This window comes from Oncorhynchus gorbuscha, unplaced genomic scaffold, assembly GCF_021184085.1.
Source record: "Oncorhynchus gorbuscha isolate QuinsamMale2020 ecotype Even-year unplaced genomic scaffold, OgorEven_v1.0 Un_scaffold_3102, whole genome shotgun sequence".
Lineage (NCBI taxonomy): Eukaryota > Metazoa > Chordata > Actinopteri > Salmoniformes > Salmonidae > Oncorhynchus > Oncorhynchus gorbuscha.
In genome coordinates, this window is record NW_025747442.1 from 1 (window position 1) to 56990 (window position 56990).

At 41.8% G+C, this 56990-nt stretch overlaps 1 pseudogene; it reads left to right on the top strand.

Moving 5' to 3' along the window:
- The first annotated feature begins 4985 nt into the window (after positions 1-4985).
- On the top strand, positions 4986-53832 carry LOC124027327 (annotated as a pseudogene).
- Positions 53833-56990: the final 3158 nt, after the last annotated feature.

Below are 56990 nucleotides of genomic sequence, written 5' to 3' on the forward strand. Positions count from 1 at the left end.
AGTTTATAACTCCTGGCCCTGGTACAGTTTATAACTCCTGGCCCTAGTACAGTTTATAACTCCTGGCCCTAGTACAGTTTATAACTCCTGGCCCTAGTACAGTTTATAACTCCTGGCCCTAGTACAGTTTATAACTCCTGGCCCTGGTACAGTTTATAACTCCTGGCCCTAGTACAGTTTATAACTCCTGAGCCTAGTACAGTTTATAACTCCTGGCCCTAGTACAGTTTATAACTCCTGGCCCTGGTACAGTTTATAACTCCTGGCCTAGTACAGTTTATAACTCCTGGCCCTAGTACAGTTTATAACTCCTGGCCCTAGTACAGTTTATAACTCCTGGCCCTAGTACAGTTTATAACTCCTGGCCTTAGTACAGTTTATAACTCCTGACCCTAGTACAGTTTATAAATCAGTTCTCAACACTCCTGTTATTCCCTCTGTGAATTTACTGTTCGTTCATTATTTGAATATTGTCCTTTAACTTGTTTCCCCATAAAGCTCCAGTACAGACTCCCCACCTTGTTGTTCTTAACATAGAAGTCATGCTATGAACACAGTCAATCTCACTGTGACATTATCTAATATTGTCACGTTCTGACCTTAGTTCTTTTGTTATGTCTTTGTTTTAGTATGATCAGGGCTTGAGTTGGGTGGGTTGTCTATGTTTGTTTTCTATTGAGTTGGTATTTTCTGTGTTTGGCCTGGTATGGTTCTCAATCAGAGGCAGCTGTCAATCGTTGTCCCTGATTGAGAACCGTACTTAGGTAGCCTGGTTGTCCCTGATTGAGAACCGTACTTAGGTAGCCTGGTTGTCCCTGATTGAGAACCGTACTTAGGCAGCCTGGTTGTCCCTGATTGAGAACCGTACTTAGGCAGCCTGGTTGTCCCTGATTGAGAACTGTACTTAGGCAGCCTGGTTGTCCCTGATTGAGAACCGTACTTAGGCATCCTGGTTGTCCCTGATTGAGAACCGTACATAGGCAGCCTGGTTGTCCCTGATTGAGAACCGTACTTAGGCAGCCTGGTTGTCCCTGATTGAGAACCGTACTTAGGCAGCCTGGTTGTCCCTGATTGAGAACCGTACTTAGGCAGCCTGGTTGTCCCTGATTGAGAACCGTACTTAGGCAGCCTGGTTGTCCCTGATTGAGAACCGTACTTAGGCAGCCTGGTTGTCCCTGATTGAGAACCGTACTTAGGCAGCCTGGTTGTCCCTGATTGAGAACCGTACTTAGGCAACCTGGTTGTCCCTGATTGAGAACCGTACTTAGGCAGCCTGGTTGTCCCTGATTGAGAACCGTACTTAGGCAGCCTGGTTGTCCCTGATTGAGAACCGTACTTAGGCAGCCTGGTTGTCCCTGATTGAGAACCGTACTTAGGCAGCCTGGTTGTCCCTGATTGAGAACCGTACTTAGGCAGCCTGGTTGTCCCTGATTGAGAACCGTACTTAGGCAGCCTGGTTGTCCCTGATTGAGAACCGTACTTAGGCAGCCTGGTTGTCCCTGATTGAGAACCGTACTTAGGCAGCCTGGTTGTCCCTGATTGAGAACCGTACTTAGGCAGCCTGGTTGTCCCTGATTGAGAACCGTACTTAGGCAGCCTGGTTGTCCCTGATTGAGAACCGTACTTAGGCAGCCTGGTTGTCCCTGATTAAGAACCGTACTTAGGCAGCCTGGTTGTCCTGATTGAGAACCGTACTTAGGCAGCCTGGTTGTCCCTGATTGAGAACCGTACATAGGCAGCCTGGTTGTCCCTGATTGAGAACCGTACTTAGGCAGCCTGGTTGTCCCTGATTGAGAACCGTACTTAGGCAGCCTGGTTGTCCCTGATTGAGAACCGTACATAGGCAGCCTGGTTGTCCCTGATTGAGAACCGTACTTAGGCAGCCTGGTTGTCCCTGATTGAGAACCGTACTTAGGCAGCCTGGTTGTCCCTGATTGAGAACCGTACTTAGGCAGCCTGGTTGTCCCTGATTGAGAACCGTACATAGGCAGCCTGGTTGTCCCTGATTGAGAACCGTACTTAGGCAGCCTGGTTGTCCCTGATTGAGAACCGTACTTAGGCAGCCTGGTTGTCCCTGATTGAGAACTGTACTTAGGCAGCCTGGTTGTCCCTGATTGAGAACCGTACTTAGGCAGCCTGGTTGTCCCTGATTGAGAACCGTACTTAGGCAGCCTGGTTGTCCCTGATTGAGAACCGTACTTAGGCAGCCTGTTTTCACCCTTGAGTTGTGGGTGATTCTTTTCTGTTCAGTGTTTTTTGAGCACAACACAGGACTGTTCGTTTTTGTCGTTTTATTTGTTTTGTTCAGTGTTCATTACGGTATTAAAAACATGAACACTTTACCACGCTGCATCTTGGTCCTCACCTTCTTCCACCAAACGGTCGTTACAAATATTTCTGCTAAAGTTGATATAAACTGTAGTCCATTGAACCGGGCGTTCAAGCACCTGTTCTTGCTTTGATAACATCAGACCTTTTCAGGCGGCAGAGGGAAAAGATACCTTGTAGACCTCTGTGTATTCTGTACCAGGTGTTTTGTTCTGCAGCAGTATCTACCTGCCCATTCAGAGGTTAAAAAAGAGTTCCATTCTATTCTGCAATTAAAGTCTCATAAAAAAGTCCCCTTTTGTTCCTGGTTGTTTTCATCCAGAAGTTACTCACGTCAAATTAGCCATTTTCTTTTCTCGGCTCCCATAGAGCAGCTAACAAAAGCTCTCCATTCTGTTCCCACGTTAATACATGTAACTAGCTCTAATGGCTGTGTCTAGTTAACGGGCTGACAACACAAAGACTTGGTTATTATTACACCTGACAATAGGGCAGATAGATTTTAATGTTATTTCAGAATTCAGAGACATGCTGGCTTCTATAATGGCTTCCATTGTATGGATAACTGAAGAAGAAATGACTTGCACCCAACCATTAGGTTGAGATTCTCTCAATGACTTGGTGTTTCTACCAGCTGGGTTTCTATGGTGACGTCGATTCATTCCAGAAAGCTCATTCGGACCGTTTTCTACGAACAAGCAGGATGGAGTAAAGACGTACTGCCCAAACCCACGTGCATTAACAGGACAATGTGGTCCATGGTAGGAACACGACCAAACCACGTGCATTAACAGGACAATGTGGTCCATGAGTAGGAACACGACCAAACCACGTGCATTAACAGGACAATGTGGTCGATGGTAAGAATACGACCAAACCCGTGCATTAACAGGACAATGTGTTCGATGGTAGAACAACCAAACCACGTGCATTAACAGGACAATGTGGTCCATGAGTAGGAACACAACCAAACCACGTGCATTAACAGGACAATGTGGTCGATGGGTAGGAACACGACCAAACCACGTGCATTAACAGGACAATGTGGTCGATGGGTAGGAACACGACCAAACCACGTGCATTAACAGGACAATGTGGTCGATGGGTAGGAACACGACCAAACCCACGTGCATTAACAGGACAATGTGGTCGATGGTAAGAACACGACCAAACCACGATGCATTAACAGGACAATGTGGTCGATGAGTAGGACACGACCAAACCCGTGCATTAACAGGACAATGTGGTCGATGGGTAGGAACACGACCAAACCACGTGCATTAACAGGACAATGTAGTCGATGGTAGAACACGACCAAACCACGTGCATTAACAGGACAATGTGGTCGATGGGTAGGAACACGACCAAACCCGCGTGCATTAACAGGACAATGTGGTCGATGGGTAGGAACCACGACCAAACCACGTGCATTAACAGGACAATGTGGTGATGGGTAGGAACACGACCAAACCACGTGCATTAACAGGACAATGTGGTCGATGGGTAAGAACACGGCCAAACCGCGTGCATTAACAGGACAATGTGGTCGATGGTAGAACACGACCAAACCACGTGCATTAACAGGACAATGTGGTCGATGGGTAGGAACACGACCAAACCACGTGCATTAACAGGACAATGTGGTCGATGGTAAGAACACGACCAAACCACGTGCATTAACAGGACAATGTGGTCGATGGTAGGAACACGACCAAACCACGTGCATTAACAGGACAATGTGGTCGATGGGTAGGAACACGACCAAACCACGTGCATTAACAGGACAATGTGGTCGATGGTAGAACACGACCAAACCACGTGCATTAACAGGACAATGTGGTCGATGGGTAGGAACACGACCAAACCACGTGCATTAACAGGACAATGTGGTCGATGGGTAGGAACACGACCAAACCCGTGCATTAACAGGACAATGTGGTCGATGGTAGGAACACGGCCAAACCACGTGCATTAACAGGACAATGTGGTCGATGGGTAGGAACACGACCAAACCACGTGCATTAACAGGACAATGTGGTCGATGGGTAGGAACACGACCAAACCACGTGCATTAACAGGACAATGTGGTCGATGGTAGGAACACGACCAAACCCACGTGCATTAACAGGACAATGTGGTCGATGTGTAAGACACGACCAAACCATGATACATTTTTAGATGTTATTTCTATTTCAATGCAGTCATTATTCTCTCCTGCTATATTTTTGCAAAATACATTCAATATCAAAAAGGAAATCTTGTAAGTTAATTTTTCAGATTCAGTTTGAGCTCATGTCTTTTGTAGCAAAACGATGTAACGAATGTCGTGGGGAGAAGGAGAAGAGGACCATGGTAACTATTTATAATATGTTTAATAAATACCAACACTTGAACAAACACAACAAACGAACAGTTCTGCAAGGTGCAATACACAAAACAGAAAACAACTACCCACAAACACAGGTGAGGAACAGGCTACCTAAGTATGGTTCTCAATCAGAGACAACGACAGACAGCTGTCCCTGATTGAGAACCAATACCCCGACAAAAACAGCGACATACAAAAACATAGAAAAAATAACATAGAATACACCCTAGTCACACCCTGGCCTAACCAAAATAGAGAATAAAAAAGCCTCTCTATGGCCAGTGCGTGAATGAACAATCCCACAGGAAAGTACAGACTCCTTGGCAGGAAGTACAGACTCCTAGGCAGGAAGTACAGACTCCTAGGCAGGAAGTACAGACTCCTAGGCAGGAAGTACAGACTCCTAGGCAGGAAGTACAGACTCCTAGGCAGGAAGTACAGACTCCGAGGCAGGAAGTACAGACTCCGAGGCAGGAAGTACAGACTCAAGGCATAGCAATAAACATAATGAATCCCGCCTACTTTTATTTTCCCCTCTACTAAAAATGGAACATTTTATTTTGGAACAGAGTTGAGAACACACAGGTACACACACTGTTATCTTCAGCTTTAAGTAGTAGTGGAGAAGCAGCCTCCACTGTAATGTTAGTGACAGTAGGCCAAAGAGCTAAACCAGTAGATGGGAGAGGCAGAACCAGTAGATAGGAGAGAGCAGAACTAGTAGATGGGAGAGAGCAGAACCAGTAGATGGGGAAAGAGCAGAACTAGTAGATGGGAGAGAGCAGAACCAGTAGATAGGAGAGAGCAGAACCAATAGATAGGAGAGAGCAGAACCAGTAGATAGGAGAGAGCAGAACCAGTAGGAAGGAGAGAGCAGAACCAGTAGGAAGGAGAGAGCAGAACCAGTAGATAGGAGAGAGCAGAACCAGTAGATAGGAGAGAGCAGAACCAGTAGATAGGAGAGAGCGGAACCAGTAGATACGAGAGAGCAGAACCAGTAGATAGGAGAGAGCAGAACCAGTAGATAGGAGAGAGCAGAACCAGTAGACAGGAGAGTGCAGAACCAGTAGATAGGAGAGAGCAGAACCAGTAGATAGGAGAGAGCAGAACCAGTAGGAAGGAGAGAGCAGAACCAGTAGATAGGAGAGAACAGAACCAGTAGACAGGAGAGAGCAGAACCAGTAGATAGGAGAGAGCAGAACCCGTAGGAAGGAGAGAGCAGAACCAGTAGATAGGAGAGAGCAGAACCAGTAGGAAGGAGAGAGCAGAACCAGTAGATAGGAGAGAGCAGAACCAGTAGATACGAGAGAGCAGAACCAGTAGATACGAGAGAGCAGAACCAGTAGATAGGAGAGTGCAGAACCAGTAGGAAGGAGAGAGCAGAACCAGTAGACAGGAGAGAGCAGAACCAGGAGATAGGAGAGAGCAGAACCAGGAGATAGGAGAGAGCAGAACCAGTAGGAAGGAGAGAGCAGAACCAGTAGATAGGAGAGAGCAGAACCAGTAGGAAGGAGAGAGCAGAACCAGTAGATAGGAGAGAGCAGAACCAGTAGGAAGGAGAGAGCAGAACCAGTAGATAGGAGAGAGCAGAACCAGTAGATAGGAGAGAGCAGAACCAGTAGATAGGAGAGAACAGAACCAGTAGACAGGAGAGAGCAGAACCAGTAGATAGGAGAGAGCAGAACCAGTAGATAGGAGAGAGCAGAACCAGTAGATAGGAGAGAGCAGAACCAGTAGATAGGAGAGAGCAGAACCAGTAGATAGGAGAGAGCAGAACCAGTAGGAAGGAGAGAGCAGAACCAGTAGGAAGGAGAGAGCAGAACCAGTAGGAAGGAGAGAGCAGAACCAGTAGGAAGGAGAGAGCAGAACCAGTAGGAAGGAGAGAGCAGAACCAGTAGATAGGAGAGAGCAGAACCAGTAGGAAGGAGAGAGCAGAACCAGTAGACAGGAGAGAGCAGAACCAGTAGATAGGAGAGAGCAGAACCAGTAGATAGGAGAGAGCAGAACCAGTAGATAGGAGAGAGCAGAACCAGTAGGAAGGAGAGAGCAGAACCAGTAGATAGGAGAGAGCAGAACCAGTAGACAGGAGAGAGCAGAACCAGTAGATAGGAGAGAGCAGAACCAGTAGGAAGGAGAGAGCAGAACCAGTAGGAAGGAGAGAGCAGAACCAGTAGATACGAGAGAGCAGAACCAGTAGATAGGAGAGAGCAGAACCAGTAGATAGGAGAGAGCAGAACCAGTAGGAAGGAGAGAGCAGAACCAGTAGATAGGAGAGAGCAGAACCAGTAGGAAGGAGAGAGCAGAACCAGTAGATAGGAGAGAGCAGAACCAGTAGGAAGGAGAGAGCAGAACCAGTAGGAAGGAGAGAGCAGAACCAGTAGATAGGAGAGAGCAGAACCAGTAGATAGGAGCGATTAGTGACAGAGAGAGAGCAGAACCAGTAGATAGGAGCGATTAGTGACAGAGAGAGAGGCAAACGAGAGAGGAATACTCCGAGTTCTATGTATGACCTCACTCTGAAAGCATCCTGCTGGCGCCTGAACTAATGACACCACAACTACAACATAAGCGTGAGGATTAGATGAAAGGGCTTCAGCAAGGAATTCCCGTAAGACTACTTCATACCCTGCCCTTGCAGAGGTAGGCCTATCTGTTTGCCAGATCTGTCAGCTTCTATGCATAATGATAGTCTTACACTTCTGTTAGATGTTGATACCTTTCTTTACTTATTCTCCTTCGTTCCTTAAAGAACAGGGCCTGTACTTGTGTTTCAGGGGAGGTTTCTTTACTTCGTTCCTTAAAGAACAGGGCCTGTAATCGTGTTTCAGGGGAGGTTTCTTTACTTCGCTCCTTAAAGAACAGGGCCTGTAATCGTGTTTCAGGGGAGGTTTCTTTACTTCGCTCCTTAAAGAACAGGGCCTGTACTTGTGTTTCAGGGGAGGTTTCTTTACTTCGTTCCTTAAAGAACAGGGCCTGTACTTGTGTTTCAGGGAGGTTTCTTTACTTCGTTCCTTAAAGAACAGGGCCTGTACTTGTGTTTCAGGGGAGGTTTCTTTACTTCGTTCCTTAAAGAACAGGGCCTGTAATCGTGTTTCAGGGGAGGTTTCTTTACTTCGTTCCTTAAAGAACAGGGCCTGTAATCGTGTTTCAGGGGAGGTTTCTTTACTTCGTTCCTTAAAGAACAGGGCCTGTACTTGTGTTTCAGGGGAGGTTTCTTTACTTCGTTCCTTAAAGAACAGGGCCTGTACTTGTGTTTCAGGGGAGGTTTCTTTACTTCGTCCCTTAAAGAACAGGGCCTGTACTTGTGTTTCAGGGAGGTTTCTTTACTTCGTTCCTTAAAGAACAGGGCCTGTACTCGTGTTTCAGGGGAGGTTTCTTTACTTCGTTCCTTAAAGAACAGGGCCTGTACTCGTGTTTTAGGGAGGTTTGAGGGAGGACGGCTCATAATAATGTCTGGAATGGAGTAAATGGAATGGCAGCAAACCATGTGTATGATGTATTTGATACCATTCCACTCATTCCACTCCAGTCATTACCACGAGCCCCGTCCTCCTAATTAAAGTTTCACCAACCTCCTGTGTCGTGTTTGTACACCTTTTCAGTACATCTTTGTCATGTTATCCTCTGAAACCTTCCCCTTGAATTGATGAAATACGAACAGTGAATGCCAGAACTGTTCATCAGCTGATACGTTTAGAGCTCCATAATTTAGGAATATAAACTGTTAAAACCTAATATATTTCTGTAATATATTGCCACTTCTCTTTAGAGATTGATGTAATGCAGTCAGACAGATCTTTGTTGGTGGAAACGGGGTCCCTGCCTTTGCAGGGAGTAAAGGGTTGACATCAGTGTTGTTCACACAGCCCTGTAATTTAAACTAACTCCATACAGTCTGAAATACGTTTGTTTATAGCAAGTAATAATAGCTATGTTATTCATGTCTACTGTGACTCGTGATCAATGCCGTGGATTTAACGTGGATTCTAGGTGTGTCTATGAAACTGTGTAGCCACCAAATGACTAATGAATCCCATGTCCCAGAGTTGTGGTCTTTGGTCGGATTAGGCCTCTTGTGTGGTGTGGAATACTTCCAATGACTCTCAGCTGTTGGCCAGGTCACATCCATAGTTTGGAGGTGATCCATCTAATCCTCTCAAACAATGCCAATAACGTTTTCCCATGGAGGTGCAATATCTTTGAGTTCACAGAAAGTGTTAAACTGGGTACAAGGTATGATTGTGTGTTGTGACTCATAGATGTGAGTTCAGAACACGTTGTAGAATGGATTAACACTTCTAACAGACCTGGACCACTAATAGAACTGGACCACTAATAGAGACTGGACCACTAATAGAACTGGACCACTAATAAACCTGAACCACTAGTAGAACTGGACCACTAATAGAACTGTATAATAGAACTGGAACACTAGTAGAACTGGACCACTAATAGAACTGGACCACTAATAGAACTGGACCACTAATAGAACTGGACCACTAATAGAACTGGACCACTAATAGAACTGGACCACTAATAGAACTGGACCACTAATAGAACTGTATAATAGAACTGGACCACTAATAGAAACTGGACCACTAATAGAACTGGACCTCTAATAGAACTGGACCTCTAATAGAACTGGACCACTAATAGAACTGGACCACTAATAGAACTGTATAATAGAACTGGACCACTAATAGAACTGGACCACTAATAGAACTGGACCACTAATAGAACTGTATAATAGAACTGGACCACTAATAGAACTGGACCACGAATAGAACTGGACCACTAATAGAACTGGACAACTAATAGAACTGTATAATAGAACTGGACCACTAGTAGAACTGGACCACTAATAGAACTGGACCACTAATAGAACTGTATAATAGAACTGGACCACTAATAGAACTGGACCACTAATAGAACTGGACCACTAATAGAACTGGACCACTAATAAGCCTGAACCACTAGTAGAACTGGACCACTAATAGAACTGTATAATAGAACTGGACCACTAATAGAACTGGACCACTAATAGAACTGGACCACTAATAGAACTGGACCACTAACAGACCTGGACCACTAATAGAACTGGACCACTAATAGAACTGGTACTAATAGAACTGGACCACTAATAGAACTGTATAATAGAACTGGAGCCACTAATAGAACTGGACCACTAATAGAACTGGACCTCTAATAGAACTGGACCACTAATAGAACTGGACCACTAATAGAACTGGATCACTAATAGCCACTAATAGAACTGGACCACTAATAGAACTGGACTGGACCACTAATAGAACTGGACCACTAGTAGAACTGGACCACTAGTAGAACTGGACCACTAATAGAACTGGACCACTAATAGAACTGGACCACTAACAGACCTGGACCACTAATAGAACTGGACCACTAATAGAACTGGACCACTAGTAGAACTGGACCACTAATAGAACTGGACCACTAATAGAACTGGACCACTAGTAGAACTGGACCACTAATAGAACTGGACCACTAGTAGAACTGGACCACTAGTAGAACTGGACCACTAATAGAACTGGACCACTAATAGAACTGGACCACTAATAGAACTGTATAATAGAACTGGACCACTAATAGAACTGGACCACTAATAGAACTGGAACACTAATAGAACTGTATAATAAAACTGGACCACTAATAGAACTGGACCACTAATAGAACTGGACCACTAATAGAACTGTATAATAGAACTGGACCACCAATAGAACTGGACAACTAATAGAACTGTATAATAGAACTGGACCACCAATAGAACTGGACAACTAATAGAACTGGACCTCTAATAGAACTGGACCACTAATACAACTGTATAATAGAACTGGACCACTAATAGAACTGGACCACTAATAGAACTGGACAACTAATAGAACTGGACCTCTAATAGAGAACTGGACCACTAATAGAACTGGACCACTAATAGAACTGGACCACTAATAGAACTGGATCACTAATAGAACTAGACACTAATAGAACTGAACCACTAATAGAACTGGACACTAATAGAACTGGACCTCTAATAGAACTGTATAATAGAACTGGACCACTAATAGGAACTGGGACCACTAATAGAACTGGACCACTAGTAGAACTGGACCTCTAATAGAACTGGACCACTAGTAGAACTGGACCACTAATAGAACTGGACCACTAATAGAACTGGATCACTAATAGAACTGGACCACTAATAGAACTGGACCACTAATAGAAGACTGTATAATAGAACTGGACCACTAATAGAACTGGACCACTAATAGAACTGGACCACTAATAGAACTGGACCTCTAATAGAACTGGACCACTAATAGAACTGGACCTCTAATAGAACTGTATTATAGAACTGGACCACTAATAGAACTGGACCACTAATAGAACAAGACAGGTTGTGAAAAAGCTTACCCATAATTCTCCTCTCTCTCCTTTATTCCCAGTGAAGTACATGTAGAGGGAAGCCAGCCTCAAGACAGGTTGTGAAAAAGCTTACCCATAATTCTCCTCTCTCTCAGTATTCCCAGTGAGATGTACATGTGGGAAGCCAGCCTCAAGACAGGTTGTGAAAAAGCTTACCCTTAATTCTCCCTCTCATATTCCCAGTGAAGTACATGTGGGAAGCCAGCCTCAAGACAGGTTCTAAAAAAGCTTACCCATAATTCTCCTCTCATATTCCCAGTGAAGTACATGAGGGAAGCCAGCCTCAAGACAGGTTGTGAAAAGCTTACCCATAATTCTCCTCTCTCTCATATTCCCAGTGAAGTACATGAGAGAAGCCAGCCCTATGTGAAGAAGGGTTCTCCTGTGTCAGAGATAGGCTGGAGAAGGCGCCCCCACCTGAGTCCCATAGGCAATTAGCCCCCACTGTGATGTCCATAGTCACCCCCACCATTAACCAACACAGAGGGACAGTTTCATCCCCTTAAGATGTGTACCACGTCTCCAGACAGAGAAACGTTTCAGACCCTCTGGAAACATAGTCTACAGCAATTAACCTCCAGCATCATTCTGCATGACTTCTCAGCATCATTCTGCATGACTTCTCCAGACCCTGAAACAGGTAAAGGCTCCAGCATCATTCTGCATGACTTCTCCAGACCCTGAGAAACAGGTAAGGCTCCACATCATTCTGCATGACTTCTCCAGACCCTGGAAACAGGTAAAGGCTCCAGCATCATTCTGCATGACTTCTTCAGACCCTGGAAACAGAGTAAGGCTCCAGCATCATTCTGCATTGACTTCTCCAGACCCTGGAAACAGAGTAAAGGCTCCAGCATCATTCTGCATGACTTCTCCAGACCCTGGAAACAGGTAAAGGCTCCAGCATCATTCAGATGACTTCTCCAGACCCTGGAAACAGGTAAAGGCTCCAGCATCATTTCTGCATGACGTCTCCAGACCTGGAAACAGAGTAAAGGCTCCAGCATCATTCTGCATGACTTCTCCAGACCCTGGAAACAGGTAAAGGCTCCAGCATATTCTGCATGACGTCCCCAGACCTGAGAAACAGGTAAAGGCTCCAGCATCATTCTGCATGACTTCTCCAGACCCTGGAAACAGGTAAGGCTCCAGCATCATTCTACATGAATTAGACCCTGGAAACAGGTAAAGGCTGACCAGCATCATTCTGCATGACTTCACCAGACCCTGAAACAGGTAAAGGCTCCAGCATCATTCTGCATGACGTCTCCAGACCCTGGAAACAGGTAAAGGCTCCAGCATCATTCTGCATTACTATTATTCTGTTTCCCCCCCGTATATTATTATCTACAGGGCGTAACGGCAGGGGGTGCAGGCCTCGGTGGGGTAACACTTCTACAGTTAGAATTGAATGGATTTATATTGCAGGTGTTTTGCCAGATGCAGTGCCTTCAGAAAGTAGTCACACCCTAGTCACACCCCTTCACTTGTTCCACATTTTGTTGTGTTACAGCCTGAAATCAAAATGGATTCCATTGATTTTTTCTGCCCACCCATCTACACACAGTAACCCATAATGACTAAGTGAGAACATGTCTTTATCAAATGTATTGGAAACTAAATACAGAAATATCTCATTTACATAGGTTTTCCCACCCTGAGTCAATAATCAAATGTTTATAATCAATCAATCAAGTTTATTTAAAAAGCCCTTCTTACATCAGCTGATGTCACAAAGTGCTGTACAGAAACCCAGCCTCAATACATGTTAGAATCAATTCGGCAGATTACAGCTGTGAGTCTTTCTGGGTAAGTCTCTAAGAGCTTTGCTCATTGTACAATATTTGCACATTATTGTAGGTGCTGAAGGTGCTGTAATTTGCGGGGAGAGACTCATCTCATCCACACCAATGAGTAAGTCCCATATTGTTTCCTGGGACAGTGAAGGTGCTGTAATAACAGTCACAATGGTTACATTGTGACGGTTCTCAACTATCAGAGTGTTCAAGTTTGAGTAAGTCCACCCTTGATTAGCCAACACAGTAGCGGGTTCTGTCTGACAGGTCACAATAGACTACCTTAATTAACCAACACAGAGTGTTCAGAGTTTCTACCTTAATTAGCAACACAGAGAAACAGCGGGTTCTATCTGACACACATAGACTACCTTAATTAACCAACACAGAGAAACAGTTTCTATCTGATACACATTCTACCTTAATTAACCAGCACAGAAACAGTTTCTATCTGACACACATAGTCTACCTTAATTAACCAACACAGAGAAACAGTTTCTATCTGATACACATAGTCTACCTTAATTAACCAACACAGAGAAACAGTTTCTATCTGACTACATAGTAGTCTTAATTAACCAACACAGAGAAACTTTCTATCTGACACACAATCTAACAATTAACCAACACAGAGAAACAGTTTCTATCTGATACACATAGTCTACCTTAATTAACCAACACAGAGAAACAGTTTCTATCTGATACAACATATCCACTAGGCTACCTAATTAACCAACACAGAGAAACTAGGCTACCTGCTTAACCTACACCCCCTAATCACTAGGCTACCTGCCGCCCCTCTAACCACTAGGCTACCTGCCGTCCCTACACTCTAACCACTAGGCTACCTGCCGTCCCTACACTCTAACCACTAGGCTACCTGCCGTCCCTACACTCTAACCACTAGGATACCTGCCGTCCCTACATTCTAACCACTAGGCTACCTGCCGTCCCTCTCTAACCACTAGGATACCTGCCGTCCTACATTCTAACCACTAGGCTACCTGCCGTCCCTACTCTCTAACCACTAGGATACCTGCCGTCTGGCTACATTCTAACCACTAGGCTACCTGCCGTCCCTGCTCTCTAACCACTGGGCTACCTGCCGTCCTACATTCCCTAACCACTAGGCTACCTGCCGTACCTACATTCTAACCACTAGGATACCTGCCGTCCCTACACTCTAACCACTAGGATACCGTCCCTACACTCTAACCACTAGGCTACCTGCCGTCCCTACACTCTAACCACTAGGCTACCTGCCGCGTCTACTGTAACCCACTAGGCTACCTACCGTCCCTACCTCTAACCACTAGGCTACCTGCCGTCCCTACACTCTAACCACTAGGATACCTGCCGTCCCTACACTCTAACCACTAGGCTACCTGCCGTCCCTACACTCTAACCACTAGGATACCTGCCGTCCCTACACTCTAACCACTAGGCTGCCGTCCCTACACTCTAACCACTAGGATACCTGCCGTCCCTACACTGTAACCACTAGGATACCTGCCGTCCCCACTCTAACCACTAACCCGTCCCTAGGATACCTGTCCCCCGTCCCTGCCGTCCTACTCTAACCACTAGGCTACCTGCTGCCGCACGGTACAATTTCTAGGTTCTATTTAATCCCAAAGTTATGGATCTGACTTTGCCATCCTCCCATACCTTCTCATCTATAACCTATCCGAGGCAGACACCTCCACCCGACCAGGAACTCAATCGCCCTGAGCCCATCCTTTACAACGAGGTCCCGTCCACCCTCCGGAGCATCGGGAGGATCTGAGTCCATGGCCTTAGACTTGACAGGCCTGGTATTTATACAGTCATTTGACAGGCCTGGTATTTATACAGTCATTTAGACAGGCCTGGTATTTATACAGTCATTTATACAGGCCTGGTATTTATATTTAGACAGGCCTCATTTAGACAGGCCTGGTATTTATGCAGTCATTTAGACAGGCCTGGTCTTTATACAGTCATTTAGACAGGCCTGGTATTTATACAGTCACTTAGACAGGCCTGGTATTTATACAGTCACTTAGACAGGCCTGGTATTTATACAGTCATTTAGACAGGCCTGAGTCGTTATACAGTCATTTAGACAGGCCTGGTCGTTATACAGTCATTTAGACAGGCCTGGTATTTATACAGTCATTTAGACAGGCCTGGTATTTATACAGTCATTTAGACAGGCCTGGTATTTATACAGTCATTTAGACAGGCCTGGTATTTATACAGTCACTTAGACAGGCCTAGTATTTATACAGTCATTTAGACAGGCCTGGTATTTATACAGTCACTTAGACAGTCATTTTTAACAGGCCTGGTATTTTATACAGTCATTTAGACAGGCCTGGTATTTATAGTCATAGACAGGCCTGGTATTTATACAGTCATTTAGACAGGCCTGGTATTTATACAGTCACTTAGACAGGCCTGGTCATTATACAGTCATTTATACAGTCATTTAGACAGGCCTGGTATTGTTTATACAGATCATTTAGACAGGCCTGGTATTTATACAGTCATTTAGACAGGCCTGGTATTTATACAGTCATTTAGACAGGCCTGGTCTTTATACAGTCATTTAGACAGGCCTGGTATTTATACAGTCATTTAGACAGGCCTGGTATTTATACAGTCATTTAGACAGGCCTGGTCTTTAATATATGCCATTTAGCAGAGCAGCTTTTATCCAGCGACTTACAGTCATGTGTGCATACATTCTACGTATGGGTGGTCGAGGATTGAACCCACTACCCTGGCGTTACAAGCGCCATGCTCTACCAACTGAGCTACAGAGGACCACAATTTATACAGTCATTTAGACAGGCCTGGTATTTATACAGTCACTTAGACAGGCCTAGTATTTATACAGTCATTTAGACAGGCCTGGTCGTTATACAGTCATTTAGACAGGCCTGGTCGTTATGCAGTCATTTAGACAGGCCTGGTATTTATACAGTCATTTAGACAGGCCTGGTATTTATACAGTCATTTAGACAGGCCTGGTCTTTATACAGTCATTTAGACAGGCCTGGTATTTATACAGTCATTTAGACAGGCCTGGTATTTATACAGTCATTTAGACAGGCCTGGTCTTTATACAGTCATTTAGACAGGCCTGGTATTTATACAGTCATTTAGATATGCCTGTTATTTATACAGTCATTTAGACAGGCCTGGTATTTATACAGTCATTTAGACAGGCCTGGTATTTATACAGTCATTTAGACAGGCCTGGTATTTATCAGTCATTTAGACAGGCCTGGTATTTATACAGTCATTTAGACAGGCCTGGTATTTATACAGTCATTTAGACAGGCCTGGTCTTTATAAAGTCATTTAGACAGGCCTGGTATTTATACAGTCACTTAGACAGTCATTTAGACAGGCCTGGTATTTTATACAGTCATTTAGACAGGCCTGGTATTTATAGTCACTAGACAGGCCTGGTATTTATACAGTCATTTAGACAGGCCTGGTATTTATACAGATCACTTAGACAGGCCTGGTATTTATTCAGTCATTTAGACAGGCCTGGTATTTATACAGTCACTTAGACAGGCCTGGTATTTATACAGTCATTTAGACAGGCCTGGTATTTATAGTCACTTAGACAGGCCTGGTATTTATACAGTCATTTTAGACAGGCCTGGTATTTATACAGTCATTTAGACAGGCCTGGTATTTATACAGTCATTTAGACAGGCCTGGTATTTATACAGTCATTTAGACAGGCCTGGTCTTTATACAGTCATTTAGACAGGCCTGGTATTTATACAGTCATTTAGACAGGCCTGGTATTTATACAGTCATTTAGACAGGCCTGGTCTTTATACAGTCATTTAGACAGGCCTGGTATTTATGCAGTCATTTAGACAGGCCTGGTCTTTATCTGATCATTTAGACAGGCCTGGTATTTATACAGTCATTTAGACAGGCCTGGTATTTATACATCATTTAGACAGGCCTGGTATTTATACAGTCATTTAGACAGGCCTGGTATTTATACAGTCATTTAGACAGGCCTGGTATTTATACAGTCATTTAGACAGGCCTGGTATTTATACAGTCATTTAGACAGGCCTGGTATTTATACAGTCATTTAGACAGGCCTGGTATTTATACAGTCATTTAGACAGGCCTGGTATTTATACAGTCATTTAGACAGGCCTGGTATTTTATACAGTCATTTAGACAGGCCTGGTATTTATACAGTCATTTAGACAGGCCTGGTATTTATGCAGTCATTTAGACAGGCCTGGTATTTATACAGTCATTTAGACAGGCCTGGTCTTTAGACAGTCATTTAGACAGGCCTGGTATTTTATACAGTCATTTAGACAGGCCTGGTATTTATAGTCATTTAGACAGGCCTGGTATTTATACAGTCATTTAGACAGGCCTGGTATTTATACAGTCATTTAGACAGGCCTGGTATTTATACAGTCATTTAGACAGGCTGGTATTTATACAGTCATTTAGACAGGCCTGGTATTTATACAGTCATTTAGACAAGCCTGGTCTTTATACAGTCATTTAGACAGGCCTGGTATTTATACAGTCATTTAGACAGGCCTGGTATTTATACAGTCATTTAGACAGGCCTGGTATTTATACAGTCATTTAGACAGGCCTGGTCTTTATACAGTCATTTAGACAGGCCTGGTATTTATCTGATCATTTAGACAGGCCTGGTATTTATACAGTCATTTAGACAGGGCCTGGTCTTTATACAGTCATTTAGACAGGCCTGGTATTTATACAGTCATTTAGACAGGCCTGGTATTTATACTGATCATTTAGACAGGCCTGGTCTTTATACAGTCACTTAGACAGGCCTGGTATTTATTCAGTCATTTAGACAGGCCTGGTCATTCTAGTCATTTATACAGTCATTTAGACAGGCCTGGTATTTATACAGTCATTTAGACAGGCCTGGTATTTATACAGTCATTTAGACAGGCCTGGTATTTATACAGTCATTTAGACAGGCCTGGTCTTTATACAGTCATTTAGACAGGCCTGGTATTTATACAGTCATTTAGACAGGCCTGGTCTTTATACAGTCATTTAGACAGGCCTGGTCTTTATACAGTCATTTAGACAGGCCTGGTATTTATACAGTCATTTAGACAGGCCTGGTATTTATACAGTCACTTAGACAGGCCTGGTATTTATACAGTCATTTAGACAGGCCTGGTATTTATACAGTCATTTAGACAGGCCTGGTATTTATACAGTCACTTAGACAGTCATTTAGACAGGCCTGGTATTTTATACAGTCATTTTAGACAGGCCTGGTATTTATAGTCACTTAGACAGGCCTGGTATTTATACAGTCATTTAGACAGGCCTGGTATTTATACAGTCACTTAGACAGGCCTGGTATTTATACAGTCATTTAGACAAGCCTGGTCATTATACAGTCATTTATACAGTCATTTAGACAGGCCTGGTAGTTATACAGTCATTTAGACAGGCCTGGTATTTATACAGTCATTTAGACAGGCCTGGTATTTATACAGTCATTTAGACAGGCCTGGTATTTATACAGTCATTTAGACAGGCCTGGTATTTATACAGTCATTTAGACAGGCCTGGTCTTTATACAGTCATTTAGACAGGCCTGGTATTTATACAGTCATTTAGACAGGCCTGGTATTTATACAGTCATTTAGACAGGCCTGGTATTTATACAGTCATTTAGACAGGCCTGGTATTTATACAGTCATTTAGACAGGCCTGGTATTTATACAGTCATTTAGACAGGCTGGTCTTTATGCAGTCATTTAGACAGGCCTGGTATTTATACAGTCATTTTAGACAGGCCTGGTATTTATACAGTCATTTAGACAGGCCTGGTATTTATACAGTCATTTAGACAGGCCTGGTATTTATACAGTCATCTAGACAGGCCTGGTATTTATACAGTCATTTAGACAGGCCTGGTATTTATACAGTCATTTAGACAGGCCTGGTCATTTATACAGGCCTGGTCATTTAGACAGGCCTGGTATTTATACAGTCATTTAGACAGGCCTGGTATTTATACAGTCATTTAGACAGGCCTGGTATTTATACAGTCATTTAGACAGGCCTGGTATTTATACAGTCATTTAGACAGGCCTGGTATTTATACAGTCATTTAGACAGGCCTGGTCTTTATACAGTCATTTAGACAGGCCTGGTATTTATACAGTCATTTAGACAGGCCTGGTATTTATACAGTCATTTAGACAGGCCTGGTATTTATACAGTCATTTAGACAGGCCTGGTATTTATACAGTCATTTAGACAGGCCTGGTATTTATACAGTCATTTAGACAGGCCTGGTATTTATACAGTCATTTAGACAGGCCTGGTATTTAGACAGTCTTTTAGACAGGCCTGGTATTTATACAGTCATTTAGACAGGCCTGGTATTTATACAGTCATTTAGACAGGCCTGGTATTTATACAGTCATTTAGACAGGCCTGGTATTTATACAGTCATTTAGACAGGCCTGAGTGATTTATACAGTCACTTAGACAGGCCTGGTATTTTATACAGTCATTTAGACAGGCCTGGTATTTATACAGTCATTTAGACAGGCCTGGTATTTATACAGTCACTTGAACCCCAGTCATTTAGACAGGCCTGGTATTTTATACAGTCATTTAGACAGGCCTGGTATTTATAGTCACTTAGACAGGCCTGGTATTTATACAGTCATTTAGACAGGCCTGGTATTTATCAGATCACTTGAACAGGCCTGGTATTTATACAGTCATTTAGACAGGCCTGGTCATTATACAGTCATTTTATACAGTCATTTAGACAGGCCTGGTATTTATACAGTCATTTAGACAGGCCTGGTGATTTATACAGTCATTTTTAGACAGGCCTGGTATTTATACGATCATTTAGACAGGCCTGGTCTTTCTGAGTCATTTAGACAGGCCTGGTATTTATACAGTCATTTAGACAGGCCTGGTATTTATACAGTCATTTAGACAGGCCTGGTCTTTATCAGTTAGACAGGCCTGGTATTTATGCAGTCATTTAGACAGGCCTGGTATTTATACAGTCATTTAGACAGCCTGGTATTTATACAGTCACTTAGACAGGCCTGGTATTTATTCAGTCATTTAGACAGGCCTGGTCATTATACAGTCATTTATACAGTCATTTAGACAGGCCTGGTATTTATACAGTCATTTAGACAGGCCTGGTATTTATACAGTCATTTAGACAGGCCTGGTATTTATACAGTCATTTAGACAGGCCTGTCTTTATACAGTCATTTAGACAGGCCTGGTCTTTATACAGTCATTTAGACAGGCCTGGTGCAGTCATTTTTATACAGTCATTTAGACAGGCCTGGTCTTTATACAGTCATTTAGACAGGCCTGGTATTTATACAGTCATTTAGACAGGCCTGGTATTTATACAGTCATTTAGACAGGCCTGGGATCATTTAGACAGGCCTGGTCTTTATACAGTCATTTAGACAGGCCTGGTATTTATACAGTCATTTAGACAGGCCTGGTATTTATACAGTCATTTAGACAGGCCTGGTATTTATACAGTCATTTAGACAGGCCTGGTATTTATACAGTCATTTAGACAGGCCTGGTATTTATACAGTCATTTAGACAGGCCTGGTATTTATACAGTCATTTAGACAGTATTTATACAGTCATTTAGACAGGCCTGGTATTTATACAGTCATTTAGGACAGGCCTGGTATTTATACAGTCATTTAGACAGGCCTGGTATTTATACAGTCATTTAGACAGGCCTTATATACAGTCATTTAGACAGGCCTGGTATTTTTACAGTCACTTAGACAGGCCTGGTATTTATACAGTCATTTAGACAGGCCTGGTATTTATACAGTCATTTAGACAGGCCTGGTATTTTATACAGTCATTTAGACAGGCCTGGTGTTTATACAGTCACTTAGACAGTCATTTAGACAGGCCTGGTAGACAGGCCTGGTATTTATACAGTCATTTAGACAGGCCTGGTATTTATACAGTCACTTAGACAGGCCTGGTATTTATACAGTCATTTAGACAAGCCTGGTCATTATACAGTCATTTATACACAGTCATTTAGACAGGCCTGGTATTTATACAGTCATTTAGACAGGCCGGTATTTATACAGTCATTTAGACAGGCCTGGTCTTTTACAGTCATTTAGACAGGCCAGTATTTATACAGTCATTTAGACAGGCCTGGTATTTATACAGTCATTTAGACAGGCCTGGTATTTATACAGTCATTTAGACAGGCCTGGTATTTATACAGTCATTTAGACAGGCCTGTGTTATTTCATACAGGCCTGGTCTTTATACAGTCATTTAGACAGGCCTGGTATTTATACAGTCATTTAGACAGGCCTGGTATTTATACAGTCATTTAGACAGGACTGGTATTTATACAGTCATTTAGACAGGCCTGGTATTTATACAGTCATCTAGACAGGCCTGGTATTTATACAGTCATTTAGACAGGCCTGGTATTTATACAGTCATTTAGACAGGCCTGGTATTTATACAGTCATTTAAACAGGCCTGGTATTTATACAGTCATTTAGACAGGCCTGGTATTTATACAGTCATTTAGACAGGCCTGGTATTTATACAGTCATTTAGACAGACCTGGTATTTATACAGTCATTTAGACAGGCCTGGTATTTATACAGTCATCTAGACAGGCCTGGTATTTATACAGTCATTTAGACAGGCCTGGTATTTATACAGTCATTTAGACAGGCCTGGTATTTATACAGTCATTTAGACAGGCCTGGTATTTATACAGTCATTTAGACAGGCCTGGTATTTATACAGTCATTTAGACAGGCCTGGTATTTATACAGTCATTTAGACAGGCCTGGTCTTTATACAGTCATTTAGACAGGCCTGGTATTTATACAGTCCAGGCCTGGTATTTATACAGTCATTTAGACAGGCCTGGTATTTATACAGTCATTTAGACAGGCCTGGTATTTATACAGTCATTTAGACAGGCCTGGTATTTATACAGTCATCTAGACAGGCCTGGTATTTATACAGTCATTTAGACAGGCCTGGTATTTATACAGTCATTTAGACAGGCCTGGTATTTATACAGTCATTTAGACAGGCCTGGTATTTATGCAGTCATTTAGACAGGCCTGGTATTTTACAGTCATTTAGACAGGCCTGGTATTTATACAGTCATTTAGACAGGCCTGGTATTTATACAGTCATTTAGACAGGCCTGGTATTTATACAGTCATTTAGACAGGCCTGGTATTTATACAGTCATTTAGACAGGCCTGGTATTTATACAGTCATTTAGACAGGCCTGGTATTTATACAGTCATTTAGACAGGCCTGGTCTTTATACAGTCATTTAGACAGGCCTGGTATTTATACAGTCATTTAGACAGGCCTGGTATTTATACAGTCATTTAGACAGGCCTGGTATTTATACAGTCATTTAGACAGGCCTGGTATTTATACAGTCATTTAGACAGGCCTGGTATTTATACAGATCATTTAGACAGGCCTGGTATTTATACAGTCATTTAGACAGGCCTGGTATTTATACAGTCATTTAGACAGGCCTGGTATTTATACAGTCATTTAGACAGTATTTATACAGCAGGCCTGTATTTATACAGTCATTTAGACAGTCATCATTTAGACAGGCCTGGTATTTATACAGTCATTTAGACAGGCCTGGTATTTATACAGTCATTTAGACAGGCCTGGTATTTATACAGTCATTTAGACAGGCCTGGTATTTATACAGTCATTTAGACAGGCCTGGTATTTATACAGTCATTTAGACAGGCCTGGTATTTATACAGTCATTTAGACAGGCCTGGTATTTATACAGTCATTTAGACAGGCCTGGTATTTTATATCATCTAGACAGTATTTTATGCAGTCATTTAGACAGGCCTGGTATTTATACAGTCATTTAGACAGGCCTGGTATTTATACAGTCATTTAGACAGGCCTGGTATTTATACAGTCATTTAGACAGGCCTGGTATTTATACAGTCATTTAGACAGGCCTGGTATTTATACAGTCATTTAGACAGGCCTGGTCTTTATACAGTCATTTAGACAGGCCTGGTATTTATACAGTCATTTAGACAGGCCTGGTATTTATACAGTCATTTAGACAGGCCTGGTATTTATACAGTCATTTAGACAGGCCTGGTATTTATACAGTCATTTAGACAGGCCTGGTATTTATACAGTCATTTAGACAGGCCTGGTATTTATACAGTCATTTAGACAGGCCTGGTATTTATACAGTCATTTAGACAGGCCTGGTATTTATACAGTCATTTAGACAGGCCTGGTATTTATACAGTCATTTAGACAGGCCTGGTATTTATACAGTCATTTAGACAGGCCTGGTATTTATACAGTCATTTAGACAGGCCTGGTATTTATACAGTCATTTAGACAGGCCTGGTATTTATACAGTCATTTAGACAGGCCTGGTATTTATACAGTCATTTAGACAGGCCTGGTCTTTATACAGTCATTTAGACAGGCCTGGTATTTATACAGTCATTTAGACAGGCCTGGTATTTATACAGTCATTTAGACAGGCCTGGTATTTATACAGTCATTTAGACAGGCCTGGTATTTATACAGTCATTTAGACAGGCCTGGTATTTATACAGTCATTTAGTCAGGCCTGGTATTTATACAGTCATTTAGACAGGCCTGGTATTTATACAGTCATTTAGACAGGCCTGGTATTTATACAGTCATTTAGACAGGCCTGGTATTTATACAGTCATTTAGACAGGCCTGGTATTTATACAGTCATTTAGACAGGCCTGGTATTTATACAGTCATTTAGACAGGCCTGGTCTGGTCTTTATACAGTCATTTAGACAGGCCTGGTATTTATACAGTCATTTAGACAGGCCTGGTCTTTATACAGTCATTTAGACAGGCCTGGTATTTATACAGTCATTTAGACAGGCCTGGTATTTATACAGTCATTTAGACAGGCCTGGTCTTTATACAGTCATTTAGACAGGCCTGGTATTTTATACAGTCATTTAGACAGGCCTGGTATTTATACAGTCATTTAGACAGGCCTGGTATTTATACAGTCATTTAGACAGGCCTGGTATTTATACAGTCACTTCATTTAGACAGGCCTGGTATTTATACAGTCATTTAGACAGGCCTGGTATTTATACAGTCATTTAGACAGGCCTGGTATTTATACAGTCATTTAGACAGGCCTGGTATTTATACAGTCATTTAGACAGGCCTGGTATTTATACAGTCATTTAGACAGGCCTGGTATTTATACAGTCATTTAGACAGGCCTGGTATTTATACAGTCATTTAGACAGGCCTGGTATTTATACAGTCATTTAGACAGGCCTGGTATTTATACAGTCATTTAGACAGGCCTGGTATTTATACAGTCATTTAGACAGGCCTGGTATTTATACAGTCATTTAGACAGGCCTGGTATTTATACAGTCATTTAGACAGGCCTGGTCTTTATACAGTCATTTAGACAGGCCTGGTATTTATACAGTCATTTAGACAGGCCTGGTATTTATACAGTCATTTAGACAGGCCTGGTCTTTATACAGTCATTTAGACAGGCCTGGTATTTATACAGTCATTTAGACAGGCCTGGTATTTATACAGTCATTTAGACAGGCCTGGTATTTATACAGTCATTTAGACAGGCCTGGTCTTTATACAGTCATTTAGACAGGCCTGGCTTTATACAGTCATTTAGAGCAGGCCTGGTATTTATACAGTCATTTAGACAGGCCTGGTATTTTTATACAGTCATTTAGACAGGCCTGGTATTTTTTTATACAGTCAGTCACTTAGACAGGCCTGGTATTTATACAGTCATTTAGACAGGCCTGTCATTTATACAGTCATTTAGACAGGCCTGGTATTTATACAGTCATTTAGACAGGCCTGGTATTTATACAGTCATTTAGACAGGCCTGGTATTTATACAGTCATTTAGACAGGCCTGGTATTTATACAGTCATTTAGACAGGCCTGGTATTTATACAGTCATTTAGACAGGCCTGGTATTTATACAGTCATTTAGACAGGCCTGGTATTTATACAGTCATTTAGACAGGCCTGGTATTTATACAGTCATTTAGACAGGCCTGGTATTTATACAGTCATTTAGACAGGCCTGGTATTTTTCATTTACAGTCAGTCATTTAGACAGGCCTGGTATTTATACAGTCATTTAGACAGGCCTGGTATTTATCAGTCATTTAGACAGGCCTGGTATTTTATACAGTCATTTAGACAGGCCTGGTATTTATACAGTCATTTAGACAGGCCTGGTATTTATACAGTCATTTAGACAGGCCTGGTATTTATACAGTCATTTAGACAGGCCTGGTATTTATACAGTCATTTAGACAGGCCTGGTATTTATACAGTCATTTAGACAGGCCTGGTATTTATACAGTCATTTAGACAGGCCTGGTATTTATACAGTCATTTAGACAGGCCTGGTCTTTATACAGTCATTTAGACAGGCCTGGTATTTATACAGTCATTTAGACAGGCCTGGTATTTAGACAGTCATTTAGACAGGCCTGGTATTTATACAGTCATTTAGACAGGCCTGGTATTTATAGTCATTTAGACAGGCCTGGTATTTATACAGTCATTTTTAGACAGGCCTGGTATTTATACAGTCATTTAGACAGGCCTGGTATTTATACAGTCATTTAGACAGGCCTGGTATTTATACAGTCACTTAGACAGGCCTGGTATTTATACAGTCATTTAGACAGGCCTGGTACATTTATACAGTCATTTAGACAGGCCTGGTATTTATACAGTCATTTAGACAGGCCTGGTATTTATACAGTCATTTAGACAGGCCTGGTCATTTAGACAGGCCTGGTATTTATACAGTCATTTAGACAGGCCTGGTATTTATACAGTCATTTAGACAGGCCTGGTATACAGTCATTTACAGGTCATTTAGACAGGCCTGGTATTTATACAGTCATTTAGACAGGCCTGGTATTTATACAGTCATTTAGACAGGCCTGGTATTTATACAGTCATTTAGACAGGCCTGGTATTTATACAGTCATTTAGACAGGCCTGGTATTTATACAGTCATTTTAGACAGGCCTGGTATTTATACAGTCATTTAGACAGGCCTGGTATTTATACAGTCATTAGACAGGCCTGGTATTTATACAGTCATTTAGACAGGCCTGGTATTTATACAGTCATTTAGACAGGCCTGGTATTTATACAGTCATTTAGACAGGCCTGGTATTTATACAGTCATTTAGACAGGCCTGGTCTTTATACAGTCATTTAGACAGGCCTGGTATTTATACAGTCATTTAGACAGGCCTGGTATTTATACAGTCATTTAGACAGGCCTGGTATTTATACAGTCATTTAGACAGGCCTGGTATTTATACAGTCATTTAGACAGGCCTGGTCTTTATACAGTCATTTAGACAGGCCTGGTATTTATACAGTCATTTAGACAGGCCTGGTATTTATACAGTCATTTAGACAGGCCTGGTATTTATACAGTCATTTAGACAGGCCTGGTATTTATACAGTCATTTAGACAGGCCTGGTATTATACAGTCATTTAGACAGGCCTTATTTATACAGTCATTTAGACAGGCCTGGTATTTATACAGTCATTTAGACAGGCCTGGTATAGACAGGCCTTATACAGTCATTTAGACAGGCCTGGTATTTATACAGTCATTTAGACAGGCCTGGTATTTATACAGTCATTTAGACAGGCCTGGTATTTATACAGTCATTTAGACAGGCCTGGTATTTATACAGTCATTTAGACAGGCCTGGTATACAGTCATTTAGACAGGCCTGGTATTTATACAGTCATTTAGACAGGCCTGGTCTTTATACAGTCATTTAGACAGGCCTGGTCTTTATACAGTCATTTAGACAGGCCTGGTATTTATACAGTCATTTAGACAGGCCTGGTATTTATACAGTCATTTAGACAGGCCTGGTATTTATACAGTCATTTAGACAGGCCTGGTATTTATACAGTCATTTAGACAGGCCTGGTATTTATACAGTCATTTAGACAGGCCTGGTATTTATACAGTCATTTAGACAGGCCTGGTATTTATACAGTCATTTAGACAGGCCTGGTATTTATACAGTCATTTAGACAGGCCTGGTATTTATACAGTCATTTAGACAGGCCTGGTATTTTATACAGTCATCTAGACAGGCCTGGTATTTATACAGTCATTTAGACAGGCCTGGTATTTATACAGTCATTTAGACAGGCCTGGTATTTATACAGTCATTTAGACAGGCCTGGTATTTATACAGTCATTTAGACAGGCCTGGTATTTATACAGTCATTTAGACAGGCCTGGTATTTATACAGTCATTTAGACAGGCCTGGTATTTATACAGTCATTTAGACAGGCCTGGTATTTATACAGTCATTTAGACAGGCCTGGTATTTATACAGTCATTTAGACAGGCCTGGTATTTATACAGTCATTTAGACAGGCCTGGTATTTATACAGTCATTTAGACAGGCCTGGTATTTATACAGTCATTTAGACAGGCCTGGTATTTATACAGTCATTTAGACAGGCCTGGTAGTCATTTTATACAGTCATTTAGACAGGCCTGGTATTTATACAGTCATTTAGACAGGCCTGGTATTTATACAGTCATTTAGACAGGCCTGGTATTTATACAGTCATTTAGACAGGCCTGGTATTTATACAGTCATTTAGACAGGCCTGGTATTTATACAGTCATTTAGACAGGCCTGGTATTTATACAGTCATTAGAATGTGAATTGTTCCACAGTTCTAGTAGTTCTATGTCTATGCTCTTTGATCTATGAGATGAACCACTATGAAGAGGAAATCAGTCACTGGGGTTAGACCACAGCTAACCTGCTTAATGACGAGCCAATGGCTCACATACAGTGCATCCTTGACTCTTTCCACAGTTTGCTACGTTAAAGTCTTATTCTAAAATGAACAAATAAATAAAATCCTCATCAATCTACACACAATACCCCATATTAACAAAGCAAAGAGTTTTTTTTGTGTGTTTATAACAAAAATGAAATATCACTTTTACAGCACATACGTCTTACCTCTGGTGTCAGTGTTGCAGTATCACACTAACAGTAGAACGACAGCAACAAACATGACAATATAACCATCACAGTAGTGATGTTTTATCCAGTCTGTCCCAATACACATCAGATGTATATCACACACTACCACAACCTAGCATTAGTTTGTATTGAGTGATATTTACTGGCGTCACGACAATGTTTTGATGGTGTATTAAGTACTTCCATCATTTCAGCACGTTGCTCACAACAACAGGCCAACCTTCAGGTACTTTAGAGCTACATACTGGAAGATGCCTGTTACCACACAAACACACATGCTGCTATCTGAGATGTTCCGGACGTGTGTTGCAGGCTTGTTGTAGCTGACTGGTAGAGAGGAGCAGAGCTCTCGTCACTAGTGGAAATGTAAACAGCTGTTAGGTGAGAGACGTCCACACTACCCAGCCAGGGGAGAGGAGAGAGTTTCCTGCACCTTTCACAGCTTTATTTAGCTGCTAAACAGCTGTTAGGTGACAGACGTCAAACTACCCAGCCAGGAGGAGAGAGTTTCCTCCCTCCTCAGACAGATTTACATGCTCTCTCTCTCTCTCTGTCTCTCTCTCTCTCTCTCTCTAACTCTAGAGAGAAGAGTTTCCACCCTCCTCAGACAGATTTACTGCATATCTCACTCTTCCAGAGAGAGAGAGAGAGAGAGAGAGACAGAGACAGAGAGAGACAGAGAGACAGAGAGAGAGAGACAGAGAGAGAGAGAGAGAGAGAGAGAGAGAGAGAGAGAGAGAGAGAGAGAGAGAGAGAGAGGCAGTAAATCTGATGCAGTAAATATGTCTGAGGGAGGAAACTCTCCCCTCTCTGGAGACCCAGACAGACAGACAGAGAGAGAGAGAGAGAGAGAGAGAGAGAGAGAGAGAGAGAGAGAGAGAGAGTGTGTAAAATGATGCTCAAGTGTAAAACAGTTTTTTCATGCTTATTTTAGCTTGAGATATTTGCCTTTTGCGAGCAGTTTTTTTCTCTCAAATAAAAGCAGTTTGTCAGTGGAAAACGAACAGGTAGACAGACCATCATTGACCAGGAAAGGCATTGAAAGATTTGCCACACAGTGAGTCCACTTTCTAAATCTGGCCTTGGCTTCTTTAATGGCTCAGTAGTTAGTGTCCGATGTTGGAGAGATGACCTGACTGGATGTGGATGGGCCTTGAATGGGAGAACACACCTGGGTTCAAATACTATTTGAAGTCTTTCAAATATTTTAGTTGTGCTTGATTGAGCTTGTAAGTGCAATGCCCACCCATCTGGCACTCCAGGCAGACTAAAGCAAACGCTCAAGGTATACAAAATGATTACAAATGGTCTCTGAACCCAGCAGGTCTGGGGAGAGCTTGGACCTCTTTCCAGGAACCAGCCAGCCAGCCAGCCAGCCAGCCAGCCAGCCAGCCAGCCAGCCAGCCAGCCAGCCTCTAACTAACGTAAACACTTCAGCTCGCTCCATAGGACATCTGACTTCTGTTTCTCCTCAAGTCTCTGGTTTCTATTTTTAACTGTGGTGGGGGACTGGGGAGAGGGTTGGTGGAGGCGAGTAGGAGAGAGAGCACCTGCAGTTGATCTAGTGGTTTGTGACATCATGATAACATGGTCTCCACTGTCTCTGCTTAATGACAGGTAGATTTATCAACAGGGGGTCATATTCAAGGCCCAGGTCTCTGAGGTGAATACGGTTTCCTTCAACCTTGTTCATTTGATTTATGTTTTGTTGTTTGCTGAATGGATTCATAATAGACTTAGCTAATGTTTCCAATACCAAAAAGGCTTGAAACTTACTGCACATCCACAGGTGACAAACCAAACTTTATCAACCCATGATGAATAAAGAAAAGTCTGTAAATAAATACACACCCACTGTACACAGTGCTAGGTACATCAAAGGAAATGTTTATCTTAGCCAGAAGACGAGGCTGTGAGAAACAGTCTTTTAGTGGTGCTTGGGATCATTTCCATTCACTGAGGACATCATCAAGCACACAGGGGCCATCTTCCTTTCCCTTCAAGGGAAGTATTCTTTGTTGAACTGAAGAAGCCTTTTCTCATGTCCACTGAAAGCTGTGCTATGGGAGCTATTTGCCTGTGACCAAACTAATTCACAGCTTTCTGAATGTCTCTCCGTCTGTTTGTGTTCTCCAGGCAGTTAGAGCTGCACTCTCCAGACGCCAAGCATACGGTGGTGTTACGGTGTAAAGACACAGCCTCGGCCCAGGCCTGGTTCGAGGTCATGCAGTCGGCGACCTCTAACCTCATCAACAAGGTCATCACGGAGGTCAAGAGCACACGGGAAGAACAGGAATCGCAGGGAGCAGAGAGATCAGACACCTGGGCTGGCTGGCTGAGAAGGTAGGATCTACTCTGTACTTTATTGAATGTTGGTGCAGGAAAACACCTGAAAGGAACGTGCTCACCTTTAATCAGACCTATAATATGCCTTCACAGACCACCTTCTGATATTAACTCATATGTGATGTTTGTGAGGCAGACCTATAATAATGCCTTCACAGACCAGACCACCTTCTGATATTAACTCATATGCTGATGTTTGTGAGGCAGACCTATAATAATGCCTTCACAGACCACCTTCTGATATTAACTCATATGTGATGTTTGTGAGGCAGACCTATATATGCCTTCACAGACCACCTTCTGATATTAACTCATATGTGATGTTTGTGAGCAGACCTATAATAATGCCTTGGAACCACCTTCTGATATTAGCTCATATGTGATGTTTGTGAGGCAGACCTATAATAATACCTTCACAGACCACCTTCTGATATTAACTCATATGTGATGTTTGTGAGGCAGACCTATAATATGCCTTCACAGACCACCTTCTGATATTAACTCATATGTGATGTTTGTGAGGCAGACCTATAATAATGCCTTCACAGACCACCTTCTGATATTAACTCATATGTGATGTTTGTGAGGCAGACCTATAATAATGCCTTCACAGACCACCTTCTGATATTAACTCATATGTGATGTTTGTGAATCAGACCTATAATAATGCCTTCACAGACCACCTTCTGATATTAACTCATATGTGATGTTTGTGAGGCAGTTATACGATAAGTGAGCCAAGCATTCTTGGAACCTCATACAGTATAGCTGATGCAGTAGTTGCCAACAGAAGAAGAAGCCCAGATGGGGGCTTTGTAGTGTTCCTTCTATATACAGTACAGCAGCAATTGATCCCAGGTGACTTTTCCCTGCGTGACTCCAGGTTTTCCCCCTCCTCGTCCTCCTCTAAATCCTCTTTCATCACTCTCTTATTAGTCAGGGCCTGCCTGGCAGAGAGAGAGCGAGGCCGGCTAATACTGAGTAGACTATAGGCTGAACTTTGGGCAGTCAGTCAACCAGTCAGACAGTCAGTCAGTCTGCCAAGCCAGAGGATGCTTTCCAGGCTTCTTAATGAGTTCCTCTTGTATTACTGCCTGCCTGTCCCCCATCGTGAGTCCCAAATGGCACCCTAGTGCACTATATAGGGAATATGGTGCCATTTGGGATGCAGAGTCTGGAGTCTGTGAATAATTATAAGGGCCTAAAGCCTTTCAGCGTGTGGAGTGGAGTGGTCTGCCTAGGCTTCGCCTGCCGTCCCATGTTCCTTTGTACAACGTCAATCTGACACACTCAGAGTCTGAATCTCTACTTAGCTGTGTGATGGTCAACACACTACAGGCTGGAGTCAGTCTCTACTTAGCTGTGTGATGGTCAACACACTGCAGGCTGGAGTCTGAGTCTCTACTTAGCTGTGTGATGGTCAACACACTACAGACTGGAGTCAGTCTCTACTTAGCTGTGTGATGGTCAACACACTACAGGCTGGAGTCTGTCTCTACTTAGCTGTGTGATGGTCAACACACTACAGGCTGGAGTCAGTCTCTACTTAGCTGTGTGATGGTCAACACACTACAGGCTGGAGTCAGTCTCTACTTAGCTGTGTGATGGTCAACACACTACAGGCTGGAGTCTGAGTCTCTACTTAGCTGTGTGATGGTCAGCACACTACAGACTGGAGTCAGTCTCTACTTAGCTGTGTGATGGTCAACACACTACAGGCTGGAGTCTGTCTCTACTTAGCTGTGTGATGGTCAACAAACTACAGACTGGAGTCTGTCTCTACTTAGCTGTGTGATGGCCAACACATTAGACTGGAGTAAGTCTCTACTTAGCTGTGTAATGGTCAGCACGCTACAGACTGGAGTCAGTCTCTACTTCTAGCTGTGTGATGGTCAACACACGACACAGCAGACCCTCTGGAGTTCAGCATGCTAATGTGATCAGATATCAGAGAAGAGAGGAGGAGAGGGAGGAGAGGGAGAGGAGAAGAGAGAGAAGAGGAGAGAGAGGAGAGGAGAGAAGAGGAAGAGGAGAGGAGAGGAGAGGAGAGGAGAGAGAGGAGAAGAGAAGAGAAGAGAAGAGAGAGAAGAGGAGAGGAGAGGAGAGGGAGAGGAGAGGAGAGGAGAGGGAGAGGGAGAGGAGAGGAGAGGAGAGGAGAGGAGAGGAGAGGAGAGGAGAGGAGAGGAGGAGAGGAGAGGTGGGGATCCTTGTTTTACAGCCTTGTTGAGGGTTGCTCTGTGCAACTGTCCTGAGCCTGGGCTTTAACCACAGACTTTATATTCACTCGCATACTATAGCCAATTATACTGTGGCAGCGTTTTAAATGTAATGATTGTTACACACTAATTATGTGGTTGTGTAGGCTTTAGTTAGAGCTACGTTTGTGAGCCTGTATATGGTGTTTTAATATGGTTACCTGGCAACATGTGTTGGTAATGTTATAGGATTGACCTATGGCCACCAGAATCACATGTTCTCACAACTAGCTGAGGACTTCATAGTGAGGCAAGAGGCTTATGGTTATGAGGATTGTGCTGTAACTTTCATCATAAGGATTGTGCTGTAACTAGGCGTTCATAATGAGGATTGTGCTGTAACTAGGTGTTCATAATGAGGATTGTGCTGTAACTAGGCGTTCATAATGAGGATTGTGCTGTAACTAGGCGTTCATAATGAGGATCGTGCTGTAACTTTCATAATGAGGATTGTGCTGTAACTTTCATAATGAGGATTGTGCTGTAACTAGGTGTTCATAATGAGGGTTGTGCTGTAACTAGGTGTTCATAATGAGGATTGTGCTGTAACTAGGTGTTCATAATGAGGATTGTGCTGTAACTAGGCGTTCATAATGAGGATTGTGCTGTAACTAGGCGTTCATAATGAGGATTGTGCTGTAACTTTCATAATGATGATTGTGCTGTAACTAGGTGTTCATAATGAGGGTTGTGCTGTAACTTTCATAATGAGGATTGTGCTGTAACTTTCACAATGAGGATTGTGCTGTAACTAGGCGTTCATAATGAGGATTGTGCTGTAACTTTCACAATGAGGATTGTGCTGTAACTAGGTGTTCATAATGAGGATTGTGCTGTAACTAGGTGTTCATAATGAGGATTGTGCTGTAACTAGGTGTTCATAATGAGGATTGTGCTGTAACTAGGTGTTCATAATGAGGATTGTGCTGTAACTAGGTGTTCATAATGAGGATTGTGCTGTAACTAGGTGTTCATAATGAGGATTGTGCTGTAACTAGGTGTTCATCATGAGGATTGTGCTGTAACTAGGTGTTCATCATGAGGATTGTGCTGTAACTTTCATAATGAGGATTGTGCTGTAACTTTCATAATGAGGATTGTGCTGTAACTTTCATAATGAAGATTGTGCTGTAACTTTCATAATGAGGATTGTGCTGTAACTTTCATAATGAGGATTGTGCTGTAACTTTCATAATGAAGATTGTGCTGTAACTTTCATAATGAAGATTGTGCTGTAACTTTCATAATGAAGATTGTGCTGTAACTTTCATAATGAGGATTGTGCTGTAACTTTCATAATGAGGATTGTGCTGTAACTTTCATAATGAGGATTGTGCTGTAACTTTCATAATGAGGATTGTGCTGTAACTAGGCGTTCATAATGAGGATTGTGCTGTAACTTTCATAATGAGGATTGTACTATAACTTTCATAATGAGGATGGTTATGCTGTATAATGTTATGCAAGCCGGTGTTGTATTGGGTGTCTGGGAGTTGAGAGTTTATCTACAGGCCAAGATAAATAAACTGTATAAAGTGCCTTCCTGTGAAAATAACCAAGATTTTGTTACTAAGACTTAGTTACATAGAGAAAATGCTGAAGACATTCAAGGTTGTGTCTTCGCTGTTAGTTTTATGTGCTTATCACTCTTGCTAAATTGTATTTTCTAGTCCATAACATTCCCTCCATTGCACCCAGTAACCCCCATGCAAATGACAGCAGCAGCCTGTCACTCTGTGTGGTGTGTTTTCTCCCAGACAGAGAGTATTCTAACACTGTGTGGTGTGTTTTCTCCCAGGCAGATAGTATTCTAACACTGTGTGGTGTGTTTTCTCCCAGACAGAGAGTATTCTAACATGTGTGGTGTGTTTTCTCCCAGACAGAGAGTATTCTAACACTGTGTGTGTGTTTTCTCCCAGACAGAGAATGAGAAGCAGCAGTGGAAGCCAGTGCTGGTGATGGTGACAGAGAAAGACCTGCTCCTCTATCACAGCCTTCCACGCATGAAGGCTTCCTGGCACAGCCCTGCACACACATACCCACTGTTAGCCACACGGTACGCTACACACACCCTCACTCTACTAGCCACAAGAGAAATAGCTGCTGCTATCCACACAGTAAGCAAAATACACTGTCTTCTGCTAGTCAAATAGCAAAACACATTTATCTTATCTTAGCCACATGGTTAGTAGCATCCACCCTGAACAACTCAACCATGACCACATGATAATCCTCCGCCACTCCAAACACACGTACCCTCTTGGCCAAGCATTAATCAGAACACATCTACCCTCTTGGCCAAGCATTAATCAGAACACATCTACCCTCTTGGCCAAGCATTAATCAGAACACATCTACCCTCTATTGGCCAGGCATTAATCAGAACACATCTAGCCTCTATTGGCCAGGCATTAATCAGAACACATCTACCCTCTATTGGGGCATTAATCAGAACACATCTACCCTCTATTGGGAAGCATTAATCAGAACACATCTACCTCTATTGGCCAGGCATTAATCAGAACACATCTACCCTCTATTGGCCAGGCATTAATCAGAACACATCTACCCTCTATTGGGAAGCATTAATCAGAACACATCTACCCTCTATTGGCCAGGCATTAATCAGAACACATCTAGCCTCTATTGGCCAAGCATTAATCGGAACACATCTAATGGCCAAGCATTAATCAGAATGCCATACCCTCTAGCAGGCATTAATCCAGAACACATCTACAATCTATTGGCCTCATGGTGCAGAACATCTACCCTCTATTGGGACAGCATTCTCAGAACACACCCTCTATTGGCCAGGCGTAACAACACATCTACCCTCTATTGGGACAGCATTAATCAGAACACATCTAGCCTCTATTGGCCAGCATTAATCAGAACACATCTACCCTCTATTGGCCAAGCATTAATCAGAACACACATACCCTCTATTGGCCAAGCATTAATCAGAACACATCTACCCTCTATTGGCCCAGGCATTAATCAGAACACATCTAGCCTCTATTGGCCAAGCATTAATCAGAACACATCTACCCTCTATTGGCCAGGCATTAATCAGAACACATCTAAATCTATTGGCCTCATGGTGCAGAACACATCTACCCTCTATTGGCCAGGCATTAATCAGAACACATCTACCCTCTATTGGCCAGGCATTAATCAGAACACATCTACCCTCTATTGGCCAAGCATTAATCAGAACACATCTAAATCTATTGGCCTCATGGTGCAGAACACACGTGAAAGATGAGGTGGCACTGGAGGACAGGTCCACAACATGTTTCCATTACTGAACACAGCCAAGAACTCTGTTACTATTTATAATGTTATCAGTCATTACACCTTTGTCCTTGATGTGAAGAGGGTTATATGGTTACAACCCTGACTAGCTAGTCTATCTCAACAGCAGGCACTTAGAATACAACAGAATGTGTGTCTGTCTGTAGGCTGGTGCACTCTGGTCCCGACCGAGGCTCTCCCCAGCTGGGCGTGGAGCTGTCCTTCGCCACACGCACGGGAACCAGACTGGGCATCGAGGCCCACCTGTTCAGAGCTGAGACCTGTCAGGACCTTTCACTGTGGACCAGGCACATCGTTACGGGCTGTCACTCCTCTGCCCAGATGATCAAAAAGTCAGTACCAGTGAGTACCACACGCTGATCCTGCTATAAGACTGTGTGAGCCCGCTGAGCTAAAGCCTTGATTAACCAAGTCACTACCAGTGAGTACCACTACGCTGATCCTGCTATAAGACTGTGAGCCCGCTGAGCTAAAGCCTTGATTAACCAAGTCACTACCAGTGAGTACCACTACACTGATCCTGCTATAAGACTGTGTGAGCCTGCTGAGCTAAAGCCTTGATTAACCAAGTCACACCAGTGAGTACCACTACACTGATCCTGCTATTAGACTGTGTGAGCCTGCTGAGCTAAAGCCTTGATTAACCAAGTCACTACCAGTGAGTACCACTACACGACCCTGCTATAAGACTGTGAGCCCGCTGAGCTAAAGCCTTGATTAACCAAGTCACTACCAGTGAGTACCACTACACTGATCCTGTCACTAGCCTGCTGAGCTAAAGCCTTGATTAACCAAGTCACTACCAGTGAGTACCACTACACCGACCCTGCTATAAGACTGTGTGAGCCCGCTGAGCTAAAGCCTTGATTAACCAAGTCACTACCAGTGAGTACCACTACACTGATCCTGCTATTAGACTGTGTGAGCCTGCTGAGCTAAAGCCTTGATTAACCAAGTCACTACCAGTGAGTACCACTACACCGACCCTGCTATAAGACTGTGTGAGCCCGCTGAGCTAAAGCCTTGATTAACCAAGTCACTACCAGTGAGTACCACTACACTGATCCTGCTATTAGACTGTGTGAGCCTGCTGAGCTAAAGCCTTGATTAACCAAGTCACTACCAGTGAGTACCACTACACTGACCCTGCTATTAGACTGTGTGAGCCCGCTGAGCTAAAGCCTTGATTAACCAAGTCACTACCAGTGAGTACCACTACACCGACCCTGCTATTAGACTGTGAGCCCGCTGAGCTAAAGCCTTGATTAACCAAGTCACTACCAGTGAGTACCACTACACCGACCCTGCTATAAGACTATGTGAGCCCGCTGAGCTAAAGCCTTGATTAACCAAGTCACTACCAGTGAGTACCACTACACCAACCTTGCTATAAGACTATGCAGCCCGCTGAGCTAAAGCCTTGATTAACCAAGTCACTACCAGTGAGTACCACTACACCGACCTGCTATAAGACTGAGCCCGCTGAGCTAAAGCCTTGATTAACCAAGTCACTACCAGTGAGTACCACTACACTGATCCTGCTATTAGACTGTGTGAGCCTGCTGAGCTAAAGCCTTGATTAACCAAGTCACTACCAGTGAGTACCACTACACTGATCCTGCTATTAGACTGTGTGAGCCTGCTGAGCTAAAGCCTTGATTAACCAAGTCACTACCAGTGGTACCACTACCGACCCTGCTATAAGACTGTGTGAGCCCGCTGAGCTAAAGCCACCAAGTCACACCAGTGAGTACCACTACACTGATCCTGCTATTAGACTGTGTGAGCCTGCTGAGCTAAAGCCTTGATTAACCAAGTCACTACCAGTGAGTACCACTACACCGACCCTGCTATAAGACTGTGTGAGCCCGCTGAGCTAAAGCCTTGATTAACCAAGTCACTACCAGTGAGTACCACTACACTGATCCTGCTATTAGACTGTGTGAGCCTGCTGAGCTAAAGCCTTGATTAACCAAGTCACTACCAGTGAGTACCACTACACTGACCCTGCTATTAGACTGTGTGAGCCCGCTGAGCTAAAGCCTTGATTAACCAAGTCACTACCAGTGAGTACCACTACACCGACCCTGCTATTAGACTGTGTGAGCCCGCTGAGCTAAAGCCTTGATTAACCAAGTCACTACCAGTGTAGTACCACTACACCGACCCTGCTATAAGACTATGTGAGCCCGTATGAACTAAAGCCTTGATTAACCAAGTCACTACCAGTGAGTACCACTACACTGATCCTGCTATAAGACAATGTAGGCCCCTGAGCTAAAGCCTTGATTAACCAAGTCACTACCAGTGGCCTAGGTAGACATTAGCTTGGGGAGTAGCCGTCAAGGTTAGTTGTGATGTTAAGTGTGGTTGTAACATAACTGAGGTTTGTCAGTCTCAGTACAGTACTCATAGCTGCAGTATTTGGTAAGGGGAGTTACTGATGGGCAGTCACATGGAAGACATTGAGAAAGGAACGGAATGTCACTGTGAGATCCTGTGTGTGTGGTCTGTGTATGTGTGGTGTGTGGTTAGTGTGGTCTGTCTGTGGTCTGTGTGGTCCAGTGTAGTCAGTGTGGTCTGTCTGTGTGTCTGTGGTCTGTGTGTGTGGTCAGTGTGGTCTGTCTCTGTGTGTGGTCCGTGTGTCTGTGGTCTGTGTGTGTGTGGTCCGTGTGTGTGTGTGTGTGTGTGTGTGTGTGTGTGTGTGTGTGTGTGTGTGTGTGTGTGTGTGTGTGTGTGTGTGTGTGTGTGTGTGTGTGTGTGTGTGTGTGTGTGTGTGTGTGTGTGTGTGTGTGTGTGTGTGTGTGTGTGTGTGTGAGGTCTGTGTGTGTTGTCTCTGTGTGTGTGTGGTCTGTGTGTGGTTTGTGTGTGTGGTCTGTTACTCTGTGAGGTATGTGTGGTCTCTCTCTCTCTGTGTGTGTGTGTGTGTGTGTGTGTGTGTGTGTGTGTGTGTGTGTGTGTGTGTGTGTGTGTGTGTGTGTGTGTGTGTGTGTGTGTGTGTGTGTGTGTGTGTGTGTGTGTGTGTGTGTGTGGTGTGTGTGTGTGTGTGTGAGATAAACAAAAGTGAAATAACCAATCAAAGTGAACAGTAAACATAACACTCACAAATGTTTCAGAGGAATATTATGTATATGTACAGTATTGTAACAATGTGCAAATAGTTAAAGTACAAAGGAAAATAAATAAACATAAATATGAGTTATATTCTCTCTCAATATGGCTCACATTACTTTTACTGGCGTCACTACAATGTTTTGGTGGTGTATTAAGTACTTCCTTCGTTTCAGCACGTTGCTCACAACAACAGGCCAACCTTCAGGTACTTTAGAGCTACATACTGGAAGATGCCTGTTACCACACAAACACACATGCTGCTATCTGAGATGTTCCGGACGTGTGCTGCAGGCTTGTTGTAGCTGACTGGTAGAGAGGACAGAGCTCGTCACTAGTGGAAATGTAAACAGCTGTTAGGTGAGAGACGTCCACACTACCCAGACAAGAGAGGAGAGAGTTTCCTGCACCTTTCACAGCTTTATTTAGCTGCTAAACAGCTGTTAGGTGACAGACGTCCACACTACCCAGCCAGGAGAGGAGAGAGTTTCCTCCCTCCTCAGACAGATTTACTGCATCTCTCTCTCTCTGTCTCTCCCTCTCTCCTCTCACTCTCTCTCTCTCTCTCTCTCTCTCTCTCTCTCTCTCTCTCTCTCTCTCTCTCTCTCTCTCTCTTTCCCTCTCACCTCTCTCTTTCTCTGTCTCTCTCTCCCTTTCTCACTCTCTCTCTCTCTCTTTCCCTCTCTCCTCTCTCCTCTCTCTCTCTCTCTCTCTCTCTCTCTCTCTCTCTCTCTCTCTCTCTCTCTCTCTCTCTCTCTCTCTCTCTCTCTCTCTCTCTCTCTCTCTTTCTCTCTCTCTCTCTCACAGCTTTATTTAGCTGCTAAACAGCTGCTTCATTTACAAGGAGGATCTCTCTCTCCTCGTCCTCTGTCATAAGCTACAGTGGAGGTCAGACATGTTGGGAATGGGAGAGACAAAGGGAGGAGGATTTTACTCACTGACTTAGTTCAGTTGATCAGAGTTTATTACAACATGTCAAACCAAACCTGTGTCCCAAATAGCACCCTAATACCTATACAGTATAGTGCACTACATCTGACTAGAGCCCTATCCAGTGACTAAGGGAACTATATCACAACATGTTGTTACTGATCCAGTGACTAAGGGAACTATATCACAACATGTTGTTACTGATCCAGTGACTGAGGGAACTATGTCACAACATGTTATTTACTGATCCAGTGACTAAGGGAACTATATCACAACATGTTGTTACTGATCCAGTGACTGAGGGAACTATGTCACAACATGTTTGTTACTGATCCAGTGACTGAGGAACTATGTCACAACATGTTGTTACTGATCCAGTGACTGAGGGAACTATGTCACAACATGTTGTTACTGATCCAGTGACTAAGGGAACTATATCACAACATGTTGTTACTGATCCAGTGACTGAGGGAACTATGTCACAACATGTTGTTACTGATCCAGTGACTGAGGGAACTATGTCACAACATGCTGTTACTGATCCAGTGTCTGAGGGAACTATGTCACAACATGTTGTTACTGATCCAGTGACTGAGGGAACTATGTCACAACATGTTGTTACTGATCCAGTGACTGAGGAACTATGTCACAACATGTTGTTACTGATCCAGTGTCTAAGGGAACTATGTCACAACATGTTGTTACTGATCCAGTGACTGAGGGAACTATGTCACAACATGTTGTTACTGATCCAGTGACTGAGGGAACTATGTCACAACATGTTGTTGTGCAGTAGTCCAGTAGTCGACCCAAAACATCGGCGATGCAGAAGGGGCAGACGAAGCGTCCACCTGGTCAGACTCCGTAGAAAGTGCATATCGCCCACCGCTCCTGAGTATACTACTAGCCAATGTCCAGTGTCTTGACAACAAGGTAGACAAAATTCGAGCAACGGTTTGCCTTCCAGAGAGACAGAGATTGTAACATTCTCTGTTTCACGGAAACATGGCTCAGGATATGTTGTCGGAATCAGTTCAGCCACCGGGCTTCTCCATGCATCGCGCTGACAGAGATAAAGACCTCTCTGGGAAGAGGAAAGGACGGGGTGTATGCTTTATGATTAACGACTTATGGTGTAATCATAACGACATACATGAACTCAAATCCGTCTGCTCACCCAACCTAGAATTCTTTACAATCAAATTTTACCTACCAAGAGAATTCGTCAGGTATAGTCACAGTTGTGTACATTCCCCCGCAAGCAGACATCAAGACGGCCATCAAGGAATTTCACTGGACTATACGCAGAACTGGAAACCATACATCCTGAGGCTGCATTTATTGTAGCTGGAGATTTTAACAAAGCACAGTTGAGAACAAGGCTACCTAAATTCTACCAGCATATCGATTGCGCTACGCGCATGGGCAATACACCACTGCTACTCAAACTTCCGTGATGCATAAAAAGCCCTCCCCTGCCCTCCCTTCGCAAATCCGACCACAACGCCATCAGAAACTCAAACAGGATGTACCAGTAACGAGAACCATTCAACGCTGGTCCGACCAATCGGAAGCCACGTTTCAAGATTGTTTTGATCACGCGGACTGGAAAATGTTCCTGTCAGCCTCAGAGAACAACGTCGACCTATACGCTGACTCGGTGATTTTGTTTCTAAAGTGCATTGGAGATGATGTACCCACTGTGACTATTCAAACCTTCCCCAACCAGAAACCATGGATGGATGGCGGCATTTGTGCCAGAACTGAAAGCGCATTTAACCATGGAATTAGGTCTGGGAATATGACGGAATATAAACAGTGTAGCTATTCCTCTGCGAGGCAATCAAACAAGCGAATTGCCAGTGCAGGGACAAGGTGGAGTTGCAATTCAACGGCTCAGACACAAGACGTATGTGGCAGGGTCTACAGGAAATCACAGACTACAAAAGAAAACCAGCCACGTCACGGACACTGACGTCATGCTTCCAGACAAACTAAACGCCTTTGCTTTGAGGATAATACAGTACCACCCCGCGGCCGGCTAACAAGGACTGCCCCCCTCCTTCGCCGTGGCTGACGTGGAGTAAAACGTTTAAACATGTTAACCTCGCAAGGCTGCTGGCCTAGACGGCATCCCTAGCCACGTCCTCAGAGCATGCGCAGACCAGCTGGCTGGTGTGTTTACGGACATATTCAATCGCTCCCTATTCCAGTCTGTTGTCCCTACATGCTTCAAGATGGCTACCATGGTTCCTGTACCCAATAAGGAAAAGATAACTGAATTAAATTACTACCACCCCGTAGCACTCACTTCTGTCATCATGAAGTGCTTTGAGAGACTAGTCAAGGATCATATCACCTCCACCTTACCGGCCAGCCTAGAGCCTAGACCCACTTCAGTTTGCATACCCTCCCCAACAGGTCCACAGATGATACAATCGCCATCCCACTGCCCACTGCCCTGTCCCATCTGGACAAGAGGAATACCTATGTGAGAATGCTGTTCATTGACTACAGCTCAGCATTCAACCCCACAGTACCCTCCAAGCTCATCATCAAGCTAGAGGCCCAGGTCTCAACCCAACCGTGTGCAATTGGATCCTTGACTTTCTGACGGGCCGCCCCCCAGGTAGTGAAGGTAGGAAATAACATCTCCACTTCCGACCCTCAACATTGGGGCCTCACAAGGGTGCATGCTCAGCCCCTCTTGTACTCCCTGTTCACCCATGACTGGGTGGCCATGCAATACCTCCAACTCAATCATCAAGTTTACAGACAACACAACATTAGTGGGCTTGATAACCAACAATGATGAGACGGCCTACAGGGAGGAGGTGAGGGCCCTCAGAGTGTGGTGTCAGGAAAATAACCTGTCACTAAATGTCAAGAAAACAAAGGAGATGATCGTGGACTTCAGGAAACAGCAGAGGGAGCACCGCCCTATCCACATCGACGAGACCGCAGTGGAGAAGGTGGAAGGTTTAAGTTCCTCGGTGTACACATCACAGACAAACTGAATTGGTCCACCCACATAGACAGTGTGGTTAAGAAGGCCAACAGTCCCTCTTCAATCTCAGGATGCTGAAGAAATTTGGCTTGTCACCCAAAACCTTGACAAACTTTTACGGATGCACAATCGAGAGCATCCTGTCGGGCTGTATCACCGCCTGAGTACGGCAACTGCACTGCCCTCAACCACAAGGCTCTCAGAGGGTGGTGTGGTCTGCACAACGCATCACCGGGGGCAAACTACCTGCCCTCCATGACACCTACAGCACCCAATGTCACAGGAAGGCCAAAAAATATCATCGAGGACATCAACCACCGAACCACTGCCTGTTCACCCCGCTACCATCCAGAAGGCGAGGTCAGTACAGGTGCATCAAAGCTGGGACCGAAAAACTGGAAAAAAGCTTCTATCTCAAGGCCATCAGACTGCTAAACAGCCATCACTAGCACAGAGAGGCTGCTGCCTACATTGAGACCCAATCACTGGCCACTTTAACAAATGGATCACTAGTCACTTTACACAATGCCACTCTAAATAATGGCAATTTAATAATGTTTACATATCTTACATCACATGTATATACTGTATTTTATACCATCTATTGCACCTTGCCTATGACACTTGGCCATCGCTCATCCATATAGATTTAGATTTGTGTGTATTAGGTAGTTGTTGGGAATTGTTAGATTACTTGTTAGATATTACTGCACTGTCGGAACTAGAAGCACAAGCATTTCGCTACACTTGCATTAACATCTGCTAACCATGTGTATGTGACAAATACAATTTGATTTGAAACTAATACAATATGTCTGGACAGGGTATAGAATAGGAAACTAATAAACTTTGTCTGGACAGTGTCTGTGAATCTGTGAAAGAGGCATGCTATGGTCCTCTATGGACCTCTATGGTCCTCTATGGACCTCTATGGACCTATGTGGCCCTCTATGGAATTCTATGGTCCTCTATGGTCCTCTATGGACCTCTATGGTCCTCTATAGTCCTCTATAGTCCTCTATGGACCTCTATGGTCCCTCTATGGACCTCTATGGACCTCTATGGACTCTCTCTATGGACCTATATGGTCCTCTATGGTCCTCTATAGTCCTCTATAGTCCTCTATGGTCCTCTATGGTCCTCTATAGTCCTCTATGGACCTCTATGGTCCTCTATGGACCTCTATGGACCTCTATGGTCCTCCATGGTCCTCTGGAGTGTGTGGTTGACTGTTTTTGTCTCTTTGTAGACTGTGACATTTGGCTAAATCTTTGTAATCTTTTATTTACAGTGAGAACGTTGTTAATATTAGTATTACAATATTTGTCCTAAGAATAGCTGAACTCTACGTCGGGGTCTGGGCCTAGCGCCATGTTGTGGGGTTTTAGAGGAAAAAAGGCCCATTTTGGCTGAGGAGTTACATTTCCATTGATGATTATTACGGAGACTGCGTCCCAAACGGGACCCTATTCCCTGAACGCAGTGCACTACACATGGTACCATTTAGAACGCATCTTGAGGAATTAGGGTTTTCGCGTTTAGGCCAACTTGACCGTTATTCAACGGGCTCAAAATAAAACCATGGTCAGAATCAGATATTGTTTTATTATTTGTAATGTATTCACAATTTCTGATGTATTATTTATTATATCTCATCTATTGTTAAGGGCATGTATTTATCCACTGGCAGGTTCCTGTTGTGATCAGTGGTCTGTAATACAGAGGTATTGTTGATAGACTGACTATAGGGGGTTATAACGTCATCACAGTTATTTGCTTGATAGATTTGACTACAGTTGTGTTTGTTTGGTAGACTGTTGACTATAGGGTTTATGATGTCATCACAGTTGTGTTTGTTTGGTAGACTGTTGACTATAGGGGTTTATGATGTCATCACAGTTGTGTTTGCTTGGTAGACTGTTGACTATAGGGGTTTATGATGTCATCACAGTTGTGTTTGTTTGGTAGACTGTTGACTATAGGGTTTATGATGTCATCACAGTTGTGTTTGTTTGGTAGACTGTTGACTATAGGGGTTTATGATGTCATCACAGTTGTGTTTGCTTGGTAGACTGTTGACTATAGGGGTTTATGATGTCATCACAGTTGTGTTTGCTTGGTAGACTGTTGACTATAGGGGTTTATGATGTCATCACAGTTGTGTTTGCTTGGTAGACTGTTGACTATAGGGGTTTATGATGTCATCACAGTTGTGTTTGCTTGGTAGACTGTTGACTATAGGGGTTTATGATGTCATCACAGTTGTGTTTGTTTGGTAGACTGTTGACTATAGGGGTTTATGATGTCATCACAGTTGTGTTTGTTTGGTAGACTGTTGACTATAGGGGTTTATGATGTCATCACAGTTGTGTTTGTTTGGTAGACTGTTGACTATAGGGGTTTATGATGTCATCACAGTTGTGTTTGTTTGGTAGACTGTTGACTATAGGGGTTTATGATGTCATCACAGTTGTGTTTGCTTAGTAGACTGTTGACTATAGGGGTTTATGATGTCATCACAGTTGTGTTTGTTTGGTAGACTGTTGACTATAGGGGTTTATGATGTCATCACAGTTGTGTTTGCTTGGTAGACTGTTGACTATAGGGGTTTATGATGTCATCACAGTTGTGTATGCTTGATAGACTGTTGACTATAGGGGTTTATGATGTCATCACAGTTGTGTTTGTTTGGTAGACTGTTGACTATAGGGGTTTATGATGTCATCACAGTTGTGTTTGCTTGGTAGACTGTTGACTATAGGGGTTTATGATGTCATCACTGTTGTGTTTGCTTAATATTGTAACTTAAGCACCTAAAGCACACACGCAGGAGAGGGCTCTCTATCAAGGAGTGACCCCTATACTGAATATCATACTGTATGTCACGTGTGGGAAAGAAATCTAACATAGACATTGGCTTGGGGATAAACTACTCTCAGACCTATATGGTTTAGAGCTTGGGATAAACTACTCCTAGACCCTACAGGGTTAGAGCTTGGGGATAAACTACTCCTAGATCCTACAGGGTTAGAGCTTGGGGATAAACTGCTCCTAGACCCTACAGGGTTAGATATTGGGGTAAACTACTCCTAGACCTACATGGGTAGAGCTTGAGGATAAACTACTCCTAGACCCTACAGGGTTAGAGCTTGGGGGTAAACTACTCCTAGATCCTACAGGGTTAGAGCTTGAGGTAAACTCCCTAGACCCTACAGGGTTAGAGCTTGGGAGTAAACTACTCCTAGACCCTACAGGGTTAGAGCTTGGGAAACACTACTCCTAGACCCTATATGGTTAGATTTGGGGATAAACTACTCCTACACCCCTAAAGGGTTAGAGCTTGAGGATAAACTAGGACTCACAGATCCTACAGGGCTAGAAATCACTCAAAAGTCCATAAATGACCTTTTAAGGATTCTGGTAGTTATAGTAACCAAACTGGATCCACCTTGCTTTCCTTGGGGAGGTTTCTGTGTTTTGCCACTCTGAAAGGAGGGTCTTTGTGTCTGACTGAAAGCATCTTTTGTGTGTGTTTCCCTGTTGGTGGGAAAGTGGTGGGAGTCACACAGGTCAAGCATTCAGGTAGGGAGTAGTATTTCCTTATTGTGGAACAGAAAAAACACAAACACCTGAGAGTGTTGGGTACATGTTAGTTTGACCTCTGACCTTTCCATACAACTTCTTCCCACAGGTAATTCTAAGTCAGTATTAAGAGAATGTTGTTGTGACAGCAATATGAGGACGATATGATACGGACAATGCCTTTAACACAACAATACCTTTCGGACCACCCTCTAAAGAAGATAAGTCCTTTGTGAAACTGCCTTTCAAGAAACAGTGTGTGTTGATCAGTAAAGTGTTCCATCTTAGCTTGAGTCTTTACAAAAGGCTGTTACCGCTTCAAGAGAGCCACACAAGCCTTAGAGGGATTGGCAGAGCTTTACTGGAACACATATAAAGTGGTTTCAGAAGTATCTTGTTGACACTGATCCAATAGAGCTGGTCCATCCTGCTCTCAGCACAGGAGATCCTGTCTGATGAGCATGGGAGCGATGTCGAGGGCTGGGATTGACAGCATGGGAATCGATATATCTGACACGCAGATCAGTGTATTGTATATGGGACAGACAAGGAATCAGACGTTCAAAGTACAACATTATATATTTTAAAAAATCTATAGGTAGGGACGACGTGGTTGGGAGTGTAGGGACAGGCAGGTAGCCTAGTGGTTAGAGTGTAGGGACGGCAGGTAGCCTAGTGGTTGAGTGTAGGGCAGGCGGGTGGCCTAGTGGTTAGAGTGTAGGGACGGCAGGTAGCCTGAGTGGTTAGAGTGTAGGGGCGGCAGGTAGCCTAGTGGTTAGAGTGTAGGGACGGCAGGTAGCCTAGTGGTTAGAGTGTAGGGGCGGCAGGTAGCCTAGTGGTTAGAGTGTAGGGACGGCAGGTAGCCTAGTGGTTAGAGTGTAGGGACGTTAGGTAGCCTAGTGGTTAGATTGTAGGGACGGCAGGTAGTCTAGTGGTTAGAGTGTAGGGACGGTAGGTAGCCTAGTGGTTAGAGTGTAGGGGCAGGCAGGTAGCCTGGTGGTTAGAGTGTAGGGGCAGGCAGGAGCCTGGTGGTTGGGAGGCTTTGGACTGTAACCGAGAAGGGTTGCAAGATTGTATCCCGAGCTGACAAGGTAAAAAGTCTTTCTGCCCTGAACAAGGCAGTTAACCCACTGTTACTAGGCCATCATTGAAAATAATAATTTTTTCTTAACTGACTTGCCTAGTAAAATAAAACAGGCAAAGCAGGGACATAAATGGTAGTTTTAAAAGGGATTGATTAGAAAAACAACAAATGTGAAATACAGCCGTTGTCTGTTTTTTGTCTAGGAAACGAATACAAGCCAAACCCTTATCTGGATTTAAAATGGCTGACATCTGCTCCAGAACTAATTTCCCACCCACTAGCAGCAAGCAGCAGTTGCCTAATATACAGCAGAACAGGGCCTTGTTTCACCCAGCTGTTGTCCTGTTACAGGCTGGAAGTATAAGGTTCAGGAATGACCTAGCAGTACATAGCTTGTTGGGGTCTAGTAGCAACACTCCCAGCACAAGAACATAGTGTATAATGCAAGCCTGGAGACAGTGGTTGGAATCCTGCGTCCTCCTTCCTACTGTTCCTAGCTGTTCTCTAGCTGCCCCTTTGATTTGGGATCTGTGTACAGTTTAAACAATACTGAAAGATTAGTGGAACTTTATTCACCCAGCAGTATGTTGTCTTGTTCCAGGCTGTGTGTTCAGGGCCAGGAGTTACCCCATTCTATTGTCCTGTTCCAGGCTGTGTGTTCAAGGGCCAGGAGTTACCCCATTCTATTGTCCTGTTCCAGGCTGTGTGTCAAGGGCCAGGAGTTACCCATTCTATTGTCCTGTTCCAGGCTGTGTGTTCAAGGGCCAGGAGTTACCCCATTCTATTGTCCTGTTCCAGGCTGTGTGTACAAGGGCCAGAGTTACCCCATTCTATTGTCTTGTTCCAGGCTGTGTGTTCAAGGGCCAGGAGTTACCCCATTCTATTGTCCTGTTCCAGGCTGTGTGTACAAGGGCCAGGAGTTACCCCATTCTATTGTCCTGTTCCAGGCTGTGTGTTCAAGGGCCAGGAGTTACCCCATTCTATTGTCCTGTTCAGGCTGTGTGTACAAGGGCCAGGAGTTACCCATTCTATTGTCCTGTTCCAGGCTGTGTGTTCAAGGGCCAGGAGTTACCCCATTCTATTGTCCTGTTCCAGGCTGTGTGTTCAAGGGCCAGGAGTTACCCCATTCTATTGTCCTGTTCAGGCTGTGTTCAAGGGCCAGGAGTTACCCCATTCTATTGTCCTGTTCCAGGCTGTGTGTTCAAGGGCCAGGAGTTACCCCATTCTATTGTCCTGTTCCAGGCTGTGTGTTCAAGGGCCAGGAGTTACCCCATTCTATTGTCCTGTTCCAGGCTGTGTGTTCAAGGGCCAGGAGTTACCCCATTCTATTGTCCTGTTCCAGGCTGTGTGTTCAAGGGCCAGGAGTTACCCCATTCTATTGTCCTGTTCCAGGCTGTGTGTTCAAGGGCCAGGAGTTACCCCATTCTATTGTCCTGTTCCAGGCTGTGTGTTCAAGGGGGAGTTACTCATTCTATTGTCTTGTTCCAGGCTGTGTGTACAAGGGCCAGGAGTGCAGGCTGGTAATCCACTCGAGCAGGGCTTCTCTGTCCTGGCTGAGCAGAAGGGGGAGGACCAGGTGGACCAGGGGAACCAGAAACAAGCCAAACCTCTCCTCTGCTACCCCTTGAACGCCTCAAGATGTCCTCCGATGACGGGGTCAGGATGCTCTTCCTGGATTTCAGTGGAAAAGGGTGAAATTGTAAGTGTGTTTAAAAAAACAAGAAGCAAGGCATCCTCCTCTTGATATTCCACATTACAGTAGATCCACCATGTGACCTTTCCCCTACATTAACCTGGTTATCATTCACCTATCGGGACCATTGTTTCTACTAGGGACAGGATCACTCTAAACAACCGTCTCTGTTAGTTGATGACTTTACATGAGACCGTATTTCATGGAGGATAAAACACCCAGTTGACTCATATTTCATTGCAGTTTCTCTTTTGCTCGACTTCGCCCGGTTAAATGAACACAAACAAGTAAAGATGGAAACGTTTCCACAGAATCCCCTATACGTTAAACAGGAAATGAGTCATACATGGGCATACTGAAACACTGTCCTGCAAGTCCCTCTGCTGTTTATGAAAATAACTCTGTTTAGATGTGTTCTACTCTCAGAACACTACACCTGGAATAGAAAATAACTAATGGAACTCACCATTAGATCTCATGGAACTGTAATATAATGGAACTCACCATTAGAACTCATGGAACTGTAATATAATAGAACTCACAATTAGAACTCATGGAACTGTAATATAATAGAACTCACCATTAGAACTCATGGAACTGTAATATAATAGAACTCACCATTAGAACTCATGGAACTGTAATATAATAGAACTCACCATTAGAACTCATGGAACTGTAATATAATAGAACTCACCATTAGAACTCATGGAACTGTAATATAATAGAACTCACCATTAGATCTCATGGAACTGTAATATAATAGAACTCACCATTAGATCTCATGGAACTGTAATATAATAGAGCTCACCATTAGATCTCATGGAACTGTAATATAATAGAACTAATGGAACTCACCATTAGAACTCATGGAACTGTAATATAATAGAACTCACCATTAGATCTCATGGAACTGTAATATAATAGAACTAATGGAACCCACCATTAGATCTCATGGAACTGTAATATAATGGAACCCACCATTAGATCTCATGGAACTGCAATATAATAGAACTCACCATTAGAACTCATGGAACTGTAATATAATGGAACCCACCATTAGATCTGGGAACTCACCATTAGATCTCATGGAACTGTAATATAATAATGGAACTCACCATTAGATCTCATGGAACTGTAATATAATGGAACTAATAGAACTCACCATTAGATCTCATGGAACTGTAATATAATAGAACTCACCATTAGATCTCATGGAACTGTAATATAATAGAACTCACCATTAGAACTCATGGAACTGTAATATAATAGAACTCACCATTAGAACTCATGGAACTGTAATATAATAGAGCTCACCATTAGATCTCATGGAACTGTAATATAATAGAACTCACCATTAGACTCATGGAACTGTAATATAATAGAACTCACCATTAGATCTCATGGAACTGTAATATAATAGAACTCACCATTAGAACTCATGGAACTGTAATATAATAGAACTCACCATTAGATCTCATGGAACTGTAATATAATGGAACTCACCATTAGATCTCATGGAACTGTAATATAATAGAACTCACCATTAGAACTCATGGAACTGTAATATAATAGAACTCACCATTAGATCTCATGGAACTCAATTAATATAATAGAACTCACCATTAGATCTCATGGAACTGTAATATAATAGAACTCACCATTAGATCTCATGGAACTGTAATATAATATCACCATTAGAACTCATGGAACTAATAGAACTCACCATTAGATCTCATGGAACTGTAATATAATAAGAACTCACCATTAGATCTCATGGAACTGTAATATAATATAATAGAACTCACCATTAGAACTCATGGAACTGTAATATAATAGAACTCACCATTAGATCTCATGGAACTGTAATATAATAGACTCAATGGAACTCACCATTAGATCTCATGGAACTGTAATATAATAGAACTCACCATTAGAACTCATGGAACTGTAATATAATGGAACTCACCATTAGATCTCATGGAACTGTAATATAATAGAACTCACCATTAGAACTCATGGAACTGTAATATAATAACTCACCATTAGATCTCATGGAACTGTAATATAATAGAACTCACCATTAGATCTCATGGAACTGTAATATAATAGAACTAATGGAACTCACCATTAGAACTCATGGAACTGTAATATAACAGAACTCACCATTAGATCTCATGGAACTGTAATATAGAACTCAATAGAACTCATGGAATGTAATATAATAGAACTCACCATTAGATCTCATGGAACTGTAATATAATAGAACTCACCATTAGAACTCATGGAACTGTAATATAAGAACTCACCATTAGATCTCATGGAACTGTAATATAATAGAACTCACCATTAGATCTCATGGAACTGTAATATAATAGAACTCACCATTAGATCTCATGGAACTGTAATATAATAGAACTCACCATTAACTAATGGAACTCACCATTAGATCTCATGGAACTGTAATATAATACTAATAGAACTCACCATTAGAACTCATGGAACTGTAATATAATAGAACTCACCATTAGATCTCATGGAACTGTAATATCGGAACTCACCATTAGAACTCATGGAACTGTAATATAATAGAACTCACCATTAGATCTCATGGAACTGTAATATAATAGAACTCACCATTAGATCTCATGGAACTGTAATATAATAGAACTCACCATTAGAACTCACCATTGGAACTGCAATACAATAGAACTCACCATTAGATGTCATGGAACTGTAATATAATATAACTAATGGAACTCTCACAATTAGAAGTCATGGAACTGTAATATAATAGAACTAATGGAACTCACCATTAGACTTTGTAATATAATAGACTCACCATTAGATCTCATGGAACTGTAAATATAATTAATGGAACTCACCATTAGATCTCATGGAACTGTAATATAATGGAACTCACCATTAGATCTCATGGAACTGTAATATAATAGAACTCACTCATTAGAATCATGGAACTGTAATATAATAGAACTCACCATTAGATCTCATGGAACTGTAATATAATAGAACTCACCATTAGAATCATGGAACTGTAATATAATGGAACTCACCATTATATCTCATGGAATAATAACTAATAGAGAACTCACCATTAGATCTCATGGAACTGTAATATAATGGAACTCACCATTAGAACTCATGGAACTGTAATATAATAGAACTCACCATTAGAACTCATGGAACTGTAATATAATAGAACTCACCATTAGAACTCATGGAACTGTAATATAATAGAACTCACCATTAGAACTCATGGAACTGTAATATAATGGAACTCACCATTAGATCTCACGGAACTGTAATATAATAGAACTCACCATTAGATCTCATGGAACTGTAATATAATAGAACTCACCATTAGATCTCATGGAACTGTAATATAATAGAACTCACCATTAGGATCTCATGGAACTGTAATATAATAGAACTCACCATTAGATCTCATGGAACTGTAATATAATAGAACTAATGGAACTCACCATTAGAACTCATGGAACTGTAATATAATAGAACTCACCATTAGATCTCATGGAACTGTAATATAATGGAACTCACCATTAGATCTCATGGAACTGTAATATAATAGAACTAATGGAACTCACCATTAAATCTCATGGAACTGTAATATAATAGAACTCACCATTAGAAGTCATGGAACTGTAATATAATAGAACTCACCATTAGATCTCATGGAACTGTAATATAATAGAACTAATGGAACTCACCATTAGATCTCATGGAACTGTAATATAATAGAACTAATGGAACTCACCATTAGATTTCATGGAACTGTAATATAATAGAACTAATGGAACTCACCATTAGATCTCATGGAACTGTAATATAATAGAACTAATGGAACTCACCATTTAGATTTCATGGAACTGTAATATAATAGAACTAATGGAACTCACCATTAGATCTCATGGAACTGTAATTATAATAGAACTAATGGAACTCACCATTAGATCTCATGGAATGTAATATAATAGAACTAATGGAACTCACCATTAGATCTCATGGAACTGTAATATAATAGAACTAATGGAACTCACCATTAGATCTCATGGAACTGTAATATAATGGAACTCACCATTAGATCTCATGGAACTGTAATACAATAGAACTCACCATTGAGATCTCATGGAACTGTAATATAATAGAACTCACCATTAGAACTCATGAAACTGTAATATAATAGAACTCACCATTAGAACTAGAATGTAACATCTAACATTCTCTCCTGTTCTATGTTCAGCAGCTGGACAGCCTCCACTCGTGCCCAAAGCCTATCGTCTTCATCCTGAATCATTCCTCTCGGCAAAGATCGCCAGACTCGGCCTGGTAGCATAAGGTTCTGTTTACCACCAACGGACCACAAGGACTGAACTGTTCCAGACTTCTAGAGTGGAGAGTCCCCAGGAGTTCCACAGTGGAGTGTACAGAACAGAGGACAAGGCTGATAACTGAACTAAGAACAGGACTGTGATGTGCAGTGAACTAGACACAGGATCTACCCTGATTCAAAGTCCACACAAACAGCTAAAAATGAATGGATCATGTTTCAAAAAAACTTGAATGAGTTGTTTTGTGTATTTATAGAAACACATGCATTACCGATGACATCATAGTGAGAGATTAGTTACAACAGAAGAAATTGTTTTGTTCAAATCGTCGTTAAGCTGTACAAGAACAATAATCTATTGTTTTGGTACTAAAACCTACTGGAAGTATGATCTATCTAGCATCCATCCATCCTATGCTAATTGTTTATTTAGTCAATCTCTGTCTGCAAATTATTCAGCGATTACTGTTAAACTTAAATGAAAAAGTTACTTGTGAAAAAGATTGTGAGGCTGCTTGAAAAGTGGAATTGTCGCCTTTTTGTGAAGCTATTATAATTCAAAGGCTTAGTTTTATTTGAACTCTGTTAATGATGCACATAAATGACATATAAGACTTATTATTATTATTATTATTATATTATATGACATATAAGACTTATTATTATTATTATTATTATTATTATATTATATGACATATAAGACTTATTATTATTATTATTATTATATTATATGACATATAAGATTATTATTATTATTATATTATATGACATATAAGACTTATTATTATTATTATTATTATTATTTATATGACATATAAGACTTATTATTATTATTGTATTATTATTATTATATTATATGACATATATAAGACTTATTATTATTATTATTATTATATTATATGACATATAAGACTTATTATTATTATTATTATATTATATGACATATAAGACTTATTATTATTATTATTATTATATTATATGACATATAGACTTAATATTATTAATGTGTATATTATAAACATATAAGACTTATTATTATTATTATATTATATAACATATAAGACTTATTATTATTATTATTATTATATTATATGACATATAAGACTTATTATTAATATTATTATTATTATATTATATTATATGACATATAAGACTTATTATTATTATTATTATTATATTATATGCTTACTTACTATTATATTATATGTGTCATTTCATTAATATGTTATATGTTACTATTTATATTATATGCCATTTATTATTATATTATGATGTTGGCTTATTATTATATTATGCATGTTACTATTATTATATTATGATGTTACTTATTATTATATTATAAGACTATTATTATTATTATTATTATATTATATGACATATAAGACTATTATTATTATTATTATTATATTATATTATATGACATATAAGACTATTATTATTATTATTATTATATTATATTATATGACATATAAGACTATTATTATTATTATTATTATATTATATGACATATAAGACTTATTATTATTATTATTATTATTATATTATATTATATGACATATAAGACTATTATTATTATTATTATTATATTATATGACATATAAGACTATTATTATTATTATTATTATATTATATGACATATAAGACTATTATTATTATTATTATTATTATATTATATTATATGACATATAAGACTATTATTATTATTATTATTATTATATTATATTATATGACATATAAGACTATTATTATTATTATTATTATATTATATGACATATAAGACTATTATTATTATTATTATTATATTATATGACATATAAGACTTATTATTATTATTATTATTATATTATATGACATATAAGACTTATTATTATTATTATTATTATTATATTATATTATATGACATATAAGACTATTATTATTATTATTATTATATTATATGACATATAAGACTATTATTATTATTATTATTATATTATATGACATATAAGACTATTATTATTATTATTATTATATTATATTATATGACATATAAGACTATTATTATTATTATTATTATATTATATGACATATAAGACTTATTATTATTATTATTATTATTATATTATATTATATGACATATAAGACTATTATTATTATTATTATTATATTATATTATATGACATATAAGACTTATTATTATTATTATATTATATTATATGACATATAAGACTTATTATTATTATTATTATTATTATATTATATTATATGACATATAAGACTTATTATTATTATTATTATATTATATTATATTATATGACATATAAGACTTATTATTATTATTATATTATATTATATGACATATAAGACTTATTATTATTATTATTATTATTATATTATATTATATGACATATAAGACTATTATTATTATTATTATTATATTATATTATATGACATATAAGACTTATTATTATTATTATATTATATTATATGACATATAAGACTTATTATTATTATTATTATATTATATTATATTATATGACATATTTCTGGATGGTGTTTGCATTTCAGGCTGTTCTTGTGGTCTAACTGGTGTTCACTGTATTTCCTCAACAAGAACCAATTTCTATTTTTATTTAATTTTACCTTTATTTTACTAGGCAAGTCAGTTAAGAACAAATTCTTATTTTCAATGACGGCCTAGGAACAGTGGGTTAACTGCCTGTTCAGGGGCAGAACGACAGATTTTGAACCTTGTCAGCTCGGGGATTTGAACTTGCAACCTTTCGGTTACTAGTCCAATGCTCTAACCACTAGGCTACCCTGCCGCCCCAACGTCCCACTAGGCTACCCTGCCGCCCCAACGTCCCACTAGGCTACCCTGCCGCCCCAACGTCCCACTAGGCTACCCTGCCGCCCCAACGTCCCACTAGGCTACCCTGCCGCCCCAACGTCCCACTAGGCTACCCTGCCGCCCCAACGTCCCACTAGGCTACCCTGCCGCCCCAACGTCCCACTAGGCTACCCTGCCGCCCCAACGTCCCACTAGGCTACCCTGCCGCCCCAACGTCCCACTAGGCTACCCTGCCGCCCCAACGTCCCACTAGGCTACCCTGCCGCCCCAACGTCCCACTAGGCTACCCTGCCGCCCCAACGTCCCACTAGGCTACCCTGCCGCCCCAACGTCCCA